The sequence below is a fragment of the Phoenix dactylifera genome, chromosome 3, assembly GCF_051530095.1.
Source record: "Phoenix dactylifera cultivar Ajwa chromosome 3, Ajwa_hap1_PhDact_Kaust_v1.1, whole genome shotgun sequence".
NCBI lineage: Eukaryota > Viridiplantae > Streptophyta > Magnoliopsida > Arecales > Arecaceae > Phoenix > Phoenix dactylifera.
This window is the reverse complement of record NC_143192.1, coordinates 40,876,487-40,942,668: the sequence shown is the minus strand read 5'-3', so window position 1 is coordinate 40,942,668 and position 66,182 is coordinate 40,876,487. Positions and strand designations below refer to the sequence as shown.

At 42.5% G+C, this 66,182-nt stretch overlaps 3 protein-coding genes across 16 annotated transcripts; 2 read left to right on the top strand and 1 right to left on the bottom strand.

The window, feature by feature from the left end:
* Nucleotides 1-21,359: 21,359 nt before the first annotated feature.
* On the top strand, nt 21,360-28,727 carry PSI-P (photosystem I P subunit). 2 transcript variants are annotated; one of them, XR_015976360.2, is made up of 7 exons: nt 21,360-21,682; nt 24,039-24,139; nt 24,245-24,331; nt 24,527-24,589; nt 24,853-25,008; nt 25,241-25,278; nt 28,422-28,523. XR_015976360.2 is itself a non-coding variant. In XM_008799412.5 (6 exons), the coding sequence occupies exons 1-6, from the start codon at nt 21,493-21,495 to the stop codon at nt 28,477-28,479; spliced, it is 537 nt and encodes a 178-aa protein (XP_008797634.1). In that variant the 5' UTR covers nt 21,363-21,492; the 3' UTR covers nt 28,480-28,727. The 2 variants fall into 2 exon arrangements, 1 of the variants encoding a protein (XP_008797634.1); XM_008799412.5 differs by lacking the exon at nt 24,853-25,008 and having other exon boundaries at nt 21,363-21,682; nt 28,422-28,727.
* Nucleotides 28,728-37,724: 8,997 nt separating this feature from the next.
* LOC103720372 (protein CCA1) lies at nt 37,725-48,840 on the top strand. 9 transcript variants are annotated; one of them, XM_008810037.5, is made up of 7 exons: nt 37,737-38,336; nt 38,457-38,619; nt 38,716-38,827; nt 43,945-44,006; nt 46,631-46,813; nt 46,897-48,339; nt 48,420-48,840. In XM_008810037.5, exons 2-7 carry the CDS (start codon nt 38,581-38,583, stop codon nt 48,747-48,749), a joined length of 2,169 nt encoding a protein of 722 aa, XP_008808259.1. In that variant the 5' UTR covers nt 37,737-38,336; nt 38,457-38,580; the 3' UTR covers nt 48,750-48,840. The 9 variants fall into 9 exon arrangements, with proteins under 9 accessions (XP_088574549.1, XP_088574550.1, XP_088574551.1 ...); XM_008810038.5 differs by having other exon boundaries at nt 37,793-38,336; nt 46,900-48,339; XM_026809719.3 differs by having other exon boundaries at nt 38,005-38,336; nt 38,427-38,619.
* Nucleotides 48,841-50,115: 1,275 nt separating this feature from the next.
* On the bottom strand, nt 50,116-64,638 carry LOC103720373 (serine/threonine-protein kinase ATG1a). Of its 5 annotated transcripts, none has more exons than XM_008810042.5 (14): nt 64,465-64,638; nt 64,078-64,340; nt 63,898-64,015; nt 63,734-63,792; nt 60,421-60,485; nt 58,054-58,147; nt 57,886-57,966; nt 57,675-57,786; nt 55,435-55,486; nt 55,119-55,258; nt 54,697-55,052; nt 52,027-52,318; nt 51,864-51,934; nt 50,116-50,687 (listed from the first exon to the last, which is right to left on the bottom strand). In XM_008810042.5, exons 2-14 carry the CDS (start codon nt 64,327-64,329, stop codon nt 50,472-50,474), a joined length of 1,908 nt encoding a protein of 635 aa, XP_008808264.2. In that variant the 5' UTR covers nt 64,330-64,340; nt 64,465-64,638; the 3' UTR covers nt 50,116-50,471. The 5 variants fall into 5 exon arrangements, with proteins under 5 accessions (XP_008808264.2, XP_088574554.1, XP_088574553.2 ...); XM_088718428.1 differs by having other exon boundaries at nt 54,697-54,959; nt 64,465-64,613; XM_088718429.2 differs by lacking the exon at nt 50,116-50,687 and adding an exon at nt 51,646-51,707 and having other exon boundaries at nt 64,465-64,613.
* Nucleotides 64,639-66,182: the final 1,544 nt, after the last annotated feature.

Below are 66,182 nucleotides of genomic sequence, written 5' to 3'. Positions count from 1 at the left end.
CAGACGCCGCACACCCGCACGGCGGACCGCACGGGCGTGCAAGGCTGAATAATCAGACACTCAAGTCACAACATCAGATCACAATATCAATACTAAAAATCTATCATTTATGATAATCCAATCAATAATTCAATTTCAAATGTCTCAAATAAAGTTGATAACATTTATTTACAAGATCAATTACTTATGACAAAATAAATCTAAATCTATCTATGTCCAGTGTCATAAGTCCTCTCCTCCCGAATCCCCCATCAATCATCTCCTGCAATTATGTCAAAAACAGGTATGAGCTACAACAGCTCAGTAGGTAACAACATGCATAAAGTCACGATAACATGTATTAAAGCATATGCAATGTAACTACAGGTCATGTGCACAAAATAAATATGATGATCCGCAAACCAATCCGATACTCAAGTAATATATATATACCATCTCAGTCTATCACATCACGCATAACATAATCCACAGATCAAACCGCATGACTACGGCCACATCACCCAGTGGCATGGTCACACCGAAGTGTCAACACTCTGCTCCTAATGGAGCCCTGCACCGCAGTGCTGCACCCCAGGGTGCCCAATCTCTGCTCCTCAGAGCATGCTCCGCAGAGCCAAAACACCCCATAGTGCCGGAACTAGTTCCTCATACAAGTCGACAGGGCCAACGTTTCCACCCCATTGGCGGGAATCCTAGACAATAGTCACGCGGTCTCCAAAATCACATCCACAATTTCCAACAATCAAACTTAATATAAACATAAGTTTTCAAAACCAATATCTACATAATAGATTTTCAGATGATCGATTTCCAGTCAAAAACATGCTTCTAAATAATAATGATGCCAAGAATATAAAACATATCAATATGCTGGAAATAATCATACACATATGCATAATACATGTAAATCATACTTTGAGCAAGGTTACCTACCTGGGCTCGCTTAAAAATTCCTGCCACAGATATCACGAACCCCTGATTAAACATAAATATTAATTATTTAATTAATTAAAAAACATAATTTAAACTAATTCCAATCTCCTAAACTCCTAAGTTCATAGATCCAAGAATAAGTAAACTAGGTCCCAAAAATCAGAATTCTTTAGACCCAAACCAATTGTGGCCCAACACAGATTAGGCCCAAATGAACCAAACCAGATTACAGGTCCAAATCAGGTCTCGGGCCCAAACCAAACCAGCCCACAAATCCAATCAGGCCCAACTCAGCCCAAAAACAGTTCCCTAGCCCAACCCAAACCAGGTCTGATCAGACCATAACAAAACCCATTCATGAAATAGGTGGAACCGGTTCACAATATAAATCCGGTTCAAGATCTGGTTCCCAAATAAAGCACGGATTTCAAAGCGAGGAAAAACACCCAGGCCGAATAAAGAAGAAGAAGAAGAAGAAGAAGAAGAGAAGAAGAAAGAAGGAAGAGAAGAAGAAGAAGAAGAAGAAGAAGAAGAAGAAGAGGGAAAGGAAGAAGGGGGGGGGGGGGGGGTGGCTGGTGGCTCCGGTCGGCCCTCGGCGGCGGCGCTCGGCCCGCCGCTGTCGGCCATCCCACTGTCACAAGCCGAGCGGAGGAAGAAGAAGAGAAGAAGGAGAGGAAGAAAGGGAGGAAAGAGAGGGAGACCGGGGCTGGAAGCCCGGCCCCCGTTCACCCACCTCCGGCCGAACTCATTTCGGCCGGATTGACCCCGGCCGGCCTCCGTCGGCCAGCCGAAATTCATCAAAAACTTCCCCCGAAACAGGGGAAGTGAAACCGACCGATCCCCCATCATTTCTCTCCCTTAAATCCACAAAAAAAAATAGATCCATGTTGTCTTGCTCACCTCCGGTCGTCGACGAGTGGTTTCCCCGGCGGCGATGGCGGCTCCGGCGACGACGGGCTCCGGCGATCTTCTCAAAAGAGGGGAAAAGAAGGGGAAGGGATGGGCTCTCAGAGAAAAGAGAAAGGGAGAGAGAGAGAGATAGAGAGGGAGAGGGAAGAGGGGAAGAGGGAAGAGGGAAGAGGGGGGGGGGTGGTGTGCGGAGATCCCGCTGGCCGTTCGGCCGGCGTGGTCATCGTGGGGAGACCACGATGATGTTGGGCCCTAGGATGGGCCCAATTCGGGTATTCACACAACTGACAAACGAAATTTGTACACCCATAAATGGCACGTCTCGGAAAAGACTTACATCCCTCAATGAAATGATTAATTTTGACAAATAGCCAAGAAAACCTCAAATTCCTTACACAGCCGAGTTATGTATCATATAGATAAGGTTGGTATTAGGATATGTTCAATCACCCACAAGGAACTCATGAATGGCTTCGTCCACTTCAACTATGCTACAACTACTACAAAAAAATCGGTTGACATTTTTTATTGTGTATACCGATGCTTATAAGTGTCGTTAGTTTTATTAGCGACGCTTTATAAAGCATTGCAAAAGTGTCGGCAATGTGAGCATTGAAAAAAAAAATGCCAACGCTTAGAGAAAATGTCGATAACTACCGGCGCTGCATTTAGAGATGCTTACAAGCGTCGCTTTTAATAGCAACGCTTTAAAGCATCATTATAATTATTTTTTAAAAAAAATATTTAAAATGATGCATGATTAGATAGCAACACTTTGAAGCGTTGTTATAAATATTATTTTTTAAAAAAATTATTTAGAAAGATGCATGATTAGTATAAGTTGTTTACAATCCGGCCAAACTCCTCTCTCCTTCCCCTAAAACCAAATGAGCTAGACACTGCCTTCAGTACGCCTTTGCAAAAGACAACACGGTATCAGACAAAGTTTTACTAAAGGCTATTAAAATCTTCTCTAACCTCGGTAAACCATTTGTAGAACCAAGCAGCATTATCCATTGGCTCACCATCTCCATAACTATGATTTCCAAACAAAATTGGTAAATAAAAAAAATAGTTGTATGGGAAACTAGAAAGAAAGAATAACATACAAATTACAGCTCACGTTGCTAAGAAGAACAACGCCAACATCTCTTCCTTCATCTTCTCCTAGTATTCATCATCATCAGCTGGATAATCATCCGATGAAGAGTGAAGCAAACAAAAATAAGCCAATGATTAAAATCAAACCACAAGTAATCAATCAAGCTCATGCTAGTCTGGGTGCCAAAGATCCTGACCTAGACGAAGCCTTCCGCAGCGCCGATCTGGGTGCCAAAGAAGATGGTGACCTTCTTTCTCCCGCCATCAAGCTCGTGCTTTGGCTCCTCCCTGATCGCCAGCGACCACGAGGGCTCGATCGCTGGGGTGGCCTTCTTGTCGCTCGACCTCCGCCAGAGCAGCAAGAGCGCGCAACCAAATCCATCCTTTAAATTTCTTCAGAAACATGCAAATAAAAAAAGTAAAGGAACTCTCGGAAGGTTTCCTCACCTGATACGGAGGAGGTGGAGGAGAAGGGTTTCCTTACAAGAATATTCGTCAAGGAGCTCTCGGAAGAAGGTAGAGATTTCAGCAACGATATGGTTTGCAACGATCCATCGAAGAAGAGAATAAAATGAGAAGCGAACCAGAACGAGGCTAATTTCTAGGGTTGGGGGAAGAGAAGGGGAGAGAGCTCACGATCTTGAATGCCCGGATGCGTTTGAAGAGGGGATCAACACCCTCGATCCTCTTGGAGATGGTGGTGATCTCATCGATCGACAAGAGGAAAGTACCAACAAGGGTTTGGTGGGTTCTGGAAAAAAAAAAGGTGCTGCTATTGCTGTTGTTCTGAGAGAAGGGATTCGGAGGCGTCGGAGAGGAGGAAAAGGGGGCTAGGGCTGGTAGAAAGCAAAACCAGAAGTTTGGTGGGTTCTTTTAAAAGAGGGTGTGGTGGGTTAGGCATCGATGACGCTTACAAGCATCATCTTAGGTCCCTAGTCTCCGACTATGCTTATAAGCATCCTCTTAGGTCCTAGGCTTCCAACGACGCTTATATGTGTCATCTTACGTTAGTGTTCAAGTAGAGTTTAGTGAAAGTTAGTGCTAAAAGGAGAGAGTTAGTGCTAAAAGGAGAGAGTTAGTGCGTAAGAATACGACAATGCTTTTAAGCATCGTTTGCTTGTTCCCCCTCCTAGCCTCCGACGATGCTTATAAGCGTCGTCATAGATTAGTGTTAGTGCATAGGAGTCCGACAATGCTTTTAAGCACTGTTTGTTGCTTTTCATCCCTCCTTAGCCTCCGACAATGCTTATAAGCGTCGTATTACAATTTGCTTTCCACGACCCCCTGCTGTCGACGCTACTTAGAAGCATTGGCAAATTTTGGTGCCGGAGTCAAAATTACCGATGTTTCTATCTAGCATCGGCATGTATATGTCGTCATTTTTTCCTTTTTTTGTAATGAACTTCATTTCTTTTTAACTTATCACACCTTCATCATCTTCCTCACCATCCTTGCATCATCCCATCTACCCATCAATGCATAAACATTCGACAATTGAATGTTACAATAGCTATCAAAAGGCCTCAACTCCAAGAGCTGCTTTGCTGCTCTCTCTGCCAACTCAACATCCCCATGTTCCCTGCAAGCACTCAAAAGTGACCTCCAAAGCACCAATAATGGAGCTTGGGGCTCATTGGCACCGACGACGGAGCAGAGTGGTCGAGCGGCGGCAGTCGAAGAGCGGATGAGACCCCCTTTAGATAAATAATTTCCGAAGTAACGACTAGTTTACTTCTTTAGTGCTCAAAGCCAACGTCATCACCATGTTGATGGACAGCTGCTTTGCCCCCAAGCATCCATTGCCTGTAGCCTACGAGGATTTGTGGGCGGCGCTTAAGTAGGTGGTGTCCCATGCAGCTGGTGAGGACTTTGAGGCATGATCGGCCAATCATGGAGATTACGGGGACCGGCTAGGCAACAAAGCCCAACACATGGTGCCATATGGTGTTGGTCTTATGAGGACTCGTGTGAGCATGCATTTAGTACCATATCAGTTATTTACTTAGTAGATGTTGGGTGCTTATACAAGATTAATGAACGCAAAAAATATCTTTTGTCTCATCATTTTGGATGAGATCCTGGCTCGACTCATAGTCTATTTGGATTAGAGAACACTGCAGCACGGATTTATGGAGGCTGACCGTGAGCCGATCATAGTAGTTATGATTAGATTTGAATAGATTTGAATCCTTAACTGGTGAAGAAGTAGATAGAGAAGGATAGAGTTGGGATTCCAGAGTGAGGAGGGATGGGAATGTGATAGGGACCCCATGTTAAGGAAGCAATGGTCCCATGGACTCATAATTACAGGCAGTCAATGGGAGCTTTCCATAGTGGAGTCTATGGATGGGCCGGCAATTAATTTTCTGTTTTCTTTTTTTTTTCTCCTTGTTCTTTTTCAGCCCGAGCTGATCATGGCTGTAGGCCCTGGTCGCCGGTTCCCACTCCCAACAAAGTCGTCGATCGCTTCATGCCTTGTCGGTTTTCTTTTTCGGTTTGTGACCCGAGAATCACACTATCAACTTCTTTGTCAGTACATCCCACTGTAGCTAGTCATGGGAGGGAATCGATCGAAGGCCGTAATTCTGTAGTCCATCGATGATTCTAGTCTTCTTGTCAGTGACTTTAATCTCTTAAGAAGTAATCTGGTTAATTTGTTGATTTTATTGAAAGAGATGTTATGCAATATTTTTTTTTCTATATGTTATTTTTTTAATACAACTTTCTATAGGTAAAGTCGCTGACTTCTAGTCTCTTTGCTCGTTAATCTTCTTTTACTCAACACACAGACAAAAAAAAAAAAAAAAGTCGCTGACTACCAGTCTTCCGAAATGTCTCGATTGCTGTATAGTGAAAATAAAATGAGACACCGGCGTTGGGATGGTGCAAGTTGAAATTTACCAGCCTGTTATGTCATGACTTCGTCTTTCTGAGTATGTTTGTGCATGTAAAGTTCTGCATTTTAATTGCAGTGTAGAGAAGAATAGTGCCGGCAAAGGCCGGGGAAAATCAGGCTATCTTGATGCCAATTGGCAGGATGGAGAGCAAGGGAGAGGAAAGTGGACAGTAAGGGTTGGACAATGGCTGGGAACAGAATGGAATAGTGATGGGTGATAACAACATCCATGCAGGAGATCAAACTGATTCAATAACAATACTGATGTATAAGAATCATTTTGATTCTCCAAATTATAGAGAATTTGGTCGACTTCTTACCAAGTTAATGAAGATTTAGAGGATCAAAATGATTCGGAGAGACTGGCAAAGATTGAGAGGAAGAGACTCTGTGTTTTAAAAAAATAAAAATAATAAAGCAATCTTCTCTATGAACATAGGATTACCTTCTCTTTCATATCTTTTGTTCAGTACTAAAAATTTTAGATTGAAATCTTGTAAGTTGAATCCCAAAATTTCATCCCCCCCGACAAAAAAAGGATCTAAAGTAAATTCTTATATTTTTTTGAAACAACACCCACCAAGTTATAATGGAATCCAGACATAAGGGAGGAAAAGATAAAATATAATTTGAATTATTTTATGCAGTATAATTACTATCATTATAATCCATCTTAGTTCAGACTCTGCTTGTCCTGTTTGTAGTTTGCAGGCTGAGACCATCTCGCATCTCTTGTTTCGATGTCGCTAGCGTTGGAACGTATGTGGGTTGGTTGGGTCGGGTGCCATAGAATATTGAGGGATGCTTTTAATGGGGGCATGCTTCATTCCCTTAATAGGTTATACCTAAATGGAAGTCCTGTAATTGTGAAATATTAATCATGCTATTATTTCACCGAGGATGTTTCGGAAAATATGAGCTATGGCAATGGATCATTATGATGCTCAGCTGCCCTAGTAGCAGCATTTTGGAGATGAAGGGGTGACTTCGGCAGCATCACCCGTTAGGGCTGGAGTTAGGCTAGGCTACTCGCCTGTTCGAACCTGGCCTAAAAGATTTTTAAGGTTTTAAGCTGGGGTTAAACCTGAAATTTCCTTCTAAAACCCAACTTGCAACCAGTTTGACCCAATCCATATAAGCCCATTTTAGCCTAAAAGCTAGGCCCAACTCCAATTGACCCTACTAATCTAAAATTCTAGGCTGGCCCAAAATACTCGGCCCGGCAAAAAAAGCTTCTTTTAGAGGATTCTAATAATGAATTCATATTAGAATTAGAATGATTCAAGCTTGGAGTTCGAGACTGGACTAAAGCCCAAGGCTGATCTAAAATTGTTTGGGCCCTATTATTAGGCCCAAGCCCGATCCAAGCAGTCTTGGTCTGGACTCGAACCCATCTGAACCGTTCGGGAGCTCTCTCTCCGATAGATACTATTAAGTTCAACAGCTGACGCTTCTTTCTTGTTTTGATCAAGTTTTTGGGATTAGAATGGTGGCTCGGGATCACAACGCTTACTCTTCGTTTGTTAAACCTTCATCGGTGCAACGCGACATCAACCTAGGAGGCAAAAGCACTCGCTCGCTCTTCATGATGCTATGGTTGTGACTAGAGAACGAGGCTGCGCAAAATTCTGTCAAGTTCGAAAACTTGTTGAGAAGTTAGATTGTCCATACTTATTTTCTTAAACAGTGTGGACTCCAAGTTGGAGTTCCCCACCAGGTTGTCTCTCGTATTGCTTAGCTTTTTTGTTGGAGCCTCCCTGCCCCTTTTGTTTCCCTCGTTTGTCTTCGCCATGTGGGCGGTAGGGTTGAATGTCCCAACAAATGATCAGCCATCTTCCAAGAAATTTCTTTGTTAACCCTAATATATGTTGTGGAACTATTTCATTTCATTTTGAAGCTTTTTTTTTTGATCAATTAGTTACATAACAATTTTATATGACAAGTAAGTGATGATAAATGGAAGATTGCAAATTTGGCATAATATGTTTGAATTTGCTTAACTAAACTGGTTAACTAGCACAAATGTTTAATACTCTCATCTTCGTCCTCGGTATCCATGAAGGCACATAAATAATGATAACTGAAGTACATAAGCTTCTATAAGCAAAAAAAAAAAAATGAAGAAGAAGAAGAAGAAGCTTGTAAATAAAAACAACTCTTGCTAGACATTTTAGTAAATTACAGCAAAAGCTTAAACCAAATCCAACAAGGATAATTAAAGCTATATTATTTGGAAAATTCCATAACGAAAGTATTGGGAAAAGCATCCATAACTTTGACTCGAGGGAAGCTATCTTCCCTTGCTAAGAAATCGTACTCCTTTCTTTCCCTCTTTCCGGGGGTGTAGTTGAGGAGTTGCAAGTCTCAAAATTAAAATCTAACATGAGTACACTTAAAAGCATCTGCCTGCATGATGACAGACAATGAGGAAGGAACTAAAGAGGTCTCCACATAATCTCTATCAGCTTTGATAACTTCACTTGCTAACCAATCAGTTGATTGGTTTCCTTCCCTGAATATACTAGTGGCTTTGAAAGCTAAAAGAGCTCTTTTGATCTGCCATATATGTATCTTGAAGAATAGGGATACGATTCAGAGAGAAAGTGGAAAAGCTATTAATCCATTGTATAACTGTGAATGAGTTACCTTCCAACCATATTTGGCTAGTCTTATAAACATACATAGGTCCACACAAACCCTCGCAAGCAGTCTTAAGTTCGGCATTTGGGATTAGATCGAACAAGAAGATGGAAAAGACCGTCTGCTGCACTAGTATTTTTGGGAGCTTTCAGAAGAATAGATTCGACAATAATCACCTTTCGAATCTCTGGTAGAGCCTTCCAGCAATTCCTCAATAGCTTTTAGCAAGTACTCGTTCAATCGTGAAGAATCTAATACAAGATTTAGAGCTTGCTTCTTTAGTTGCTATCGAAGCAAAATACATGCACGCGATGATTTTATATTTGTATTCCTTGCATGCTTTCTTTGTTTATAATATTTATTTTATTGCATCCATTGATACGAGCATGCTAAATATTATATCAATAGAGACTTGTAGGTTTGGTAAAGTTTCTAACATAGCACATCAGCTTCTTTCCATAAAAATAATTTATAATGTCCGTATACATTTCGTATTAAGGATCGGTGAGACGGTGCTATCAGCTTTCGTGCTAGCAGCCTGCTACTTAGCATTTATCTACCTCCATGTGGACTCATTTAGTTTGCGACTTTGCGTGTAAAGAAGGAAAAGTGTGGTCAACGAGAAAACGAAGAAATACTTCTTGTTTGGTAGAATTTTTTAATAAAAAATAGCATTTTTATGAAAATAAGATTTTTATTAAAAAAATATGAGAAATATGGAAAACGGTTTTTCCACCTGTTACAAATTGGGACATTTTTTTTCCAAAACTATTCTTAAGTCATCAAAATTTATAGATAAAATCTTTTTCTTTATTAAAGGTATAATAAATATTTTGCATAACTTTCTTAGAAAAATAGATGCATAATTATTTTTTATGGATCGAAATTAGTTTTCTAAAAAAATATTGAGGTGTTTTTTAATTTATCTTGCTGTGTCGGTGGTTTTTTAACCGGGTAACTTTAGTTAAATTACCGAGTACGCACCACATTCCGTAGGTGCGAACCATGCGAGAAGCAACAAAACCGGCCAACCAGACAGCGGCTTTGGTTGGCCTTCCTAATCCCCATACACATGGACTTCTCTAAAAGAGTGAACTGTTGGATGGGTTCTGTTGCTGGAAATTGGACCCGGGGGCAATCTTCGGTCAAGGAGAGGGAGCGGGGAGTCACCACTGCGGGGCGGCGACCGGTCGGCGGGCGGCGTCCTCCGTCTGGGGCGGCCGGAGAGAAGGAGCAGCAGATCCTCGCGGCGGGGCGGCGATCCGTCAGCTGGCGGCGTCCTCCGTCTGAGTGCATGCACACGAACCGGTGGCCGGGTTTTCCGGCGCCGGCCCTCCGACGCTCAAGTCAGGGAGGGGGCAAATAGTGTAAAAAGAGAGATAAACAGTATCTGTAGAGTGCATTAATCTTCCAACCCCCTCCTGAGAGGCGAAGGCTCCCTTTTATAGGCGGGGGTTGGTTTACCTGCGATGTAACAGGGCGAAGCCGTAGTACGGCTCGGCATGTTGTTCAGGTCGGCGCACGGTCAGGCGAATTATTGCACTGATGTCGGCGGTGAGGGCGTCGTACAACCCGAACTAGCACGCTACCAGGCGAATTATTGCATTGGTGTCGGAGGTATGACCGAGATCAGAGACTTATCATAGTCGACTAGACTCTGCTGGGCTAATTTGCCGTGGGGAGCTGAGAGTCCGTAGATGACAGGAGCCATACGCATTAATTGTGGAGTAAGCCGGAGATCCGCGTTAATTGTGGAGTAAGCCGGAGATCCGCATTTATTGTGGAGTAAGCCGGAGATCCGCATTTATTGTGGAGTAAGCTGGAGGGTTACAGCGGCCATGCGCAATAAATGCCAGAGGGGCGTCAGGGTATGGTCCTCGGCCGGACCTCAGAGGTGCACGGCCGTAGTAGGTGGTTGACAAGAGTAGACCTCGAACATCGGGGTTTTTCTTAGATCGGAGGTCTCGAGGTCAGTCGTCTTGAGGTCGGGCGTTCCGAGGTCGGACGCCGACTTCGGCCGTCCAGGGTTGGAGGTTGTGCGGCTTCTTAGGGGCATTTGTGTCATTTGGGGAAAAATCTTATTCCTCCCAATACTACCCCCGACTTCCGAGTTCGAGCGGCTTGTGGGCTCGGACGTGGGAAGTAAAGTCTATTGCTAAAGTTGGGGGGCGAGTCTCGTCCGCACCCTTGCGCTTCTCGGAGTTTTCATGGTTATCGTTCACGGACTCTGCCGAGATTTTGGTAAGCAAGGCAGGGATTTTCAAAGATTGCCTTGGTATCTGTGTTTGGCTGGTGCACTCGTGGCCGGGACCACTTTCTCAGCTAAACATCGGAGTTTACGTAGGGGAGCCGAGTTGGGCCCCAATTTATGAAGACTTTGTACAAATTGTGGAGGTTTGTCGGACGGAGCACGCATAATGTAATTAGGAGGTCGGTCTTAAGCCGACCTATTGGAGAAGCCCGGCCTTGGGGCAAGATAAGACTCCGACGTTGGATGAGATTCCGCTCAGCAGTATGTAGATAAAATTTGACAAGGAGGGCGTCTAGTTAGATGTACCTCTTGCATTCTCAGAGTTATGCTTCGCATGGTGGAGTAGGTTGCCTCCCTTCCTCATCGACCTTCGGAGTCATTCTTGACTTTAAGGGGGCTCGGGCTTCTCACGGACCCAACGGCGCCCGCCGAGGTTGAGAGGATTTGGGGAGGCTTTATTGATTTGTAGCTCTCTGCGAGGTCAAGGGAGCTTGAGACCCTATGGTCGGACCTCGGGGCGTCCCGACCTTAGTCGGGGGATCGCTCGCTTCGGGGATCGGGGATCGTCGACCGCTCCTGGGGGTCCACTTTGTGGCGCCCCGGGTGGAGCCACCCTTTCCACCCCTCACGGCTTCTTCCCGAGGTCGAGGGAGTCTGGTTCTCTACGGTCGACCCTCGGGGCATCCCGACCTTAGTCGGGGGATCGTCCGTCAGGTCGGCGGGTCTGGGCACGCTCTACCGACCTGCGACGCTTCCCGGGGTCGAGGGAGTCTGGTTCTCTACGGTCGACCCTCGGGGCATCCCGACCTTGGTCGAGGGAACGCTCGCTTCGGGGATCGAAGATCGTCGACCGCTCCCGGGGGTCCACTTTGTGGCGCCCCGGGTGGAGCCACCCTTTCCACCCCTCACGGCTTCTTCCCGAGGTCGAGGGAGTCTGGTTCTCTACGGTCGACCCTCGGGGCATCCCGACCTTAGTCGGGGGATCGTCCGTCAGGTCGGCGGGTCTGGGCACGCTCTACCGACCTGCGACGCTTCCCGGGGTCTAGGGAGTCTGGTTCTCTACGGTCGACCCTCGGGGCATCCCGACCTTAGTCGAGGGAACGCTCGCTTCGGGGATCGGGGATCGTCGACCGCTCCCGGGGGTCCACTTTGTGGCGCCCCGGGTGGAGCCACCCTTTCCACCCCTCACGGCTTCTTCCCGAGGTCGAGGGAGTCTGGTTCTCTACGGTCGACCCTCGGGGCATCCCGACCTTAGTCGGGAGATCGTCCGTCAGGTCGGCGGGTCTGGGCACGCTCTACCGACCTGCGACGCTTCCCGGGGTCGAGGGAGTCTGGTTCTCTATGGTCGACCCTCGGGGCATCCCGACCTTGGTCGAGGAAACGCTCGCTTCGGGGATCGGGGATCGTCGACCGCTCCCGGGGGTCCACTTTGTGGCGCCCCGGGTGGAGCCACCCTTTCCACCCCTCACGGCTTCTTCCCGAGGTCGAGGGAGTCTGGTTCTCTACGGTCGACCCTCGGGGCATCCCGACCTTAGTCGGAGGATCGTCCGTCAGGTCGGCGGGTCTGGGCACGCTCTACCGACCTGCGACGCTTCCCGGGGTCGAGGGAGTCTGGTTCTCTACGGTCGACCCTCGGGGCATCCCGACCTTGGTCGAGGGAACGCTCGCTTCGGGGATCGGAGATCATCGACCGCTCCGGGGGGTCCACTTTATGGCGCCCCGGGTGGAGCCACCCTTTCCACCCCTCACGGCTTCTTCCCGAGGTCGAGGGAGTCTGGTTCTCTACGGTCGACCCTCGGGGCATCCCGACCTTAGTCGGAGGATCGTCCGTCAGGTCGGCGGGTCTAGGCACGCTCTACCGACCTGCGACGCTTCCCGAGGTCGAGGGAGTCTGGTTCTCTACGGTCGACCCTCGGGGCATCCCGACCTTAGTCGAGGGAACGCTCGCTTCGGGGATCGGGGATCGTCGACCGCTCCCGGGGGTCCACTTTGTGGCGCCCCGGGTGGAGCCACCCTTTCCACCCCTCACGGCTTCTTTCCGAGGTCGAGGGAGTCTGGTTCTCTACGGTCGACCCTCGGGGCATCCCGACCTTAGTCGAGGGATCCTTGCGTCATGCCGATGTTTCATCGTCCTGCGATACTTCTCGAGATCGAGGGAGTTTGGGACTCTACGGTCGAGCCTCGAGGCATCCCGATTTTGGCCGGAGAATCTGAGGATCATAGACGACCCAACATTAGAAGAGAATTACAGCCATCAAGATAAGAGAATTATTTGCGAAAAGGAAGCTGAGTCCATTGTCCTGATTGTCTTGAACCCCTAGGGGTTTTACTGGTAGTACGTTCGTAGATTCTCGGAGTTCCAGCTTCGCGGGATCAGGGTCCCCTCTAGGGACTTTAATTTATATGCCCCTGGTCGTTGTACCCGGGCGATCTGATACGGCCCTTCCCAATTTGGGGCGAGCTTTCCTTGCTCGGTCGGTTGGGAAGCCTCGGCTCTCCTGAGGATGAGGTCTCCCACTTTGAAGAGCTTGGGCTTGACTCTAGAGTTGTAGTATTGGGCCGTTCGCTGTTGGTATCTCGCCATGCGGACCCGGACAACCTCTCTTGTCTCTTCGACGAGGTCCAAGTTGCTCCTGAGCTTGGAGGAATTGGTGTCGGGGTCGTAATGCTCCACCCTTGGAGAAGGCAGGCCGATCTCCAACGGGATGACGGCCTCAGTGCCGTATGCTAGGTTGAAGGGGGTCTCTCCCGTGGGCAGTCGGAACGTGGTCCGGTACGCCCAAAGGACATTGTACAAGTCCTCGACCCACTGTCCTTTGGACCGATCAAGCCTAGCCTTGAGTCCCTGCAAAATAGTGCGGTTAGTTACCTCAGTTTCTCCGTTTGTCTGGGGGTGAGTGACCGAGGTGAAACGGTGATCAATGCCGAGCTCAGAGCAAAATTCCCTGAAATGAACATTGTCAAATTGTCGACCATTGTCAGATATAAGGATACGGGGTAGTCCGAATCTGCAGATTATGGACTTCCACACGAAGTCCCGCATCTTTTGCTCGGTGATCCGGGCGACGGGTTCGGCCTCGACCCATTTGGTGAAGTAGTCGATGGAGACGACCAAGAACTTTCTCTGTCCGGTGGCCAGGGGAAAGGGCCCCAGGATGTCGATCCCCCATTGGGCAAACGGCCAGGGGGCGATGATGGAGGTCAGCAGAGCTGAAGGTCGGCGTTGGATATTGGCGTTTCGTTGGCACCGATCGCACTTCCGGACGAAATCCATTGCATCCTTCTAGAGTGTGGGCCAATAATATCCTTGTCGCAGGACCTTATGGGCTAATGCCCGACCCCCCAGGTGATTTCCGCAGATCCCTTCATGGACCTCTCGGAGGGCATAGTCCGCCTCGGAGGGGCGGAGGCATCTGAGAAGGGGAGAAGTAAATGATCGCCGATAGAGTCTATTCTCGTACAAGACATACCGGGGGGCCTGGCGCTTGATTCGGCGAGCCTCCGTCTCGTCATGAGGTAGAGTTCCGTCCTGAAGGTAGCAGACGAGCCCATCGATCCAGCTTGGCTCGGAGTCGATGCACATGGTGGGCTCGGGTTCCTCCGTGCTGGGGATCTGAAGATACTCGAGCGTTGTTCCCTTGGGAAGCTCGCTCATGCGGGAGGTTGCCAATTTGGATAGCTGGTCTGCCCTGAGGTTTTTCGTTCTGGGAATATACTGAATATTGAAAGAATTCAGGGCAGATATGAGTTTCCGCACCTTTTGGAGATACTTTTGCATGGATGGCTCTTTAGTTCCAAAATCTCCTTGGATCTGGTTCACTACCAGCTGGGAGTCGCTGAAGGCCGTCAGGTCTTCCACTTTTAGCTCTTTCGCCAGCTTGAGCCCGACGATGAGGGCCTCATACTCGGCCTCATTGTTCGAGGCCGGAAATTCGAGGCGCAAAGCTTGCTCGGCCACCACTCCGTCTGGACTGGTGAGGATAAGTCCGGCCCCGCTGCCCCTCGAGGTCGAAGACCCGTCCGAGTGCAGGACCCATGGCTGCCTCGGGGCCTCCTCCACGGATTCGGGTGGCAGCTCGGGGTCGTCCGGAAGGGTGCACTCCACGATGAAGTCGGCGAGTATCTGAGCTTTGATAGCCGGCCTGGGCCGATATTCGAGGTCGAATTCCCCGCGCTCGACCGCCCATTTGGCGATCCTCCCCGCACGATCCGACCTCTGCAATATTTGCTTCATAGGCTGGTCGGTCAATATAGCTATCGTGTGGGCTTGGAAGTAAGGCCTGAGTCTCCGAGCCGAGATGATGAGAGCGAAGATGGTCTTCTCAAGTTTAGAATATCGGGTCTCAGCATCCCTGAGAACTCGGCTAGTGTAATAAACCGGCTTTTGGAGCTTGTCCTCTTCCCGGACGAGGACTGAGCTTACTGCAGCTGGGGAGACGGCCAGATATAAGTAAAGGACCTCGCCTTTCTGGGGCTTGGTGAGCAGCGGGGGAGAGGCCAGAAGGCTCCGAAGCTCTTCAAAGGCCTGCTGGCATTCTTCTGTCCACCGGAAGTCTTTCGGCCGTTTGAGGCTCTTGAAGAAGGGGAGGCAGCGCTCGGCTGACCGAGAGACGAACCTTCCCAGGGCGGCAACCCGCCCCGCGAGCCGCTGCACCTCCTTAACTGTCTTTGGAGGCGACATCTCTTGCAGTGCCCGGATTTTCTCCGGGTTGGCTTCAATTCCGCGCTGGGTCACTATGAAACCCAGGAACTTGCCCGAGGTGACCCCGAACGCGCACTTCGCCGGGTTGAGCTTCATTTGGTATCTCCTGAGCTTGGCGAATGTCTCGTTGAGATCGGCTATGTGGCGTTCCGCCGCTCGGCTCTTTACCAGCATGTCGTCCATATAGACTTCCATGTTCCGGCCGATCTGGTCTTTAAAAATTTGGCTGACCAGTCTCTGATAGGTGGCCCCAGCGTTTTTCAGGCCAAAGGGCATCACCTTGTAGCAGTAGGTGCCCTTGTCGGTGATGAAGGCCGTCCTCTCCTCGTCTTCTGGCGCCATTCGGATTTGATTGTACCCTGAAAAGGCGTCCATAAAAGTTAGCAGTTGGTGTCCTGAAGTGGAGTCGACGAGCTGGTCGATGTTCGGGAGGGGGAAGCTATCTTTCGGGCAGGCCTTGTTTAGGTCGGTGTAGTCCACGCACATACGCCACTTTCCGTTGGCCTTCTTTACGAGGACTACGTTGGCGAGCCAATCCGGGTAGGAGACCTCCCGGATGAAGCCGGCCCCGAGGAGTTTGTCCACCTCCTCAGCCGCAGCTCGTTGTCGTTCCGGGGCGGAGCCTCTTTTCTTCTGCTTTACAGGCCGGCTGGTTGGCCTCACCTGGAGTCGGTGGACCATGACCTCAGGGTCAATTCCTGGCACGTCCGCGGGCGACCAGGCGAAGACGTCAGCGTTGTCCCGCAGGAAGCTGACGAGGCGATCCCTCTCGCGAGCGCCGAGGCCGGAGCCGACCTGCACGGTTAGCTCGGAAAAATTTTCTTGTAGTGGAACTTGAATAAGGAGCTCACCGGGCTCTACTTGCTTCTTCCAAAGGGTGTCCCTCGCATCGAGGGTTTCTATGGGCAATGAGGGGCCCATAGGCTGAATCATCGCCTCGGCTGGTTGCTTTGCTCCGTGGGCCGCCATGTAGCATTGTTTGGCGACCAGCTGGTCTCCGCGGACCTCGCCTACTCCTTGGCCGGTGGGGAACCGCATGAGCAGATGGCGGGTTGAAACCACGGCTCGAAGGGCGTTTAGCCCTGGCCGCCCAAGGATGGCGTTGTAGACCGAGGGCAGACGGACCACCAGGAAGTCCGTCCTCACAGTGCTCTCCCGGGGGGCGAGGCCAACCGTAACAAGGAAGCTGGCCTCGCCTTCAACCGGGACCGAATCTCCGGTGAACCCGACCAGCGGGGCATTAATTCTCCGGAGATGTCCTTCTGGCAGCCCCATTTTTTGGTAGGCATGCTAGTACAAAATGTTGGCTGAGCTTCCATTGTCAACTAGGACACGCTTTACATCAAACCCATTTACAATCATTGAGATGACCACAGCGTCATCGTGAGGGGTCTCGACCCCTTCTAAGTCCTCGTTCGAGAACGAGATGACTTCATCAGCGCGGAGGCGTTTCGGGGGTGCTCCCTGGGCGACTACTCCTGCCGAGGCCCTCCCAATCATATTGATGGTGCCGGCGATGGGCCTGTTGTCGTCCGGATTTTCGGTTGGTGCGACGTTCTCCGCCGGCCTTCTTTCCTTGCGCCGGTTTCTCACGAACCGGTTGAGTACTCCTCGACGGATGAGCGCTTCTATCTCATCCCGGAGCTGGATGCAGTCCTCCGTGTCGTGCCCACGGTCTCGGTGGAAGCGGCAGTACTTCCTGGGATTACGGAGAATTTCCGTGTCTCGCATAGGCGGCGGGGGTCGGAAGAAGTCCCGACCCTCAATTTCCATCAGGATCTCGGCCCGAGGAGCATTGATGGGTGTGTAGTTGTCGTACCTCCCTGGGTGCATCCGAGGCCGTAGCGGGGACCTCGGTCGGGGAGGTGTCCTCTGCTGAGGTCGTCCCTGCTGATGGGGCGGGCTCCTCAGTCGGGGGAGATTCTTCTCATGGCGGGGGGATCGGCTCCTCTGTCGGCCGCGCTCCTCGCGACGCTTCTTCTGCTTCTTTGAGGCGGGCTCAATTGCCCCCCGCCTGGAGGCGACCGCCTCCTCGGCCTTGGCGTACTTCCGGGCCCGGGCCAACATCTCGGTGAAGTCGGTCGGAAAGCTCTTCTCGATGGAGAAGAGGAGTCGGTAGGAGCGAACCCCAGTCTTCAGAGCCGACATGGCTATCGACTGGTCGAGCTCGCGAACCTCCCATGTGGCGGCGGTAAAGCGGTCCAGGTACTCCTTAAGAGATTCCCCCTCCTTCTGTTTGATGTCCAAGAGGGAATCTGACATCCGTCGTTGACGTCGGCTGGCAGCAAAGTTGGTGGCGAACTGCCTGCCGAGTTGTTCAAAGGAGGATATCGTGTCCGGCTTCAGTCCAGAAAACCAAAGCCGAGCGGTCCCTCGGAGGGTTGCTGGGAAGGCCTTGCAAAGTATAGCTTCCGAGGACCCTTGTAGGGCCATGAGGGCCCGATAGCTCTCCAGGTGGTCGAGAGGGTCGGTGATTCCGCTGTAGGGCTCCACCTGAGGCATTTTAAACCTCGCGGGAACCGGCTCGTCCTCGATCTGGCAGGAGAAGGGAGACTTGGTGGTGAACTCAAAGTCTCCCTCCTGCCTCGCCTTCTTACCGTGGAGCGCTGCGATTTGGCGCTCCAAGTGCTCAACCTTTCTGTCGAGCTCTCCCACCCGCGGAACTGTCGCCGTGGTCTGCGCCGGCTCACGGCGGTCCGGGGCTGACTCAGCCTCAGAAGGCTGGAGTCTTCTGTTGAAATCTTCCCCCGGTAGCTCCCTCCGGGGAGAAGTTCGCTCTTCATTGTTGGCTCTGGAGGAGCCATGTAAATTCTGGCCGGGGAGAACCGGGCCGTTGGGGAGACGCTCCGGCGGGGCCTGGGCCTGCGGGGGAAGCGTCGGTAAAGCCTCCTCACGCCGCAGGCCCTGAACGGCGGCGGCCAGGGCCTGGACTTGCTGTACCAGGGCATTGAACTGTTCCGGCTGGACCTGAGGGACTGGGTCAGCCGGAGTTGGGGAATTCCCGACGGAGTGTCCGGGACTTTGCGGGGGACGCCGGGAGATGTTAGAGGCTCCCTTACTTCTCAACTTCATGATTGCTACTCGGGCCCTTCCTCTAGCGCCAACTGTTGCTGGAAATTGGACCCGGGGGCAATCTTCGGTCAAGGAGAGGGAGCGGGGAGTCACCACTGCGGGGCGGCGACCGGTCGGCGGGCGGCGTCCTCCGTCTGGGGCGGCCGGAGAGAAGGAGCAGCAGATCCTCGCGGCGGGGCAGCGATCCGTCAGCTGGCGGCGTCCTCCGTCTGGGTGCCTGCACACGAACCGGTGGCCGGGTTTTCCGGCGCCGGCCCTCCGACGCTCAAGTCAGGGAGGGGGCAAATAGTGTAAAAAGAGAGATAAACAGTATCTGTAGAGTGCATTAATCTTCCAACCCCCTCCTGAGAGGCGAAGGCTCCCTTTTATAGGCGGGGGTTGGTTTATCTGCGATGTAACAGGGCGAAGCCGTAGTACGGCTCGGCATGTTGTTCAGGTCGGCGCACGGTCAGGCGAATTATTGCACTGATGTCGGCGGTGAGGGCGTCGTACAACCCGAACTAGCACGCTACCAGGCGAATTATTGCATTGGTGTCGGAGGTATGGCCGAGATCAGAGACTTATCATAGTCGACTAGACTCTGCTGGGCTAATTTGCCGTGGGGAGCTGAGAGTCCGTAGATGACAGGAGCCATGCGCATTAATTGTGGAGTAAGCCGGAGATCCGCGTTAATTGTGGAGTAAGCCGGAGATCCGCATTTATTGTGGAGTAAGCTGGAGATCCGCATTTATTGTGGAGTAAGCCGGAGATCCGCATTTATTGTGGAGTAAGCCGGAGATCCGCATTTATTGTGGAGTAAGCCGGAGATCCGCATTTATTGTGGAGTAAGCCGGAGGGTTACAGCGGCCATGCGCAATAAATGCCAGAGGGGCGTCAGGGTATGGTCCTCGGCCGGACCTCAGAGGTGCACGGCCGTAGTAGGTGGTTGACAAGAGTAGACCTCGAACATCGGGGTTTTTCTTAGATCAGAGGTCTCGAGGTCAGTCGTCTTGAGGTCGGGCGTTCTGAGGTCGGACGCCGACTTCGGCCATCCAGGGTTGGAGGTTGTGCGGCTTCTTAGGGGCATTTGTGTCATTTGGGAAAAAATCTTATTCCCCCCAATAGGTTCTATATACATGTACATAAAGAAATTGGTGTAATTTAAAAGGCTCTCTGATTTTCTCATTCTTCTAAAGGTAGGTTGGAGCTGCATATTGGGCCCCGTTAGTCTATCGCCTTCTAATCGAAGCATTTTTGCAGGCCGACACAGATACTATTAGGCAAGACTGTTATTCATCCAAATTTCTCGGACAATGTTGTAACTTGTAGCCAGGGTTTGTTAGGGTGGTTCTATATACACCCCCCCTATTGCTAAGGACACCCCCCAAAAACCAAAAAAAAAAAAACCCAAACTAACCTTTACTGTAACTACCATATTGCCCTTGAAATTTTCTCAGTACACCCCCCCTTCCTCCTCACTGCCGCCTCCTCCCCTCCCCCTCCTCCTCACTGCCGCCTCCTCCTCCTCCTCCTCCGCCTCCCCCATCACCCCTCCTCCTCCTCTTCCTCCCCCCCTCCCCCCTGCGCCCAGCTTCCTCCTCCTCCCCATCCCCCACCTCCCCGTCCTCCTCCTCCGCCTCCCCCCTCCTACCCCTTCTGATTCCCCGCCTCCCCCATCACCCCTCCCCCTCCTCCTCCTCCTCCCCATCCCCCACCTCCCCGTCCTCCTCCTCCGCCTCCTCCTCCTCCTCCTCCGCCTCCCCCATCACCCCTCCGCCTCGTCTTCCTCCCCCCCTCCCCCCTGCGCCCGCTTCCTCCTCCTCCCCATCCCCCACCTCCCCGTCCTCCTTCCTCCTCCTCCCCATCCCCCACCTCCCCCCGTCCTCCCCTCCACCTCCCCGTCCTCCCCCTCCACCTCCCCCTCCACCTCCCCGTCCTCCTCCTCCGCCTCCCCCCTCCTCCTCCGCCACCTCCTCTCACTCCTCTTCCCCCCACCTCCCCGTCCTCCTTCCTCCTCCTCCCCATCCCCCACCTCCCCTCCGCCTCCCCCCGCCTCCCGTCCTCCTCCTCCGCCTCCCCCCTCCTCCTCCGCCGGCGGGTGTTTTGGAGGGGAAGAGCGGGGTGGGGGGGGGGTTTGGGGGGTGTAGAGAGCAATTTAGGTGAGGGGGTGGGAAGGGTGGGGGGTAATTTAGGGAATTTTTAATTTTTTAGGGGTGTCCTTAGCAAATGGGGGGGGGGGGGGGGGGGGGGGGGGGGGGGGGGGGGGGGGGGGGGGGGGGGGGGGGGTGGGGGGGGGGGTGTAGAGAGTATTTAATTTTTTTTTAATTTTTTGGGGGGTGTCCTGAGCAATAGGGGGGGGTGTATATAGAACCACCCGGTTTGTTACGGGCCTGCCTCTCGTTAAACAAACATATCGTAAGCACGGTCCAGCGTAAATATTTCACGGCACCTTGGGTTGGGTCACGGCTGAAGCCTGAAGACAACAATATAATATAAAGTATGCAGTTTTTGTTGTACATTTATTAAAATAAGAGATCAGGTTCTCCCACCACTGAGCTGTATTCTTTTTTTTTTTTTTCTTTTTTTTTTGACTCTGTTGGGTATGCTCATGTGAGATTAGTGTAAGCAACTGGTGTATCAAAATAAATAATAATAAAAACAAAATTTTATTTTAAATCAAAAAGCAATCATATTAGCTAAAAAAAATAAAAACTAAAAATCTAATATCTTTAGTAAGTTTGTGCGTCCCCTTATCTTCCATTCTATAAACTTTGACACCACAGCACGGGATAACACAGGTAAGGCTCTGCCGGTGAGGTCCCAACCAATGAGAGAAGCCATACAAACTCCTATCCTCTCCTCAAATCTGGCACCATCCGGATGCCACACGAACACGAGTGGCGATGCGCGTTCCGCCTATTCACAATATCCCCACTTCTCCAATCCTTTAAGCGTGGTCCTGAGAACGGAAACGGAGGGAGGGAACTCATCTCCTGAGATCTGAGAGCCATGGCCTCCACCACCACCAGCGCCACCTGCGGCCTCACCTCGCCGGCTCTCGCCGACGGAAAGGCGCCCGCCGCCCGTCCGCAGACCCCGCACTGCGTCGGCCTTCCGACGCTGCCTCCTCCGCCGCCCCGCGTCGCGTACCTACGCACATTAAGCCCTTTGTTCACGATGAATCCAACTACAAGCAAAGGTACACCGGTCTACATAATAAAAATGAATGCATGGTCTCTCACACGTGTTATACGGCTCTCTCTATGACTCTTGGAAATGAATGCATGAGTGCTCCATGCACTCCAGCGCTCGGCATTTCTGTGTTGTAGAGCCATTTCCAAGGATCATCCATACTCGTCATTCCATGTCCATTGAAGGGTCTAGCTAATAAGCTGTATGGTTGAAATCACTTATGACTTTGGCATAATTCCTGATAGAAGGACCAATAAGGTTGTAATCTACTAAATCAACCCATAGAAAATCTAGCCAACATTGTCACTCCATCTATATCATGTCCAAGGGAGTAGCTAGTAACTAATTCTCAAAACCTTGTCAGGAAGACAGTCCCTGAGAATTGCTAGAAGCTTTAATTTTTATTCTCTGGCTTCAGAATAAGCTTGGATGATTACTAATTGATCATTTTTATCATGATTCCTGTAATGCATATATGTGGTAAGACATAATGGTGCTTAATATTAGGCAGTGGGGATCTGACAGATGGATTTTAGACCTGTTTATATTTTGATTGATATTTCCTTGTCAGCCAGCCATTGGAAGATCATTTTGGTCATTAAACTGTAAAAGTGAAGGAAAACACTATTTATTCAATTAACAAATAAAGGGTGCACAGCCTGTTGAACCTAAATAAACTGTCTGCCTCTCCCTGCCTCCTCCTTTTTCTGTTGTCATTCCTCTATTCTTTGGTTTCTTTATATTTCTTCATATGCATTAAGTTATCATTGCTGCCTTCAAGATCTCTCGAGGTGATGTTTTGATCACAACCTGCGTTTGTAATGGAAAAATGATCCAAACAAAGCTTTATGCACCAGACATCCTATTGTCTATTAATATTACGGGATCTTGAAAGGAAGGACAGAGAGTTTTTCCCTAGAGGAGGAAAAGGCTGAAGGGGGTTTGTTTTTATCTGAGTTTTTGAGACTGCTGAAAGAATCACACAACAGGATGACTGACGTTCTTGTTCTATTTGTGGAGTGATTGCTTTATTTTGTAGCTTGGGGGTGACTTTTTGTTTGGATACCTAGTTTTGACTCTTGTTTCTTGTGCTAGGGGTGGTTGTGAATTATACCTACTGTGATGAGCTTTTATGTCTATTTATTTCCTTTTCTTTTAGGAATTTTAGCTCACTTTTGTTTGTCCCATTTCATTTTCTCAATTAAATGAGTGGCAGCTAGCCTCCATTTTTCTTAAAAAAAGTATTCCTGTGCTTTTTTTTGAAAATATACATCTAAAACCTCCTTAAGACAAATCAATCTCGATTCCAATATGGTCCACTAGAAATTTATTTTAGCAAACTGTAGCCTTGTTTTGAGGGTATTATTGGCATTGGTTAAATGAAAGAAAAGCAAACTGCTGCAACTGCTGCAATCCCCCCACTCTTTTTTTGGAGGGGGTGGGGGAGTGATGCAATGGAGGAGGTGCATGGGGGTGTAAAATCATCATTTCATGGTACGGTCAAGTTATAGAAGTGATCTGGCCAATATATGCACATACTTGAAATCGGATTTTTGAGCTTACATGCCTAATGCTGATACATCAACTTATACCTCCAGAGAGACTATTAACTGTATGGTAGGTATACTGATTTGTGAACCAAATTGCGTTCGAAAACTGAGGGACTCTAGAAGGCACCTAATTTGAACTTTTAATATTGTATTCTCATGCCATCAGCTTCTGGATTTTAACTTGAAAGGCTTAATAGCAGCTGATTAGTTTGCATCCATATAAATATGATGGCCGAGTATTTGCAATAAAAGTTTAACACAATGTGGAAACTATGAGAGCAGGGGGTATTGATGAACTTCAGCCAAGTGGATATCATAGTAACCTGCTATTTATCTTTCTCATTATCACGGTGCTGTTTTTGAAAAGTCACCTTATGTTGCAACATTTTCCCCTGACAAAATCTGAAAACCCCTAGATCTAAGAAAGATCTATTCATCTACATCTAACCATCCTAGGTGCACAGCTGGCATGATACATGAAACCTTGGTTTTGTTTGCTTTGAGACCAATCATGTCTTGGTTGTGTTATTCAAGAACTGGTCCTCAGTGCCTTACTGAAAACTTGTTAGGCATTTAGGTGCCTAACTTTCTCTCAAAAAAGAATTGATCCTAATTTAAGCATGGTCTTTAAACTGAGCCAGGTTGATGTAATTGTTTTCTAGCTATCTTTGTAGCTGTTAGTTAAATTAGGTACCTAAGTCCAATAGGAAGGTAGGTGTTAACTACCTTATTGTTCGCATGAACTCAACTAATGCAACAGTAAAACAGAGAAAGCGCTAACTTAATTCTGTCATCTTGCTTGTACTGATCTAGGTCAAAAAATTGCAAGAAATGTTATCACCATGGCCACAGGAGAAACACCTGCTGAAGTTGCGACTGAGCTTCCAGAAATTGTGAAAACCATGCAAGAAGCGGTCTGTTTTTCATTATTATTTTTCAGTACATATTCAAAATCAAGGATATTCCATCTATGTTGTGGGAAATATAAGATTACAACTATGACTATTTTTTGTAGACAGTGGGAAAGACTTGAAGATAAGTATGCAGTGACTTCCCTTGCGTTTGCTGTAGCTGTTGCACTCTGGAGCACCAGTGGAATGATCTCGGTAATTAAAAACATGATATTGCCAATCTCAGCAACAATGTAGATAAATAGTTAATGTACATAGAGTCTCACCATTAATGCCAAGATCAAATAGTTTCAAAACCAAGCATCTTTAATTTCTGTAAGGAACTTTAATCTCTGTCTGAGAAATTTCAGATTCTTAATGAAGATTTTGAAAATGAATTTATGTGTGCAGGCAATTGATAGGCTTCCTATAGTTCCTGGTGTTCTTGAACTTGTAGGAATCGGTTACACAGGGGTAAGTTCTTACTTGTGGCTCTTTTTTATGAACATGATATCTAGTGACAGAAAACCATGTAATTATATTTTTTTCCCTTCTGTTATGCAACCATGTGTGGTATCATAAAGGATTCATCTAGCATTTTGTACAAATGCATATGATCTGTCCAAGTAGTCCTTCATACATAATCCTTTTTTTTTTTTGAAGTATATCATCTTCATAAAGCCAAACATCTATTGCATCATTATGTAAATGGAGATGAATGGTCTTTATTTGCCCAGAGAGTGCATAGTCCGAGTCCAATTCTGTTCTGTGCCTCAATGATAAAGTGGAATAGGGAGAATCTTCTATTTAGTATTTAGAGCTGGGATCCATGGCAGCTGCAGTGTATACTCGAGGAAATTAACTTTTCATATATAAAAAGTTATCTGTTCGAGGTATGGAAACTTTGCGCATCAGCCATACTGTTTAGTGTTTCCTGATCCAAGCTAAATACAGCATGAAGACAATTTAATATTTGTCTTTCATCCACAGCATGCATGAAAAGTGTAATGTTGAGTTTATTATTTTTTCATGAATAGTTAACTATTCTCTAGACTGTTAAATTAGATTGTTTTCTTGCCAAAACTTTCATATGTTACTACTAATTTTTCTTTGTTACCTGTACAGTGGTTTGCATATCGTAACCTGGTTTTCAAGCCTGACAGGTAGACTCAAACTCTGCTACTTTGAATCATATTCCTACTATAACTTTATGTCCTATCACTGTCATGTGACTAAACCCCTTTCACTATATAAACAACTGTATGTTTATGAGGCTCACAATCTACCTAACATGGTGGTGATAGAATCTCTTATCTGCTAATAGGAAATTGTTTGCAAAAGGAAATAATTTACTATCAATTATATTTTCCAAAACCTGCTTGAAATCTGCAGTGGTGATAGCTAGTCATGTTAAGTGCAATAGATTAGGATGATGCTTAGGATTATTTACTAGATTCCCCTTCTTCATGTTCTCTAGGTGGGTTATATGAATCAAGCAACAGAGTGAAGATTTCCATTCACATACCCCTGCCCACCTAATTAGCTTTTAATCCTTGTATTCCATGAGTAGGATGCTTCTTTACTAGTGGAAGACATGCGAAGTTGTCAACCCTCAAAGCATTTTTTAATTTTTGAAAGTCATTGTAACAATGAACTTCTTACTCGAAGTCAAAAAAAAGGCTTTGAAATGCAAATATAAATTGGAAGAAAGAAAAACTAGGATTATTTGTAAATTATTTAATTTCTAACAATCACTGATTGCAATGTATGTTTTCATTAGCTGCTTCCAATGCACCCACATATTTGCACACAATGTACCTAAAATATTTAGTACTATTATCAATGTAATCTTTCATGTTCTCGAAAATTCAGTTTTATATTTTCATGAATCATGCATTATCTATATCCATTGTTCAGATATCTGTCATAAACCAAATGAATGATTTATTTCTTAAAAATTCCCAACAATCTTAAATGTCTCCTTGTGTAGTAATTTCATTCTAGAATCATCCAGAAAAATAAAATGGGTGAAAGAATAGAACTAGTATACCTCTAACCTACGTGAATCTATATGCCAAGCAATCAAGGATTCAAATGCCAGTCCATGCCTACCACGCTGTGCTGCACTAGGCTGGTGCGGTTACTTGGCATGCATGCATGCTTGATACTGTGCATTGCCACATAGAAAGCTGCACCGGTCCCCATGCCAGTTCAACATGAGATGATATGTCATGGTATCTCTAGAAATGAAACCAAAAGATTTTTTTTTCTTTTTTCTCGCATGCCATGGCACAGCACATGCTATGCCAGCCGGTGACCAGCACAACCACCAGTATTGGCACTTGAATTCAAAGAACCAATGCTAGCAATATAGGATCGGGACAAATGATCATGGGGCACTTATTGATTATTTATTCTTGCCTATATGCTCAATAGAAACTTCATTTACGCTTGATAGAAACTTTCACTTCACAAGAAAACATCTAGACCATTATGGTTCTGGTCATTATACTCTTCTGCTGCCAAAACTTCTTACATAAAAATCATTTTGTTTATAAGCACCACTTTGATACAAGTGAATTATAGCTTCTTTCATTAGTCAATGTATTGTTCCATAAATATAGAATGGATTAATATAAATACTACACGAACATAGAATATCATCCAAATTATTTGTTTCATCCATCACATACCTTCTTCAAAATGTTTTCTCCAAATTATATGGTTTAAAATTCATGACCAACAGTAGCATAATGTGACAGGTTATCATGGATCAAATATATAAACAGCAAAGATATAGCAATTATATTTTGAGCTAGAATGAAATGAAGAGATGTTTTTGAGATCTGAAGGTGATCGATTGGATGTTTTGATAAATCAAGAGATCATTCTGTAGAAGGAAAATTAGGCTACAATAAATGGTTCAAAATGTTGGGCAATAAAAAAGGGAAAAACACATTGATCTTGTTGAAGTGCTTGTGTGACAGAAGAAGGAAGATAGATTGCGGAATGGATCCATTAGAGGAGACTTGGGTGTTGCACTACGTGAATATATAGTGACTGAGAACCGATATAGATTGTATAGGCATGTGCAACAAAGATATGAGGAGGTTTTCATGTGGAGAGGTGCTTGAATCTGTAGCAAAAGGTCTAACATTAGTGGAAGTTGTAAGGAAAAGAATTAGTGAGCAATCCAGCAACTTCAGATATAGCCCATAAAAATAGTGACTGATGCAAACAATCAGAAGGATTCACAAAGCCGACCCCAAGAAGTTGGGACAAGGCTTGATGGTTACTCCAAATTATAGTCTTAGAAATCCAGGTTTATCATAATCATGTAGAGGTCGATTTCATGCTCACATCTTTTCATGTCGATGCCTTTTTGTCAAAGATGGTCTTTGGGACAATTTTAAGACTTAAATAACCACCTATTTGCTATCCTTCAAAAAAAAAACCCATCTATTTGCTACCAAAGTTTATCATAATTCAGTGAAATCATGGGATTTTGATTCTTTTTAGGACAGGGGAGTCAAGAAAAATAAGTTGATATGACGAATGACTGCAACCATGACTATTTTCTATCTTATAAATCAACTACAATTATTAGTAGTATTCTATGAACCTTATGTTCAGTCAAGTTTCGTCATTTAGGAAATTTGATCAGGAATCATTGGACTTTTATCAGATGGTTTTACACCAGTTTCTTTTGGTTCTGCCTCCATGGTTTGTGGTGACATAGACAACCACTTGTTTGGTCCTAATTTGTTATTTTATGAGATATTGTTGCTTCATATTTGTTAGGCTATCCGAGTGCAATGGTTCAGCAGATTAATTTAATCCTTCACATATGCTCCAATTAAATTAAGGTCGATTTACTTAACGGCAATAGTTCTTATTCATGGACAGTCTTTTCACCAATGTATGATGCCCTGCGCTTTCATCAAGCCAGAGTGCATTGATTGAGTCAAATCAAGATTGGGAGGAGAATAAATCAGTTCCCTATTTAGCGGCTTTTTATTTCACAGCAAATGATACCATGAGTTTGTGGCTATCATTCACTACTTCGACAAAAAAATGAAGTTTAGGCTTGGGAATTTAATTTAGCAAGTTGGTATAATTATCTCATTTGGAGATATTGGGTAAAACCATGTTTATATATGAACGACAATCATAGCATTAATAATCCTCATTATTTTCATTATCAACAATAGATGTTATTTTCTTCTTCTGTTAGACGTGAAATATCCCCTGGTAAGGGTTTTGCTGCCATATCCTTATCGTCGTTCTTTTGTTTAATGGGTTTCAGGGAAGCTTTGATAGAAAAAATCAAGAGCACCTATAGTGACATTATTGGGAGCAGCTAATTAAGCATCCACAGGTGATCATGTCATGCCTCAAGAAGCTGTAGGGATGTGGTTGAGTCATGCACTGGAAGAGTTATTTTTCCAAGAATGAGAAGTTTGTAGTTGTTCCATGTTTTTCTCTGATATCTTTATCCCATAAGCTTCTAACCTTGGTTAATATGTCAGATTAATCACATTCTGTATCTATCTATCTATTCATGATCTTATGAAACAGGGTGCCATGCCACCCCTGAACTTGTCCGGCTCTAGCCAACCACTCCTCACAGTTGTGCTGATCTGGGACCAGCCTCATGAAGGGGCAGGTTTTGTTCAATTCCTTATGAGGTGTTCTGATGGATATCCAAGTGGTGGGATTATTTGGTTTGTGGTGTGCTCCAGGCGTACTTCAGTACACTCAAATAAAGTGCCATAATTTTAGCTACTATCGAAAAAGAAAGTGCCATAATAATACTCGAAGCCTCCAGCCTTGGCCACTGAGAATCCATTTTGTTATTCAGTGAAATTGTACTCCCATGTTTTTTGGGGAGAAAGCATCCGATTGATTCAACTCTTGTCGAAGAGAAAGAAGATGGAAAACAGGAGTGTGTCCGATGAAGGTCGAGATGTCTCAACAAAGAAAAAAAAGGTCGAGATGCACAGGAGAATCTGCTCTAAGAAGAACTCCGATTTGCACAGAAGAAGAACCAAAAAGATATCGAAGGTTACCAAAACTAATCTAGCTGAGGACCTATAATGCTTTAGTTATACAGAGCTTTGGAGAACAGAAGAGTAGAAGAATTTCTAAAGAGCAAAATAGTGATATAATATCTACATAAGATGCGCAATGTGTACCTGGATCTCCTAGCCCTGCTTTTGTAGTGGAGTCACAGTCTGGCTGGGATTGGACTCATAGAGTCCCAAATTAAGAGGAGGGCTACCTGTGACTTTTCTTATCCCGATCCGCTTAGGAATCTGAGTCCGGTTGAAATAAGTTTTGAGCGTCAAATTTGGGCCTACATCAGGAACTAAATGAGTAATAGTGGTACCTTCTTAGCGGTGAATTAGTAGTTACAGCTTCAACGGTATGAACTTACGTAATTGAATGCAAAGGCAACATGGAATAACAAATGACGCTATGCGGACTCCAATGTTAACAAACAACTAGACTATCTCTATTCTCATTCTAATATCAATGGTGGGTTGGAAGTACTTTCCACTTCTGACTTTTCTCTTACCTCCAATTCTCAACTCAGCTCCTGGAAATGATCTCATTATTATTAGATGAGTCTCTCTTTCTACTATTACAAAACAATAACGGTGCTCTAAGTGGCAATTGGATCCATTCCTTTTGATTCCATGGTTGAGATTGATAACTAAATATCTATTTCTTATAAAGGTTTTTGACGTCCTAGTTGTAGAGAAAAAACACTCCTTTACTTTGTGAGATCACAAACTCAACCAAATATGGCCAACTACGTGTAAGTTTATGAATACAAAGTCTATGGAAGCTAGTCACCACAAATACCAATGCTAGGCAAGCAAAATGTATGGACTGATTCTAAGTGGCAAAATATCAAACACATAGAAGGCATACACAAAAGACACAAGATTTAATGTGGTTCGGCATACAGCCTACATCCACGGGTCATGCTCCGATCAAACTTCCATTATAATAAACAAATTACAGTGATTTCTACTCAAGTATCAACATATATCACTTGAGCCAACACAATCCAAAAAGAGGAGAAAGACAAGGGTTACCTCATGAGCATGAACAAGCCAATTTCAACACAAAATCTTCCAAACAACTTGTTGGAAGAAACTACACCCTTGAAAACACAAGCTTCAATGAGTATCAATGAACATAGGAGTAGGACACACAAGCTCTCCCCAAACCCTAGCCGTCTTCCCTCACAAAGAGCTCTGATTTTCGTGCTTCTATTTTTATATCCAGAAAAAACAACACCCAGCCTTTAAAGTTGGGCTTAAAATGACTTAAGAGGTTCCATGGGCTTGGACTAAAAGAAAAGGCCCAAACCACATAACAATCTCCCCCTCCAAGCCCATGAGGGAGGAGAACCAACTAATGACTCCTCACCGGGAGCCTAAACCCGCCAACTTGGCGCAAAGCTCAAACTTTTTTTTAGGAAGCACTTTGGTCATCATGTCAGAAGGATTCTTATCTGTGTGTATCTTCTCAAGCCGCACTTGTTGCTTGTCTACTACATCACGTAGCCAATGATACCTCACATCTATATGCTTCGTACGAGAGTGATACGTAGCACTTTTACTCAAATCCATAGCACTCTGACTATCACAAAATACCACAAACTTGTCTTGCGATATCCCAAGCTCAAGAAGAAATCTCTTCATCCATAGCATTTCCTTGGTGGCTTCTGTAGCAGCAATATACTCTGCCTCTGTAGTGGACAATGCAACACATTTTTGAAGCTTTGACTACCATGAAACAGCTCCCCCAACAAATGTGAACAGATATCCTGAAGTGGACTTCCTGTGGTCTAAATCTCCTGCCATATCAGAATTTGTAAAACCCTCTAACACTGGTTTGTAGCCACCAAACCTCAAGCACAACTCAGAAGTACCCCTCAAGTACCTGAAAATCCATTTCATACCTTCCCAATGATCTCTGCCCGGATTTGAAAGAAACCTGCTAACCAAACCAACTGCTTGGGCAATATCTGGTCGTGTGCACACCATAGCATACATAAGACTCTCCACAGCTGATGAATATGGAATGGCCTCCATGGATTTCCTTTCATCTTCAGTAGATGGATATGAGCATTTAGAAAGCTTAAAGTGATTAGCAAGAGGAGTGCTAACTGACTTAGTATTTGCCATGTTGAATTTTTGAAGCACTCGTTCAACATATTTCTCTTGTGACAACCACAATTTCTTTGCCTTCCTATCACGATAAATTTGCATGCCCAAAATTTGTTGTGCTGCACCTAAATCTTTCATATCAAAAGACTTAAATAAGCTTCTTTTAACTTCACAATCATTTTTGCATCTTGACCCAAGATAAGTATATCATCTACATAGAGCAAGAGAATAATAAAGTTCCCACCACTGAACTTTTTGAAGTAAACACAATGATCTACATCTGTTCTTTTGTACCCATGATCGACCATGAATGAGTCGAACTTCTTGTACCACTGCCTTGGTGCTTGCTTAAGCCCATAAAGACTTTTCTTCAACTTGCAAACCAAGTGCTCTTTACCTTTCACCTCAAACCTCTCAGGTTGAGCCATGTAGATCTCTTCCTTCAAATCACCATGAAGAAATGCAGTTTTAACATCTAATTGCTTTAGCTCAAGGTCCAAACTAGCTGTCAAACCCAAGGCAACTCTGATAGAACTCATCTTCACAACCAGAGAACAAATCTCATCAAAGTCAATGCCTCTCTTCTGACTAAAGCCTTTAACAACCAACCGGGCTTTGTGTTTCATTAGCTTTCCATTACCATCCTTTTTCAACTTGAACACCCATTTGTTCTTCAATGCTTTTCTGTCTTTAGGAAGCTCCACAAGCTGATAAGTGTCATTTTTCAGCAAAGAGTTCATCTCTTCTTGCATAGCTCTTATCCAACTAACCTTGTCTTCATGAGACTGTGCTTTTTGAAAGCTCTCCGGCTCCCCCTCACTAGTAAACATAATGTACTCTGAAGCAGGATACCTTGATGATGGTCTATGCTCTCTAGCAGATCTCCTGACCTAAGGTTCTGCACTTTCTTGTTGAGTAGACTGCTCCTCCTGCTCACTAACCTCATCTTCAAGCATCTCATCATCATCCATACCCATTTCTAACATATTATTGCCACTAGTTTTCGGTACCTCATCTCTGCTAGATTCATATTATACCTCCCCCCATCTGTAGTATGCTGCAAAGGTGTCGGAATAGGTACAAAATTGATAGCATCTTCTACCACATCCTTAGATTTCTCGGCCATTTCAGCATCTTCAAAGGTTTGGCCTTCATGAAAGACCAAATCTCTACTTATGATAATTTTCCTCTTCACTGGATCCCATAATCTGTATCCAAACTCTTCATTGCCATAACCAACAAATATACAAGGAAGTGTCTTATCATCAAGCTTCAACCTTTGCTTCCTAGGTACATGTGCAAAGGCTTTGCACCCAAATACCTTCAAATGCAAATAGGAGACATCCTTTCCACTCCATATTCTCTCTGGAATATCAAAGCCCAAAGGAACCGAGGGAGATCTATTTATTAAGTAACAAGCAGTGAGAACGGCTTCACCCCAAAATGCCTTTGGTAACTTAGCCATCTTTAGCATACATCCGACTCTCTCTACAATGGTGCGGTTCATTCTCTCTGCCACCCTATTATGTTGTGGTGTACCTGGAACAGTTTTTTCATGCCTAATACCATGCCCGGAGCAGTAACTTCTGAACTCTTTTGATGTGTACTCTCCTCCGTTATCACTATGGAGACACTTCAATGGTTTTCCTATCTCTCTTTCGACCATGATATGAAACTGTTGAAATAACTGAAGCACTTGATCTTTTGTCTTCAACAAATACACCCACACCTTTCTTAATGCATCATCAATAAATGTGACAAAATACCTATTGCTACCCAAGGACTCCACCTCAATGGGTCTACAAACATCAGAGTAAACCAACTCAAGAGGATTAAATTTCTTTGAAGAAGATTTAGCAAAAAAAACTCTATGTTGCTTACCAAAAAGACAATGATCACAAGGGTTTAGAGTTTTACCTTTGGCAAAGAGAATGAGAGACATCTTTGCTAAAATTTGCAATCCCTTCTCACTCATGTGAGCCAATCTCTTGTGCCACAAGCTTGGAGACGACTCATCTTCGGTGACATACAAGTCATCTCTACACACCTTCATATATGTCTTGTAAAGAGTGCAACAACGCTTTGCTTTAGCTACCACAAGTGACCCTTTAGTAAGCTTCCATCTTCCATCACCAAAGCAACTCACATAACCTTGCCTATCCAAGACATTCACGGAAATAAGATTAAGGCGCAAATCGGGAACATGGCGCACATCCTTCAAGGTCAAAGTACATCCGGCATTAGTTTGAATGCAAACATCACCAATTTCCACAATTTTCGAATAACTCTCATTGCCCATCTTCACATTTCCAAAGTCTCCTTCCTTGTATGAAGTGAAGAATTCCTTATAAGGGGTAGAATGGTATGAAGCTCCAGTATCAACAACCCACTCAACTTCTTCACCAACATGCATACATTCATCCTCTTCATAAGAAAGAACTACTACTTCTTCACTTGAGCAAGTAGCCGTTGTATTCTTATCATCTTCTTTCTTCTGTGTATTATTCTCTTTTTGTTGTGCTTTCCATGCATAGCAATTTCTTTTCATATGCCCCATTTTACCACAATGATAACCTTTGCCTTTTTCACCAAACTTTCCTCTAGACTGAGATCTTCCCTTAAATTTACCATGAGCTTTGTGTTCTCTACTCTTGCTTCTACCCCTGTTCTTTATGATAAGAGCTTGTGCATTATCTGTACCCGCTGACTTTCTTCTTGTTTCTTCATTGAACAAGCTACTAGTCACTTGACTCATTGACAATACACCACCCGGAGTAGAGTTACTAACTGTGACAATCAAGGTCTCCCAACTATCCGGAAAAGAACTCAAAAGCAATAAAGCTTGCAACTCATCTTCAAGCACCATTTTCATTGAACTCAATTGATTCACAATACTTTGAAATTCATTCAAGTGACCGGCAACGGGGCAACCCTCTTTAAACTTCATATTCACAAGCTTTCTAATTAAAAAAGCTTTGTTTCCGGCGGTCTTTTGCTCATATCTAGCCTCTAGCTTCTTCCGCAACTCATGAGCATCGGTTTCATTAGACACATGATGAAAAACACTATCATTCAACCATTGCCTAATTATCCCAATAGCCTTTCTATGCAACTTTTGCCAAGCTTTATCATCCAAGTTTTTAGGCCTAGCCGTTTCACCCTCCACGGGCTCATACAAATCTTTGCAATAAAGAATGTCTTCCATTTTTGGTTTCTAAATCAACCAATTTGTGTTTGTAAGCTTAATCATGGTACTAGAAGAACCTTCCATCTCAAACCACACAAGTCAACCACAAGCCACACAACTTAGCTCTGATACTACTTGTAGAGAAAAAACACTCCTTCACTTTGTGAGATCACCAACTCAACCAAATATGGCCAACTACGTGTAAGTTTATGAATACAAAGTCTATGGAAGCTAGTCACCACAAATACCAATGCCAAGCAAGCAAAATGTATGGACTGATTCTAAGTGGCAAAACATCAAACACATAGAAGGCATACATAAGAGATACAAGATTTAATGTAGTTCGGCATATAGCCTACATCCACGGGTCATGCTCCGATCAAACTTCCACTATAATAAACAAATTACAGTGATTTCTACTCAAGTATCAACATATATCACTTGAGCCAACATAATTCAAAAAGAGGAGAAAGACAAGGGTTACCTCATGAGCATGAACAAGCCAACTCCAACACAAAATCTTCCAAACAACTTGTTGGAAGAAACTACACCCTTGAAAACACAAGCTTCAATGAGTATCAAGCTCTCCCCAAATCCTAGCCGTCTTCCCTCATAAAGAGCTCTGATTTTCATGTTTCTGTTTTTATATCCAGAAAAAACAGCACCCAGGCTTTAAAGTTGGGCTTAAAATGACTTAAGAGGATCCATGGGCTTGGACCAAAAGAAAAGGCCCAAACCACATAACACTAGTCTGTGATTTTTTTTTTTTATCATGTGCACAATCCTTTATTGAGCTCGCCTAGTAATCTCTGAATTATGTTTATTGGCATATTAGTCCCTTTGCTTCCATATGTCTACCCAAGATATAAACTTACCCATGTAACCTTGTTTTAAGCTGTGAGTTATAAATTTAGTTTTTTTCTTTTCATATTAAATATAGGGTTGAGATTGTACTCTCCCTTTTTCCTTCCATCTCCTCTTGTTCCTTCTTCATTCCTCTAAAGAGCTCTAGCAATCACTCTTTAAGTCACTGCAAATGGACATGTAGACAAAAATACAATAGTTGAAGTGTGTTTTAAGAGATCTAAAACTCAAATATGTGCAAAACTGACTAAAGCGATGGCAGTTCTAGGGGATGGATAGAGTGCTTTTGTCAAAGGAATTGATGAGAGTATTTATATAAGATGTAGTTAAATTGAAGCAAAATACACTCTAGGATATATAGTTATAGAGACTAATTTATAGATTAAAAAAATTGATGAATTAATATGCAAATGAAAAATTATTTTAGGAATTTATAGGCAATAGATAATTATATAAATTAAGCATAAAAATAGTCTAGATATTTTGAACCATTAATATCATAACATATGCTAGAGAATATTTATATTCATTTGAATGGTGGTTAACTATAAGGCAAGGATGTACATGCATAAACTATAATTTCAAGGATAAAATATACTTGTAATGAAATGAGGGGCTAATATGAAAGTTAGAAAGATTTCAGGTATTAATATGCATGCGAAACCCATGACTTCAATTCTAGCCATCAATGCAATAACATTCATATTTTTATGAGACATTTTTCGGTGTTCCCCTCTATAGGAATAATATTTGCATTTTTTTTGTGCGGAATGTACACTTTACTTTCTCGAAAAGTGCCATAACAATTAAAAAGAAAAAGCACCTCGAGTCTAATTCTAAACAACTATGGTGTAGCATGCGCATCTTTCTATCAGCAACAGCTTGCACGTTGGGAAAAAAAAGCAACGCAAATAATGCCTTATGCTTAGAATGGGGAAGACATCAATAAAGATTCTAGAAAAAACCATACATATTTTCGTTATATTCTGATCAAAGATAAAGTTAGGAAAAGGGTAAGAAGAGTATGCTAAATGTTAAAAACCTTTCCAGAATTTTGTTAAAAAGTTTGAATAGTCTATTGGAATAAAACCACCTAACTCAACACACAACTCAGACAAATTTATGCTCATCTCAACATTATTTGGCAATGGACATAGAAATTTACATGAAACTAATAATTGAAAAGTCATTATTTTCAAGCACCATATATTTCCTCTTGGCAACAATTTATAGTTAATCAATTAATCTGAAGCGCCATTATCCACATGCTCGGGTCAAGTTAGCCAACCAGTGCTCTTGCCATGGTCATGGGCATGGGATACTCAGGTAGGGGCAAGAAGAGAGCCACCATGACTACTCTCCTGATTGCGAACGTTCGTAAATGAGAAATATCCTGAATATACAAGAAATCATACACACAAACACGCATACATATTCGAGCTATGGGGTGGCCATTCAGGCCAAGTATGTACTCAAAAAGGCAAATTGGGCTGCAAACTGGGTGGCTTCATATGTGGCTAGTCATTCCGATGGCACCATGTGGGTTAGAGATGGCGAGCTGCCTAAAGCGCTTTGTAATCTTTTATTTTCTGACTTTATTAAATGTATCCATACTAGAAATATATGAATTATTTATTTCAGCAAAAAAAAAACATACACGTATATATACATGCATATACATACACTCTTTATTGAAAGAAGGCTAATGACAACATTGCTTTGTCAAAGTGATAGAGTATATACACTTTGTCTATGTCTCATGCTGTGGTACATCATTGACATCATCTAATTCATAAGATCATTCTATTAAGTAATCAAGCTTATTACGATGGCTATAATCCAGTAGCTCCTACGTCTTATCAAAACCTTCGCACCCCACTAAATGGCATACTTGGTTATCTAATCACTAAAGCTTTATAGCACTATAAAAATATAGTTATCAAATAATAAATAGTATTTTATAAAAATTTTATTTTTAAAAGCTTTGAAAATTCTACTGCTAACAGGAAAGCATTAAGCATTTAACAAGTAGACTTTTCAGTAGCTATGTACCGGATGCCAATTGTTTTTTCCCCCAAATTGTTGGTTGGTCTAGCGTAACTCCCTTTGCGTATCGAGGCCGTATTTATTGCTCCCTACTACGTGCAAACAGGTCCTCCACAAGCAATGTGAACCACAAATCCTCTTTGCAAACTTTGTCCATCTGGCTAGGATAAGGCACTCAAGCCGAGCACTTGTCGTGGCTCCACCACTTGGGGCGGCTGGGCACTCCTCAGCCACAAGTCCACAGCCGGGCAAGTAGCGAGGCGACATGGCGGGCAGGTCGGGCAGCCAGCGTGCGCGGGGCACTTCTCGGCCACAACTCCCACGGCCGGGGCAGTAGCGAGGAGACATGGCGGGCCACTTGGGCGCTTTTTCTTGCCCGTCTTCGACCAGTCTCAAGAAACCCCGAAAGTCTCCTCAAGAAGAACCCATCCATCCATCCATCCATCCATCCATCGTCTTTTGTGGCTGAGGTGAAAAAGCGCAAGGGAGTCGAGAGAGCCACGAGTGGCGTCCACCATCCGATCGCCACATGGCGCCTCCTCCTCCCCTTTCCCTTCTTCTTGGCCGTCTTCCAGCCGCAAATTCCAAAGCCTTCTTCTATCCTCCTTCCCCACTCCCAAATTCTAAATTTCCTCCCCGATCGAAAAGAAATCCGTTTGTGGCTGAGATTTCTTCTCGCGTTCGCCAGAGTGAGAGAGAGGCCGTACTCTCGGTTTTAGGTTTGCCGAGGCCGATAGCTCCCTGTCTATCCCCGTCTTTCTTCCAACTTATGAAAAGGGTCTCCCCGCGCGCCATTGTCTCAAAGCTGTCCGCTCGGGTAAAGAGCGAGCTTTTCTTTCTTTGTTCGATTCTATCATCGGGCTAGCGTTTCTTTTCTGGTTTCTGGCTTCTTCTATGTGACGCTGTTGTAATACCATGGCGCTGCGTTCAGCTTGATTGGGTGAGAATTCTGATGGCACAAGCTGTGCTTTTTAGTTTGTTTTTGTTACCAAGATTTTTTTTTTTTTTTTTTGAGCCTTCTTGGTTGTAGTTTGATTGTTACTGCGGTGCAAATTAATAGAGCTATGAGGTATTTTTATCGCCAAATGGAGCGGTTGGTGGGAGATATGGAGGGAGGAGTACTGCTCTTTGTAGGTGGATTTGAGTCAAAGGAACATTTTTGTTTTAGCTTATGAGATTCGGCAATGGAGGCGATCTCGTCTGGGGAGGATTTGATTCTAAAGGTGATCATTGGTGACAGGATTTGGTGTTGAATTGCTTTGTGTTGAATTTAAGATTGTTTTTGCTTTCTTTTGTGCTTATTTGGAATGGCATTGTAGAGGAGGAAGCCTTATACCATCACAAAGCGAAGGGAGAGGTGGACAGAGGAGGAGCATAACAGGTTTTTGGAAGCTCTGAAACTTTACGGGAGGGCGTGGCAGCGTATAGAGGGTAATATAATCAACCATAGAATTCTCTTTTCCTTTAAATTTTGTTTGCTATAAAGTGAATAGTCAACCAAAAAATAAAAAAAGTGATTGTGAACATGAATCAGCACGTACACATATTAACAAATTCAAAAGCTTGATGCTGTAGGATACAGAATGAGTGAGAATGTGAGATATTGGAAGCTCAATTGGAAAAAGGGGCTTGAACATGTTAAATATGGAGAAAAAAGAGAAGAGATGCATAGAGAATCGAGTTGGAGCTATGGTTGAGAGATCTATTCCTTTTTTAAGACCTCCTAACTAACCAACAAGATTGACTATAAGAAACAAGTGCAAACACTAAAATTTCATTTTTTTTCTTAAGTTATTTTACAAATTTTGTCTTGATATTCTTGTTTTAGGGAGTCACTTGGAGTAGCATTCCAAGGTTTTACATACTAGACCATACCAGTCTATACCAAGTATACTATACCATACTTTATTTTGTCTTTGATTAGTATTAGCGAAAACTCGCTCGACTTAGTCATAGTTGTCTTACTCGACTTGCTTACTAGCTGCCTTTCTAACGAATATCATTATTTTACATATGAATTTAGAATTCGGTATTGACACATGGTATAGATGTTGTTCCGACTTAACACCTCTACCATGTGTCCGTACAGGGGCATCCATGCTATGTCATACTAGGACCTAGTACTAGATATAAAATCTCGGCATAGATCCTTTAGTCTTCTATATATGATATCTTCTGTATGTTATATCTTAATCCTCAGATTACCTCTAGATGGAGGTTTCTCCTTAGAGAGCATAGGAAAATAAGTGATCATTATTCAAATCTTTTCCTATGAAATCTCCATTTGGCTATATGGTATAACTTTAAGTTGAGAAGAATCTATGGAGCATTGAGTGAATTATACAACCCATCATCAACCTAACATTGGATCTGTAAAAGTTGATGTAAAATTTCTAATTAGTTGCAAATTTAGGCAAGAGAGGGGCCTAGTCATGTAGTTTAAGCTCATGCAACCAAATTTTCCTAGACATGAAAAGAGTCTTGATGAAGGACTGTAACATTAAAAATAGGGAGCTTTATTTATCTCTAAGCCATGAATATGCCAAAAGCCAAACAAGACAATCTCATAAAATAGGAGCAAATCCCTAGGGTTTTCGAAGTAGTTGCCCATCCTAGAATTACTCTCATCCAAGCATACCTTAACTTTTAAAGAATCAAAGAGTTACAATATTTAAAACAAAGTTCGTTGTAGTGGTGCATACTGTCTGATATTGATACCAAATCGCGACTCAATATGGGGGGCATATCAAGTGTCAGTACATTGAACCGACCCCCCATATTGGGCGTGTTGATACTATATCAGCATGGCATTGATACAGGATCTGGTACTGAGACTGCAAACTTTGGTTTAAATTTTAAAGAAATATCATCACTTTCCAAAAGTTTCTTTTAATGCACTTCCTTTAGGATACTTCTTAACTTTCTAAGTGATGCTTACTAGCTGTATCTTGGTCCTAGAGTACATCGATTGTATTGTTGTCATTCCAATTTGCTTCTCTGTTGAAATGATAATTGCTAAGTGCTTTGTTTAATCATGACTTAAAAAGGTTTCTTCCTTTAATTTTATGATTGATTTAGTCACCATATATTACAATGCCTTATTGTTTCTTGCCAGTTAATCTCATTATTACTTTTTCATGTTATTTGCTACATTTGTTGCAACTATCTTTTGTTGAGGATTGAGCTACTATCTTTCTTTTAGATTGTTCATGGTCATTTATTTAACCCAACATGGGATGCATTTTTTGAGGCACTCTTCATGTCATCAAGACATTTGACCTAGTTACTGTTTGATGTTGTCTGGTCAGCTATAGGACTTCTTTTGCTTTATACCAAATTTCATTATATAGTGCACCTTTTATATACATCTTGTGCACTCTTTAGCTATGCCAATTTATTTGACATGGACCTTTTTTTAGCCTATACAGTAGGCTCCAAAAAGACATAATAGTTGAACAAGGTAGTAATAAGATACATTAAACTTCGGTCTAGTTTTCAAAGAATCGAGCTTGTCTTTTTTGCTCCATCTTCTCTCATTAGCTCTTTTGGAGTATGGGCATTTGGACATTCTTCATAATCATGCTATTCTTAAACACAATTAGTAGGATTCCTCATAATCTTCGACTATTATTGTTGCTCTTGTTCATTACAATAAGTTAAAGCTTGATAGGTTAGTAGCAAGCATAGTGCCCTATTGTTCCTCCCTTGAATTGATCCATCCACTTTTTTGTTGAGCCCCAGTGATAGGTTCAAGTCCTAGTACCTAAGCCTATCCTAATCTGGGTTGGTTAAATACAATGTTGGGATGGTTAGAACGGTCCTAGGACATCCTAGATCAGTCCAAAAATAAAAAATAAAATTGATGTTCTAGATTGCCAGGCTGTCCTAAGTGTTGGGACAACTTAGTTTGGTGAGACTTCAGGCCTGGATGTGTCTTTAGACCTGATTTCTCTTTAATCAAGTGTGATCTTTTTAGAATGGATCGAAACAAAAATCCTTGCTCTTTACTCACTCTAGTGTTTTCTTCAACTTGTGTCTGATAGAGATCCTTCAAAATTAGGCCAGGTTATTGCAAATTGGAGTTGGACAAACCTTTAATAAGGCTTGATGAGCTAGCCATTTAAACCAAAGGGCCTAGGCTCTCTCAAGTTGTGCAGCCTTCTAGAAGGTTTCATCCAATGAGATAGGACTGAAGAAGACTACCTTTGCTTCTAACTCTAGGCGCATGGCATGCTAATATTATTCCAATCACCACTCTACATCAAATCACATTGGGGTAACAAGTCATTAGATTTTGCTATATAATTGATCATGGTCATGCTCCCTCGCTTTAGGTGGATGAGCTTCTCATAGATTTCGCTATAATATTGTGCTAGGTGCTTCATTGTAATTTGTACATCATCATATTCTAACTAGAGGTGAATTCTTCATATCCTAACTCTTGTCCCTCCACAATTCTTGATGCTATCACAAGAGGCACATAACTGCAAGAGGAAGGAAAGATTAAGATAGAGAATAAGATAAATAGAAGGATAGTTTGGAGTGGAACCAACCACTTTCAAATAATTGATTTAAAACTCATAACAATTCTCCGTTGATATTGCTTTCCTGTGTTTTAAATATGTGGGCAGTTTGGTCACCACATAGTGTATATGAAATATGCAGGATGCATATGTGGTTCAAATTTTTAAATATATAATAATAATAATAATAATATATATCTATAAAATGGATTAAGAATTAGAACTTCGTCATCAAAATTCAGAAATAAATAATAAAAATAAATATACACATTTGTTCCTGTTTGAGTGCATATTCTAGCATGGTTAGACATGTTAACTTATTAAATCACGATTCTTATGAAGTTTAATCCATGCTCAAATTTCAGGTATCCCCTGCCTAGACTGATTTCAACTTGCCTGACCTGTATAAACGAACTAAAGCCCGCTTAATTTGGATCGACATAAAGTGGCCCTCATGCTGCATGACTTACATGTACGGTCTGTTGACCAACTATGCAGCCCACCACATATGGATACTGCATATCCCACATGCGATGCAGTTTATATGCTGCATACTCTTATGTGGCTGCATTTTTCACTTGTCCAAACACTATTTCTTTCACTATTTCAGGCCTGCTAAGTAGCTATTAGATGATCATTCATATCAATTTAGATCTATATTTACTCAAAACAAAACATTTATAAATTGTAAGAGACACCATGCATGAGTGATAGTTAATGAAGCCTAGAGGCTTTAAGACAACATTCATAAACTAACACAAGTATTTAAAACTTAGCCATCACCAACTATTAACTACCTATAAATGCTCCTTGACTATACTTTTGACATCTTAACTTTAGAAAGAGACAGACTAGATATATGAGGGACTTGAAAATGAACCAATCCAAAAGCCATCACCAACTATTAACTACCTATAAATGCTCCTTGACTATACTTTTGACATCCTAACTTTAGAAAGAGACAGACTAGATATATGAGGGACTTGAAAATGAACCAATCCAAAATGGTCGGTTCTCTGCTCCCATGTCAGTTTTCAACAAGATATGTATATGTCCTTTCAACTTGTTATTCATAAGTTACAAGCAAAGTGACCCAGTCATCTCGTACCAAGATAGTAAGAATTGCCTAAATGCAATCTGATTAGAAATGGTGTCATCATGGAGCTTATGATCGAAATCTAGAGCTTCAAGCTGAGCTTGTTTGTAGTTGTCATCTTCCATTTCTTAGAGAGATCGGGGCCACTCATATTGGAATTGAATGATGGTGATACATGCCTATGGGTGGTATGCCCCTTGAGATTCAAATCATCAACAAGATGCACCTTGTTAGGTAGTTGTTCAAGTGGGATTGGATGGTCCATTTCTTTGCTTCTCTTGAAAGTTAAAATATATCAAATGCCTGATTGCTACCACTATATTGTGCTGGCTTTGCTCCTTATGCCCGAGCAAACTTCCGTAACATCAATTTGTGGGCCTAATAGGCTTCCTTATTAATGACTAATGGTCGATTGTCTAAGAAACCCATCAAAATTGCATGCACTAGGCAATTGACCACTAGATGCTTAGCATCAGAAGTATCGGAAACCTAGCCAAGCACTATCCTTTTAGGAAGTTATATTCACCTCCGAGAAGGATTTCATTTAAATGGTGATATCATTTTCACATCTAATGTCACCACCTTCATAATGTAGGACAACCTTAGTAGCCTGAAGCGGGTGTGGGTGTGGGTTACAAAGAGTCTGTTTTGTTGTTGTGTTCCGTATCACTGAAGCCTGTTCTGCTGTTGTCCTTCCTAAATTACATTTTTTGAAAATGCATTTGTTAGAGCACTGGACAAGAGATAATGTGGTTTGCTGATTGACTTGATCTTTAAATGTTGAACCTACAATGTGGATATAATCTTTTTTTTTTGGTTTTTTGTAAAAAAACCATGTTGATTTATCTATTTCTTTGGTTATCCTTACCTGGAATCATGTTCCGTAATATCTATTATAATATTTACTGTCCGGTGTACACTCTGTACAGAGCATGTTGGTACAAAAACAGCTGTACAGATCAGGAGTCATGCACAAAAGTTCTTCTCAAAGGTAACGTATAGATTTTCTCATTATATGCTTATTCTAAAGTAGAACTGCTGCATTTGTTTGCTTTATTTTCAACAGTACAAAGAAGGTGTGTTCGATTTCTATATTTGCTCGAAATATTTTTAGAAATAACATTTGTTAGAGGTCTATTACCCTAAAGTGTGTTGAGGAAAATTTTACCTAATTATGTATTTTTCTGTTTTCTTTGTTTTTTTTGAAGTTGTGTTCATTTCTTAAGTACCTTTCTGAGACTTTAATTTATGTGAAGATTTTTTCATAAACTGGAAATCTTATCTATTATTAGTTTCAAAGTCATTTGAGTTCAGGTCTTCTTCTTACAAATCTAGAAATCATTAATGTTAAATCATAAAGTTGAACAGGGTTTGTGATTTGTTCTTCCAGAATTACCTTTAACAACTTCATTTACTTTTTTAGGAACCTTAGTTTTAATCCTCTGACATGCTGCTGCTTATGCACAGTGATACCATGCAAAGCATTATATTTATTTGAAATGTACGTAATTTTGTTTAGAGTAATTGATGGTTAATGGACAATCTGGACTATATATTTTATAAAGCAGATATAGTGTATTTAACAATCTGTGAAAAGAAACATCTAGCTGCCTAGTCTTGAAGATTCTCTCCTGGATTATAGTGAAATAGAAAATCATGATTGATTAACTCAGAATGAGTTCTTGAGTACGAAAATGAACATTTTCTACAATTTATCAATGCTATCCATTATACTAATATCAATGAAGCATGATAATTAAATTTACTAAATGTCCTTTGAATGCATATCGATGATAGCAATACAATGCCACAATCAGTCCATAGTTAACCCTAAAAGGGCTCGTGTTGTAGTGTCCCCTAGTCCACATGGACCATCGGTCTGGTTTGCTTTAATACCATTTGCAACAATCCAAGATTTCACCTCTAAAAGCTAAGAAGATATTGTTTAGGTTCTTTGGCCTTGTATAGGTATCCAAGATCTTCCAGCACATAATCAATGTGAGACAACACACGCCCGCTTGTCTCCTCACATCTTAGTATCTCAATGTGTTCCATCTTGTAACCCAACCGTGAGCTAACATGCCTTAAGATTAACAAATCACCCTTTAGTCCTTTCTCTGACTTAAGCTGCTAGACTCATCTTCGTGGGTACCGGTCAACTTGTGCCACGATAAGTTATCATTTAAGCAATAAGCACCTAGCACATTACCTTTGCAACATGGTCCCCCACTCTTGAGTCATTGACACCTACAACAGCCTAACTATTAAGCTCTGTCTACACCACACTCCAATGCCTTTGTATCAGCCTCAACTTTGATACTCCCATGTCAATTGCCAACCATGTTTCATCACACTTGCATTGATGACCACCATTCTGCTCCAGGACCACATGCATCAGAAACCATTACTAGCATTTACCATAGCCAACTTGACTTTGGTACCATCTATCACTCGGTGTATGTTTTCTGTTGCCCAACACCTGTAGCATCTTGGCAGCCCCATACCAAGGCCAACCCTCTTCAATCCTCCCGGTGATATGCCACAAATGTGCAGCAGTCTAGCCACATGACTAAGAATGAAGCACTCTTTGAGTGTTTGTAAGCAACTTGACCCATGATTTAACGGCAATGCCCATGTTCCCCCAATTGCCCACCGCTGTTGTCCCCACTTTTTCGTGGTTTTCCTACATTCCTACTGACCAATTCTTTAAGTTTTCTTTGGTCAAATCTATGTTACAAAAGGGTTTATATATGAGATATAGATGTTTACATGCTCATGTACATATATGCAAGCTTATAAATGCATACTTGAAGACTAGAGATTTATTCCTCCCTAGGCAGCAATTGCCTAGGCCATAAGGGCGGGGGAGTCCATCCTTTATTCTCGCTTAGGTTGTTTCACAACCTTCGTAAGATTGTCTAATGCAATTAAAACAGCTGTTTAATTTATGTGTAAAGGAGTCTATATATATATATATATATATATATATATATATATATATATATATATATATATATATATATATATATATATATATATATATATATATAGGTTCATTATCTAGAGAAGCATGTGATCTTTGAGATTTTCAAATTAGTTACATTTGCATAAGGTAAATTTTTGACCTCAAAGAAATTAAGTGCCAATCTTTGCCGCTACGGTGTACCATCATATGTGAGAGAGTTGCAGTAACTTATATTGAGAATAGCATGTTCCATGCACATGAGATGCAGTATAGGTGGCTGTGATCCAGAAATCTGATTAATTTTTTTTATTCATATAATTTGATGAATATACTCCCAAATCCCAATTATGGGAGGTGCATTTCTCTTCTTTCTCTTCCTCGAAGCAAGAACCATACCAGGTGAGGTATATTTATTTAAGTTGAGGCAAATTGTTGCAATGTGGAGGAGAGATGTCAAGACCCAAAGCCTCACAAGTCTGAAGGACTCCTAGGTTGCAGTGATATATGAAGATAGATAAATGTTTTAAGAGGAAAATGCTAATGATAAAAGTTTAGTCTTTAACAATTGAATCATTCGAGATAACTTCCTTAAATGGTCAGAAGATAAAAATCATGTTCCCATTGTTAACAATAACACTATTTGACTGCAGTTGGAAAAAGAAGCCCTCACAGAAGGCATTCCTCTAGGGCACTCTCATGACATAGAAATCCCACCTCCACGGCCTAAAAGAAAACCAATATTCCCATATCCTCGGAAAGTTGATGTTGGTTCTCCTTCTCCATTTGAGGAAGCAAAGGATGAAAAAGTGTCAAATTCTGCTGCTTCTCAAGAGGTACATCTCTCTATCAGTTTTTTAAAATTCGCAAATATCTTTTTATTTCCACTTTTCCCCTGATGCTGTAAACCTTTGATCAGAAGCCTGTTGCGGTAGAAATGCAACAAAGAACAAAACGGACATCTGGAGGTGGCAGCTGCTCAGAAGTCTTTAACCTTCTCCAAGATGTTCCATCTGCTTCCATGTCTTTGGCGAACAAGGGCTCTTCAAACATTTGTACCTTTCAGCATTATGTGAAAGAAGTCAAAGATAAGACTGCACAGAGTGAAACCTCAAAGACTGTTAAAGATAATCATGAGGAGAAGAAAAAAGTAGCAGATCCCACAGACATGGATGTAGGTAGACTCGGCAGAACTTGCTTGCATTCACAACCAAAATTTGCCCATAAAGAGAGGAGAGATGCAAGAAAGCAGACTGAAAAATTTGGCCCATCATTGGAAGATAATCAGCAAGGTGCTCACTGCTACTCAAAGCATATTCCAGGGCAATTCATAGACAGGAACAGTGCAAAGTGCAAGCAGACTGCATGTTCTAATGAATTTATCATGCCAGTGACTAATCAAGTTGAAGCTCATGCCGATGTTAATCCATTCAAGAATCCTATTACTTCAGCAGGACATGAAAGCTGCAGCAACCGTACAGTGTCTTCTGCTCATCAACCAGTTCCAGTGTTCCCACCACCCTTTACCCAATTTGGCAGCAATCAAGATGCTTACAGATCATTCCTGTCATCTGCTTCTTCAAGTCTCATATTGTCTGCCTTGTTGCAAAATCCATCAACTCATGCAGGAGCAAGCCTTGCTGCTTCGTTCTGGCAAGCAGTTAATGCCAATGCCCCTGTTGACTTAACTGCAGAAAACCTTAATGGAGGCATGTCTGAAAAACAATCAAACCCATCCCCAAGTATGGCAGCCCTTGCTGCTGCCACAGTTGCAGCGGCATCTGCATGGTGGGCAACCAGTGGATTGTTGCCAATGTTTCCTCCCTTTCAACCAAGTTACGCATTTGCACCGTCATCCACAGTACCAGTTCCCACAGTGTACATAGCTCAAGCTCCAGAAGACAATAAAGAAAAGAAAGATGGCAGACCTCAAAATCTTTCGCAGGAAGATCACCAGAAAATCATGGATCCAGGACACTCTGGGGCTCTGAGAACCACACAGAAGGCTTCTAAATTGTTACCATCTTCAGAATCAGATTTAGATGAAAGTGGAAGAGGTGAAAGGTCTCCGTATGCCAAGCTAAAATTTTCTGCAGCTGACAAGTTTGAACCAGTATCAGATACTGGATTTCTAGACTCTGACAAAGCACAACATAATAAGAATTCGAATCGCTCTTCTTATGGTTCCAACACACTTTCCAGCAGCGAGGTAGAAACTGAAACCATGATAAAGAAGCACAAAGAAGTCAATGATGAAGCTGAACGAGTCCATTTAGAAAATCATCTGTTTGGTGAGGCTAGCAATCATCGACTTCATAGTAGCAGAGTCACCAATGGGTCATGGAAGGAGGACCTTGGAGAGGTTGTCATCAGTCGAATTAGTGTTATACTTGTTCATCTAGAATCAATCTTTTAACTATAATTGCTCCTCTATTTTGTCAGGATGGACCTGCCTTCCAAGCACACTCTACTAGAGAACTGATGCCACAAAGATTTTCACCACTGCAGACTAACGGTGATGAAATGCCAAATTTATGTAAGGACAAGGAAGTTACTGCGTTGCCAGCTGATCTCAGCGGGAAGGCATGCGAATCAACTAATAAACTTAACATTGACAGTGAAGATAGTTTGGTGAGTGAAATTGAACATGGGAAGCTGAAAGCAACTCGAAGAGCATTTAAACCTTACAGGAGATGTACGGTGGAAGCCAAGGACAACCAGGCAGCTACTGATGAAGAGAGAAGTGGCAAGAGAATACGTATGGAAGGGTAAGCAATACCAGTAGCATGCATGAAAAACTTAAGAATATTCTTGGCATGTAATCATTGGATTTAATTTTATAAGGATTTGTCATGCTTTAGTACTTGGACTCGAGCATCCATTGCCTCTTGTTGTAAGTGTGGTGTAGCAGAACTTAATGCATGGCTAACTACTTAAAATTTGGCCTTAAAACCATGTTGGATACTGCCCCTTGACCGAGAACAAATGGGTTGCAAAAGAAATATGACCTAAAACACAAGGGAAAGGTGAAGGTGACCTACAAGGAAGACGAGGTGACCCAGAACCTCTGCATTTAAGTTATTTGACACAAATTTTTCTCCCTTTGCCTGCTGAACACAAAACAAAAAGACCTGTGTAGCTTGTCTTTGTAAATATGCTTATGTTTTTAGTGTGTACCATTTACCGACCTCATTTTTAGTCCCCGGAATACATTATTCACTAACCTGATGGTTAAGTAACCCAAAGAGATACAAGCAAAAAATCAAGCTTAAGTGCTACATATGCCATGTGTATTCATGCACAGAAAAGTGGCCCATTTTTTTTTTTTACCCGAAGTGCTAGAGTGCTAAAACAAAGTTCACTGTGTTGATACTGAATTTCAAACCGGTGCCACACTCGCACTGTACCAATAGAATACAATATAAAATTTTTTTGACGTATGTTAAATTTTTTTGGTGTACCGAATATTGATATGCTATCTCTACCGAATATTGGTATCGCATTGGTAATGATATAATACATTCCATACCATTTGGTTCGGCTAGAACGGCGAACTGCTACGGTCCGTGACTAACACAAGATGCGAACCATGTGCTAAACTGAAGGGGCCCAATTGCACAATGATCGTTAATGGCCCAGCACAAGTATATATTCTACATCCTTTTGTTTTTGGTAACAGCAGGTAGCCTTGCGAATCCTCTAGTAAGGGTACGTCAGGTTTTTGAAATATAACAAATATGTAACTTTGGAGGCAGAAATCTGCAGAGCACAACACATAATGGATAAAGCAAGTAATGATAGGAGCTCTGAACATTGGGAACATGGCAAGAGTAACATTATTCAGAGGGCTCTATTATGCAAGGACATGCCATTCAGGACTAGAAACATAAATTTATCATGCCAATATTGAGATGACACAATCTGATAGTGCTGAAACCTGCTTGGATTGCCATTGAGAAGAGCAGACCTCTGAATTGATAGGGATGCCGACTGATTCAACTCACATTAGTAATCAGACTTGCACTGTCAGCTTTTGAATTGCCAGGAGCATAGTAGCGTACCCAAACATGGTATGAACCAGAAACCTGAATGAACTTCTAAAATGCATCCACCACTAGAAACTTTCCCAAACTGAGAGTTCAGCAATAATAATAAACTACATTTCAACTTGACATTGACAGTTATTTATCTGTACAGTTTCTAGTTTTTTCTTCTTCTTTTTTACAACCTATCAAGCTAAAGACAGATTATGTGCATTTATTTCCACATGAGTAGCTTTGTAACCAAAATTTGACAGAACCCCACTACCCATGAATGAGATTTGTCACCTCTAAGAGAAAACTTGATTAGAATACGGATGTCTGACAAACAATGACAGGCTTTGTGATTAGATACGATCCAAGATGATGGGTTTCCTCAGTAAGTAATACCATGGGCAGTCACTTGAGTCATATATATTTACTTGAAGAGTCATATCAATCGTTGGAAGATTCATTAGTTTGTCTCTGAGTGAGTTCTGCCATGAGACATGTTTAGATGACTTCTTAAATTGATGATGTATCTGTGGATCCTTTGCCGATCAGAAGGAGGGAGTGAAAATGGTGGATTCAATGGTAGCAGTATTGCTTCCACCATAATAAATGTAAGCAATGCGATTGCTCTTGAGTACAATGCAACTGCTCTCCTACTGTTTCTCATAACTTCTTCCACCTGAAAATAAAGCACATTAAACTAGTGAATAGTGATGGTGAGAAGATAAAATCAACAGGTATAAGTGCCAAAACTGTTTATTTACTGTATACCTAGGAGTCGGAGCAGAACAAAAAAACAAGAAGATAAAAATGTATCATATTGAATCTCAGAAAGTTTTTGACTAAGCCTGAGGTGTTGCAATTTCCTAGATTTAGTTGGCCAACCAGCCAAGGGCCACAAACAGACCAGGATGTTAAACTTCATTGGAGAAGGGGAAAGTGGAAAGGTCGTGCCACTGTAATCTCAAACTTTCCGGTCAAGATGTTAGGACATTGTTTCCTCAGAAGCCAGAATCTGCCTCATGAGTCACCCACATCATACCTGATCTAGAATCTGGCTCTCTGACCAGCACATGCTTGCCACTTCTAGGGCTCTTTAGACAAGTTTATAATATCAAAACTAGCATTGAAAAAATTGCATTTCATGATGTTATTATTGTTATTTTGTAAGTGGGTGAGAGGGAACCTCCATTTTCTACATAGTCCTTTTTGAAACAATATAGCACGAACAAAAAGTGTTAATAATGAGGCTCCATATACTAACACTAAAGATCAGGTGTCCTATGAGTTAGTCGACCAATCATGCAAATATCAAAGTCTGACAAAGGATTTCTCAAAAGCATCAAGGTGTGAAGTAATAAAGTTGACAACCTGATTACATTCCAAAGCAGGTGATACAATTTCATTATTACCCAAGCAATATATATATATATATATATTTAAATATGTGGCCAGATATTCCTGTTTGTTATAGCAGGCTTCCAATAATCATAAGTTACCCGTCATTCATGTAAAATTCAAGGAAAGGCATCGGAAGCAAACAAATTTGTGATATCTAAACCACTCAGATATTGATTATTGTTTAGGAAGTTTGAAATAGTAACAAAATCACTCAAACCTTATGCAAGAAAAAGATGACAAAATAATATGGGAAACTTCTTAGATAGGTGCTTGTTTGAGACTGATCCTACAACACAGCCTGCAAGCGAAAGACTATTGATGAGATTAAAGCATGGAGTCATTTGTATTATAACACTCCAGTACTCATGAAATCCTTTAGTATATCAGCTGGCTTTGCATTTCAATATAGCTAATCAATATTTTAAACAGTAAAGGGAAGAAAATGATTACTTACAGCACCACGTCTTCCATCTTCTAAAGCTGTTTGAAAGATAATCTCCATTGGATCTGGCATCACCACATCACCTGAAACACATGGTGATTCTTAAAATGAAAATCTGTAAATTGCTTAATACACTAATGAATGGCAGCAATATCATAAACATCGGCTAAACCACCTATGTCCCGCAAAGTATTAGAAATCTTTTCAGCTCGATCACATGCAACGACAAATCCTTTCTCTGCCCAAGAGCAAATGGATGATGGCTTCATGAAATCCACTCCCTCCGCAATGTTCAGAGACATATGGTCTTTTTGATGGGATGGAGTTTCATTAGCAGAAAAAGTATTCAGAGCATCTGCCTCGGCTGTCGAGGCCATCCATGAACTACATATGTGTAGGGCTTCTTTCCATACAGCTAAAGTCACGAGTTCAAGTGAAAATGATTCCAGATGCAATCCTTCATGAAGCTGTAACCATCACACAAATCATCAAATACATTTTGTTAAAGTAGAGATTCATTTCCAGGTTATGCTAGTGAATAGGAAAGAGCTGCATCCATAAAGTAGAATGTCCAGTTTTTCTATTTTATATGACAGGTTTGTCAGATGAAGTTTGTGTGTCTGAACAAAGATAGCTTGTTAAAAAACATACTGCCATGCTGTGCCAGGATTGCAAAGGTGGCACTAAAGGGAACTTAAAAATCGATGAGTACTGTGTTTGAAAAATTCATGAGCCCTCATTTTCATTAAGAAAAAACAGTGACCAATAAGTACTCATTGCAACTACTTGGGGTTAGCTCTACGAGTCCTCATTCAACAAGAATTCCAATTTAGGGCTGCCTCTAATATTGTTTCAGGCTTTTCCTTATCTTTTCTCACAGCTTCCATGCTACCTTAGGTCCTCTCCTCCTCTAGTTGCATGTTTTCCAAGGATTACTATTTTTTAGGGAAAAATATTGAGCAAAAAGGAAAAACAAGTCACAACTATCTTTATCAAAGTGTAGGTCCACCTGATCTTTCTAATATGAGATAGTTATGACCCACCCTTTAAGGACTTTGTCGGTAATAAAACCTCTGGCCTCCCAGCATTGGCATGTGGTAGCTGGTACCTGGCACCTTCTTAATAACCAGATAGTTTGACAATACCCTTCCTTAACTGGTTAGACGGGCTGTGAATGTGCTTTCTTCTATATATATCAAACCTCAAGTCATCACCATCGTTCTGGTCTAAAATACCAACTCACTTGTTCGTTGGCCTTCCCCATCTGCATCTCCTATTTTAAAATAGGAGAACCAACATTATATGACTCATAGCTTTTCTTCTTGGTTATGGGTTCAGCTCGGATGCTTATTTGGTTCTCTGGTTGCCCATACTCATGCAAGTGCCTGATGTTGTCCTACACTTTCATTGGTGCATTATGTTCATTTATTCCACCTTTGACTCCATGTTCACCCTTCTCATTCATGTATATCATCACTCCACATCCACGACCATCCCAAATTGTTAGAATGTAATCCGACATGCTTATGTAAGATGCTGATGTTGCCATTTTATCTAGCCTTCTCTTTGGGCTTTCTAAGCCCTCATTCACAACTTTGTTTTACGAGTCCCTTGCCACCCGTTCACTCTTCATAAGGACTCCATTATTTTATCATGCCTGAGCCAAGCATTATCCATCAGATTGTCTACCCCACTAACCATCAACAATTTCAATTAATTGCATATCAACTTTTGGAACCACCACGTTCTGTGTACCTACCTTATAATTTTTGGATGCCAACATTGAAGTTGCTCTCTCATCATGCTTGGTGTCTATTTATAGCCTGTCTCTATCAGAATTAGCACCACGAGGATTCCCTTGCTATGTGCATTCCATACAGACAAGCAACCTTCATTGACATGCTTGGTGTTGGTGACATGTTTCAGTCATCATCATCTACATGTAGACTTTTGGCATTAGTTGTCAGCTGTCATCTTCATAAGCCAACCACCAAATCACACAACTAAGCAATCTTACAGGCTAATTGTTTTAGTTTACAAATTTCTCCATTTCATTACAGGCTTCTAGCTGTTACTGCTGTAACCTGCGGCTTGATACATGTTCCTCACCACATAGTTACTCTCTGGCCAGTAATTCAACTTTACTCTTTAGTGCCATCGCAACTCATAGAGATTGCTTGTTATTTGGTCTCTCTCATCAACATCAGTTCATTATTGTGCTTATGACCATCTCTTCATGCTTGTGCTTCATCATCTTGGCTCATCCTGGGACTCACAACTAGGCTGCTCTACAGTCAGGTTCACCTGCCGCAGTTCTACTTCACTGTTTTACTCCATTCTGTCAGTGGATAAATTGTTCATCGGTGGTTGGCTTTGAATCTCTTGTAAAAAACTGTTGGTGTATAAACTCATGTTTGAGAGAGCATGATCAAGATAATATCTTATTATCATGTATGTAGACTATGTTATATAAATTTTTAGTACTTTGATCCTCAATGTCCTGTTTTATTCCCTGTATGAGTTTGTACGCAGATTTCACATGTAGAATCTATCTACACGAATATGCATGGTGCAGTTTCATGCTCATCGGTAAGTTTTACATATACATAGGCTCAATGCCACACTGCAACACTATTCCACATATAAAGCAAATAAAATAGATAAAGTGGAATTCCCTGGTAAGACAATGTAGACAAACATTTTAAGATCCATCAATTCTCATTAAAATGACGCAGATAACTGGCAATTGATACAACTGCAGCTATCATGATTTCAAAACTTCCAGTAGTTGTAGAGTATTCCAGAAGAAATTAAACAGATGCAGCTTCAATTAGAAATTGCATACCTTTTCTTGTGCTAATTCTGTGAGGACATTTACATACTGACTTAGAAGCAGAAGCCTAGTGGAAGGATGCAATGATGACGACTCCTGCACATCCTCTGACGCAGTAGATGCCTGTAATTTTGATAAGGGAGAAGAAACATCGCTTCCCATACTCTCTGCACCAGAAATATTGCTAATGACTAGCTCCCCAGTTTGCATCAGGCCAGCAGTACCCTTGCTTGTCTGCTTTGGTTTGTAACTAGGAAGTCTAGTTGTCGAATTATCTTGCAAGGATGTCTCAAGTGAAGAAAATAAGGCCTCCATAGAAGCAAAATGAGTTTGAACAAGAACATATTCTTGTTCGAACGAGTCGGTGACTGGACAAATACTTGAGATTAGACCAGTCAGCAATAAACAGCCTCAGAGCAAGCTTGAAATCTCACCTTTTGAAGTATTTGTGAATGAAAGCCCCTGGTCCATGCTTCCAGTCTTCATGGCATGCACATTTAAAGAATTTGATGGATCACTATCTCCTAAGTTAACATCTGCAGTATTTTGTGACACCATAGCAGTTCCACTTATCCTACATGTCAACATTAGGCCGCCAAAATCTTTTAAGTTTTAATCAAAGTTTTTCTACAGATATCAATTAGATTTAGGAACTTCATAATTTTAGTCCTTTTAATAAAGACAAGTACGCAAACTTCCTCTAATTATTATCACAATGTAATACACAAAAACATGAAGTTTAAAGTAAACCTTTGTGCCATGAACTTGTGGTTGAAGAAATCTTCAAATGTTAGTCTCTCCACTGCCAAAATAATTGGATACTAAAATTGTTAATACTTTTTTTATGGTGTAATTGTGCCTGCTAAGTCAAGTTGAAGACTAAAAAGTAGACTTCCATTTTAGATTGAATTAAAGCATATTGGAGCTTTTTCTCCTTCAAGATGTTACTCGATATAGGTAATAACAGCTACCCAGCAACATACTGTGGTAAAAGACAGAAAACACACCATGAAATAAATAATCAACAAATGCAAGTTTCTTCAGTACATAAGCAACGTAATGAAAAATTAGAACCCAATGTATTCCATTTCAAGGCTCTAATATCTAACTATATCCATAACAAACAAGATGCCTTTACTATTCTGGTAAAAAGTAATTGTTTCTTTTCCCTCTTTGCATTTTAAAAATTAAAATAAGATAGCATGAAGAGAAGTGAAAGGCTAGAGTGTTAAACACAGCATCACCATAAATCTCTCTCTCTCTGTGTGTGTGCGCGCGCGCACGCGCACGCGCGTGTGTGTTTTGTGTCTATGCATTTGCATACAGCTAAGGGTGGCCAAATTTGGTTCGAGCTGTCCAACCAACCCAGTCTAACCTAGGATATATTGGGTCCATATAATATAACCCTTGTCTGGAAACTGGGTCCCGGAAAGAATAATGTCCGAATTTAAAACATCTAATGGCTCCAGGTCTGTAATTTAGACAAGCGAGGTCATTAATATAGGGAACATCAAAAACAGGTCATGTTTGGATCAACAAACTTGGGAAATTCAGACTCTTGCAAATAAGGCTTCAAGACCGGATCAAGTCCATGTTTGCTAGTCTGGAAAATTTGAGTTCTCACAACAGGGCATCAAGAATCAATTCAAAAGAGACCATCAAAGCAACATGATCATCAAGCATTCTACTAGAAATGCTTCACTCAGCCAGTGGTAATTATCACTTATGATTCCATAGCTAGTCCAACCTAGTGACTATTTTTGAGAATTTTATGAGCTATTTTTTTTCTTTTCAAATTTTGTTCCTAAAGGTATAGAGTTCATTACACTTTAAAAAAAAAAATGTTGTTTCTTATATTTTTCTGACTATAAGTCTAAAATGGATTAAGCAACGAATCTTATGGTTTAGGAAACACTACACTTACTATCATGTAAAGTCAACTACTGTTATACCATTAATAAAGTTGTGATTCCTTATCAACTCCTCTCTATGGTGAAACACCATACAAGAACCAGTTGTGAGAGGCTACAATTCAGAAAGAAGTTAGGAAAGACTGGGTTTCTTTAACTAGGGCCCTCTGAAGGTCGGAGGTGCAATACAAAGGTTGATTAGCAAGAGGTGTAAGGTGTAATGTTTGTTTCTGGTTATCCCTAAAAAGCTACCCTTGATGATTTAACCTTAGTTATATCACTTCCACATCCTTTAGATTACTGTGCTTCCACACATTATCTATTCAATTTGTCAGCACTTACATTGCATGTTCTAGGGAAAGGGGTTCTCCATCCCCTACTTGTATCAAATGCACAGATCAAGTTTTGTACACCAGTTGATTTCTTTTGGATCCAATAAATCTATTGAGAATCAATTGAAACTCCAAAACCAAGGTTGTGATCAAATCAGACATGATTGAAACTAATCCATTTTCCTTGAAAACTTAAAACCACGGTACCTACAAAACTAGTGTACAAGCCAAATAGTTCACAGGACAAAGTCTTTGGAATCAGATATGGCTGTTATCAAATATGTGATCCAAGAAAGTAGGTCCGACCTAGACCAAGTACTAAGACAAACTGTCAGATGTAAGTTTGAAAACCACTAAAAGTTAAACAAAATGGGTCACTTTTATCAGTCCAAATTAGATCAGCAAACATATCAAGACCTATTATGTATGAAACTAGATGACTTGCAGTAGAACAACATACAACATATTCCTGCCATGATGCATTTGGATTTTGATAATAATGTATGAGCTCCAACATCAACTTAGAACACATTATAATTAAACAAATAAATCATGATGTGCAAATGCTGAATCAAATCCAAGAATTAACTAGATTTCCTTTGGACATCCATACATGTATTTTCTAGTACATAAACATAATATAACCAAGAATTAAGAATTCTTGACATAGACCAGCTCCAATAGGGTGTTAGATGAGATAAGATAATGAAATCCTAGACATGTCATATAGGAAATAGAACATGTTTACCTGGGTTTCGACGTAGAAGACTTCTACAGAGATCAATACAATCAGGATGCAGGTTCACCAAAACATCTTCTGGAAATTGCAGTTCATTAGTTGCCAATATGTTCTGGAAAAGCTGTTACAAACGAGAAAGAGAAAGATAACTATAATGGACCACATGAACTAGTTTCTGTTGTATGCAAAATATTACAAATAATTTTTTAAAAAAATAAACCTGAAAATGAGTATTTCCATCAAAAGGCAGCTTCCCTGTGACCAACTGGAACAGAATTGCTCCAACACTCCATAAGTCAGCCTGCATTTATCAACTTAATAATTGAACAATATTAAGAGTTGCAGGCATTTATAAGTACAAACTATATCAAGTTCTTTTTCATAGCACCTTGGCATCATATTTCCTATCCTGTATAATCTCTGGAGCCATGTATAAGGGGGAACCACAAAGTGTGTCAGCTAACCCTTGAGGCATCAGATACCTGGCAGACAGTTATTTCCAACAATTTAGTAGGGCAACATATAAAGACTTCAATATAGCAGCCATCTGAGTGACATATCCGTGTATTTGGCTTGATATCTGACTCAAGAAGGTGCATTTTACAAGCAAATAAGCAAAGTCTAGGGCAGAGATAATCTCAAAATAGTGTCAAGCCAAGCACAAGATCACATAGCTTGCTTATTTTCAGATTAATAAGCTCAATATCTACAGAAATATATACACACATAATTATTATTTATATGCAAGTAAACACATCGTTACCAATGATCAAGATTTTGGCATCTTCTCTTATACAAGACTGTTCATCTTACATTAACCCTCCACCTTTCTCATCCGGGCTTGGGACCGGCATCGGCGGCGTTACAAAAATCAAGGATACAATATAAATATACTCAGGTAGGGCCCCTTTCAGTTCGCAAAGAAGAGGTTTTCCGTGGATGCAGAATCACCTTAGAAGCTAACTTGCTCTATTCTGCAGCAAGGGAGCATAAAGGGAAACATGCAAATTGTATGAACTAATAAGCAGCCCCCAGTCCATTTACCAGCATAGCAACGGTCAAGTGCTTGGAAAAGAGATCTCAGAAAAACCACACCCGATAAGGTCAGTACAACTCCACATAGATGTATCATATCAATCCTCCACCCAACATCAATCTCTTGGGAATAGGGAGTTGTTACAAGTTTTTCCGGTTTCAACCCCTATCACGTAAGGCCCAGCTCCTGGACCAGCCCCCTCTAGTCTTGGGAGCATGCACAAGAATCCCGGACACTTTTTCAGCCCTTGTTAGTTGCATATTATGACCACGTATTGCAGAAGACCCAACCTAGATACCTACCTCAATTGCCCATATGATGCCTATGTTTATTAAGATTGATCATGTTGCATTATCATATATTCACAACTTCTAGCAATAAAATGATCATTGCCATCAGGGTAATATCCTTGGTCTATTCATGACAGCAAAAGAATCAAGCAAATTTAGAATAAATTATGCATGACCCTACTTTGCATTGCAAGTGGAGATGAGTGCAGGTATAGGTATAATCTATGTGTTCTTTGAACGTCACATATACATCATTCCTTAATGACAATATTTCATATCTTGCCATCTTATTATTTTTGAGCTGAGCAAGTTTATAGTTTAGGTTTATTCGAATTGTGTAGCTCATATGCTTGTGGTCCATGGTATGTCGTATCAGTCAGTACCAAAGAATACCAATCGTACTATACGATATTGGTACCAAACATGTACGAGGTACGGAGGGCATACCGAGTCTCAATACACCAAATTGAACCCCATACCGAGCGTACCGGCACTATACCAGAATGGTACCCATATGGGGTCCAGTATTGACATGGTGAATCTTGTTGTGGTCTACCAATTATCAGCAGTTCAGCATCGTACATCTTTAAAATGGTTTACGCTACTGAGATCATTTGGGAAAGTCAAAAAAAAATCTTTGAATGTTCAACGTGCCTACTTGTTGCTGCAAAGCAATCAACTATAGACAAGAAGCCCAAAAAACAGTTTTGAGCTGCATTATGCAAACTCTTAAACTTTAGATGCAGGCATTAACATGCCCGTGCAGTTGGATGTGATGCAACCCTTGTTTGTGCAGTCCTAGCTTAGCACCTTGTGGTAAAAAGGGCAAGAAATGTCATTGGGAACTTGATGTGATAAGAAATTTCTTTCATGGCATCATCATAAAGTGATGATACTTTTTAATCAACCTTTAACAAAAAGAATGTTATTTCCCTCCAATTTGTCTAGACTAAATACATGGCCAATATGTTGCCTAGGACAAGCATGCTAAAAATAGAAAATTCGTGGATATGTTCTACATGTTTTGTAGGTTTTGTAACTTCAAGATAGTATCAATTAATATATGAATATCAATATAATATGTCCTTGGCTGTAGATGGATACTAAATATATTGCATGATTGATTTAATCGAAAAGATAGGAATATCTTACCAAAATGTTTCAAAGAAAAATCTAGCACGCTTTATGTATATGATGTCATAAGCACATTGAACACCGTTATTCTCTATCTATGCATATGTCTTCTCTAACTAAGATGTTAATCATCATAAGTAAAACAAAAGAACAAGACATAACAATGAGAACAGTATAGCTGCCACCTTTAACCTGCAGTCTCTAAGACTCGCTTAACAAATTATATAATGATCTGCCTAAAGAAAATTTAGCCCACATATTTACTAAGATAAGAATGTTAAATACAATTTCTCACCTTGCAAACCCAAAATCTCCAATCTTCAAGACGGGGGTTTCATCAGTACTTGACAGTAGAAGGTTCTGCAAAATTTAGTATAAGTGGTTAACGTGTAGAAAATAACTAACAAAGCTTTTATTCATATAGCATGTCATATGATGTAAATACAATCAGTAATTAATGTGAATATATAACATTTGGAATCCAAGTATAAGTAACTCACTCATCACATAAGTAAAACATGGTTGTCTTAATTAACAGGGCATGATGCATAGTAATTTTTAAGTAAAATGCAAAAATTCATTAACTGGAACAAGTATATAAGGAGCATCAGTAATTCTAATTCAGAGTTTGGATGAAAAAGGATTGGCGATGGCAGGCAGGTAGGTAGCCTGCTGGCCATAAAGCTGCAAACGAATGTTCGCCATCTCGGTACCGGACCCCATACCGGTGCCACACTAGCACAGTATCGGAACGGTACGGTACAACATTTTTTTGGCATATCGAGTGTCGGTACCCACCCGTATCGGGTGCCGATACCAAACCAGTACGGTACGATACGCCCCGTACTGTCACGCCCCCGCCTCTGCGAGGCACGTGAGGCACCTAGTGCCCACGTGGGGGCCACATGAGGGGGGAACACGGGGCTCCCCTGCCAGATATTGTCCGGTTCTGGGGCGTCCTTCACCCCTCCCCGGTTTTATTATCCACCCAAAACGCGTCTGCAGGATTAGGAGACACCCGCCTCATATGCCCAGGCTCTGGAACGAGTCTTTCCGATGGGATCGGAAAGACTCGTTCCAGAGCCTGGGCATATGAGGCGGGTGTCTCCTAATCCTGCAGACGCGTTTTGGGTGGAAAATAAAACCGGGGAGGGGTGAAGGACGCTTGCGTGAAGCCCCAGAACCGGACAATATCTGGCAGGGGAGCCCCGTGTTCCCCCCTCATGTGGCCCCCACGTGGGCACTAGGTGCCTCACGTGCCTCGCAGAGGCGGGGGCGTGACATTTGGTATCAGAGCCGAGGACGGCTCTTGTCCGATGGTGGAAAGGGTGTGAAGCCCAATAGTCCCACATCGGAAAGACTCGTTCCAGAGCCTGGGCATATGAGGCGGGTGTCTCCTAATCCTGCAGACGCGTTTTGGGTGGAAAACAAAACCGGGGAGGGGTGCAGGACGCTTGCGTGAAGCCCCAGAACCGGACAATATCTGGCAGGGGAGCCCCGTGTTCCCCCCTCATGTGGCCCCCACGTGGGCACTAGGTGCCTCACGTGCCTCGCAGAGGCGGGGGCGTGACACGTACCGTCTGGTTCCGGCCGGTACGACTTACCTTACTTCAAACCTTATCCAACCATATGGAGTTGAATTTATGAATTCGAGCGAGAACACTCAAAGTTCCAAAATTTTAAATAGTCTGCCATCAGTTGACATTATGAATTGGAGATGAATTCAGGGAAAAAAAAAACATGAGCCAGCAAGGGAACTGCAGTAAAGTTTTGAATACTAATTCATGGTAGGCTTGGCTATTTTTTGACTGAAACTGATGGCGGAACCACACTTGATCAACTTGGTGTTGCATCAAGGCCAAAACATCTGACTAAATTTGAAATAGGTGAGATACAAGTCAAAGCTATGACCTGCTTTGGGTCCTTAATTTAGCCAGCAAGTATCCAAGTAGTGATTTGGGATAAACCGAGGTTTTCATTACCAACTCATACTGGCTAGTATGGGGCATGATGTACAGACCAGTATGGTATGGGTATACCAACACATGGTGCAGCTACTAGCTGACTCCAACAGCATACCACGTGTCAATACAGGGGTATACGATCCTGATCACTGACAAGACCAGTACCCTCAAGTTACTATACAGGGTACAATATGAAGACTATAAAGCTTGGGCGACATTACTAGCACCTGAAAAAATCAATTGTATACTAGCAGCTCAATATGTCCGACAAAGTTTAGTTTAATCTAGTGGATATATAGCTGATGCTAAAAATTTTAAAAGACAAATGTGAGTTGTTAACACCTTACTTATTCACCATCTTCCATGGCATCCTCTTCTAAGTCCAGTTGTGAAGGGCATTTGCAGCCACCATGTTAGCATTGTTGAAAAAAACTATCATTATTAACCTTGATATCACATTTAGTTTCTAAGTAGAATTGTTATGTTATATTTTTCCTCGCATTTTTTTTTCCTTGACTTTGCGATGAAATATATCATGCTGGTTAGCTCATTGAGTAATCTGGATGGTTTAGTTCACTGAGATTGATACACAAGCAGATATTAGTAATGAAACACCAATCCACTGGAAGGTTAACTCATGTTTAAATAACCATGTATCCACTGATATGAGAGAACCAACCCCTGTCATTCCCAATTGACAGGAATGCAAACCTTTCGCATCTTTTTTTGATGTAAATCCAAGCCTTTCACATCAGTTGCACAAGCTGTGCTCTTGTGGCCAAGGAACAACACTTTATAATATCACTATAGTTGGAAAACCAGGTTGTACATAGGGAAGTATATTTATCTTAAGAGACACAAATTATAAGCCAGAGAGTAAAATAATAGAGCAGACTTTCAGGAGGTGATAAAATAACTGATTTGGCACATGGAAGTATCAGCAGAGCTGGCCAGTTATTTGATTGTTCTCTTTAGAGTTTTTATGTTCTTGAAAAATAACGCACACACCAGCTGATAACCAAAGAGAATTGTCTATTTGTCCAAACCATAGTGTTTCAAATTACATAACATTTACAAGCTCTATACAGGAAACTACATGATGCACCTATCTAATTAGATTTACTTTTTGTTACTTTTTCCTCCCATAAATGTACAAGAAGGTTTAGCTCTCCATCAAAAAATCAATCCATTAGAAAATGGAAAAGAAAAAACAAGTTCCGTAGTTGCTCAATTTCACCCAGTTCCATGACATGATCCACCTAGTGTTATGACGAAAACTACACAGCATTCAGTGGTTTTGGACACATCATCTACGAAGGGTTATATGCTGAAAGCTATGCAGTCAGTCCCTCCTCATCGTAAGCAAATTCAAATCATGCGTATGCACAGAGTCATGGGCAACCTAGAAATTAGTGAGCATCTGGTTGTCCTTTAATGCAGTACTTTTACAAAAAAACTGACATCAACGAGGCAACTCCTCTGCTGCAAGACCAATTAGTTCAAGATTCTAATCGAAACTTAGTTCATTTTTTTCAAGGCATAATTCTCTCTGTTCACTTTCCAATCTGTAACAGATGACATTCAGCAGTAGCATTCTGAGATCGATACTAAACAAGCAGAAAACAGCAAAAAAAAAAAACCCACCTGCGGCTTCAGGTCTCTGTGGATGAGATTGCTCTCTCGAAGAATCTGCAACCCCGAAGCTGCACAACCATAGTCCAAACTCGAAACCTTTAACAGCAACACGACAAAAACCCATCCAAAACCAACCCATGAACTCATTTTAAACCCCAGAAAACCACACGTACCCAGCTGCCGCATAAAGTGCCTCGCCACCGCCTCCGAGACCCTCCCCCGCCGCTCTATATACGCCGCAAGATCACCCCCCATGCAGTACTCCAGCACGAGAAATATCTTATCCTCCGTCTGTTCAAAATTAGCAAATAAGCGAAGTGATATAGATAATTAATTACAAGAAGACAGCGTACCTGGATGGCTTGGTGGAGGCGGATGATGTTGGGGTGGGAGACCTGGCGGAGGATGGAAATCTCTTTGAGGAGGCCGTCGCGGATCTTGGAGCTGAGCTGGTTCTTGTCGATCTCCTTCACGGCCACCTCCAGGCCGTGCTGCCGGTGGCGCGCCCGCCACACCACCGCGAACGACCCGGACCCTATCTTCGGCCCCAGAATGTAGTCCCCGACCACCCGCCCCCGCCCCGTCGCGAAAGAGCTCTCCTCCATCTTATGATGCGCTTCGGATTTGGTAGAGAGAGAGAGAGAGAGATTATAGAAGTTTAGAACATCAGATAGACTGGTAGTACTTGTGTTACTGTTTTGGCTTCGTCAAGGGAGAAAGATGGTGTGAAAACTGGGAACCTGTTTGTTCTGCTGTGCGGGAGCAGGGGAGGACCAGAGAAGAGGGGAGAAGAAGACGTGGATGCGGTACGGCCGTGTGGGTCGCAAATTTCTTGCGTGCGGCTCCGTATTGAAGGTCTTTCCAAGGATTTCTCGGAACGATAACGTCGCAGGACAGCTGTTTATCCGCCGGTTCCTAGGATTTAATAGATGTCGCAGATCGAAGCGTATTCGAAAACAGGCTGTTTTGTGGGGCGGAAAGGAGTTGGAAAGATCGAAAAGTGCGGACGGATTTTGTGAGACGGGGAAAATGGGGCTCGCATTGATAAGTTCGGGTTGTATCTTCCGCCAGAAAGAATGATTGATCTTCTTTCGCCATATAAACCGTTGGATCTAGACTTGCACATCTCTCAAGGCAGTTCATTGCGCTATCCAACGGTTGATGTCGCGAAGGAGGGTGGATCATGCTTCCGCTAGAAAGATACAACCCGAACCCCGCATTGATTCTCTGGCCATTACGGATGGGAACTTTTTGGAGTCTTTCGGTGGCTAATCAGACCGGTGGTTTGATTGGTCCAGTATTCCGCCTGGTAAGCGACGGTCGATTGCTGGTTTTGCTCGGCTTTAGTCAGTTAGTGGGAGAGGGCGGGGGATTTTGGAGGATTGCCTTGATGCTTATCTTTGATCGAGTCTTATCGTCTAAATAGGGCGAGTAAGCTTGTGCTTGAGGTGCACGCAAGCAGGCAAACAGCTTATTAGCTGATCTAACCAACGTCGTTCGCCACCTCCTGGGTTTTGGCTGGCGTTCGATGTGCTCTCGTCGTGGATTGGTCAACGTTTGTCGGCCACTCAAGTAGGGAACGGTAATCATTGTTAAATATTGCTGATGTGGATACTGAAACAAGAGAGATGCCGGGATTAAGTAGGCTCCCCATGCATCATTGTTGTAGGCGGATATATACACGCACGCAAGCATGTATACATACACACATTCAAAGAATTTTGTTTAGCATAACCAAGTAGGCACGTCGTACTCAGCGATTGGATTCTTTTTAGGATAATAAACTTCGAATCAAGAGAGTTTATAGGAAGTTGTTTGAGCTTTTTGTTCGGATTCTTTTTACAATTTGTCTGTCGCATACATAGTCAGCTAGTTTTAGGTCTAACTTTCTTCCATGGCCAGCTAGTTTTAGGTCTAACTTTCTTCCATGGCGTACCTTGATCTAGGTAGAGCTCATGATTTTGTTTCTTATATGTTTATTTAGAAAATCAGGATCAATTTAGAGAACTTCTCATGAGTAAGGTTTTAATAGTTCACTTGACTTGAATTTGTAGCTAGAAATAAGGTTTTCATTGCTCGTGGACTTAGACCATGCTGGAATACTCCGATATGTTGCGGGGAAAAGATTTTTGCCTTTGTAATTGAGAGTAATACAATGAAATCCTTAAGTTACATATTGTTAGGAAAGACCCCTTCACTAGATGAAAACTTTCTTATCTTTGTGTGAGTAGAATGAGAATACCATAATAATTAATCAATGTAAAAACTACCAAAAAATCAAACCATAAGAAAGCAACAATAATTTTTAGGTGGAAAACCCTCCAATATGAGGAAAAAAAACCACCGGACCTTAGTCCATCACAAACCTCCACTATCAACAATAATGAGCTTATAAAGTATCTTCTCTAGGCTAAGCTAGAGGATCACATACATCAAGGATCTCTTCCTTGGATTACAA

What these genes read in the sequence shown, in the direction of transcription:
- PSI-P (XM_008799412.5), top strand. Translation starts at nt 21,493, where the DNA reads ATGGCCTCCACCACCACCAGCGCCACCTGCGGCCTCACCTCGCCGGCT. An exon ending in TAGGAATCGGTTACACAGGG is followed by an intron (nt 24,590 to 25,240) that starts GTAAGTTCTTAC and finishes TTACCTGTACAG; the next exon opens with TGGTTTGCATATCGTAACCT. An exon ending in CTGGTTTTCAAGCCTGACAG is followed by an intron (nt 25,279 to 28,421) that starts GTAGACTCAAAC and finishes AATGGGTTTCAG; the next exon opens with GGAAGCTTTGATAGAAAAAA.
- LOC103720373 (XM_008810042.5), bottom strand. Translation starts at nt 64,329, where the DNA reads ATGGAGGAGAGCTCTTTCGCGACGGGGCGGGGGCGGGTGGTCGGGGAC. An exon ending in TCTTCTACGTCGAAACCCAG is followed by an intron (nt 55,487 to 57,674) that starts GTAAACATGTTC and finishes TTATTTTGGCAG; the next exon opens with TGGAGAGACTAACATTTGAA. An exon ending in CACAAGTTCATGGCACAAAG is followed by an intron (nt 55,259 to 55,434) that starts GTTTACTTTAAA and finishes GTTGACATGTAG; the next exon opens with GATAAGTGGAACTGCTATGG.
- LOC103720372 (XM_008810037.5), top strand. Translation starts at nt 38,581, where the DNA reads ATGGAGGCGATCTCGTCTGGGGAGGATTTGATTCTAAAG. An exon ending in CACAAAAGTTCTTCTCAAAG is followed by an intron (nt 44,007 to 46,630) that starts GTAACGTATAGA and finishes ATTTGACTGCAG; the next exon opens with TTGGAAAAAGAAGCCCTCAC. An exon ending in GGAAGGAGGACCTTGGAGAG is followed by an intron (nt 48,340 to 48,419) that starts GTTGTCATCAGT and finishes CTATTTTGTCAG; the next exon opens with GATGGACCTGCCTTCCAAGC.